The sequence below is a fragment of the Zootoca vivipara genome, chromosome 5 (assembly GCF_965207765.1).
Source record: "Zootoca vivipara chromosome 5, rZooViv2.hap1.1, whole genome shotgun sequence".
NCBI lineage: Eukaryota > Metazoa > Chordata > Lepidosauria > Squamata > Lacertidae > Zootoca > Zootoca vivipara.
In genome coordinates, this window is record NC_142588.1 from 88,844,607 (window position 1) to 88,916,695 (window position 72,089).

The 72,089-nt window shown below is 46.2% G+C and overlaps 1 non-coding gene across 1 annotated transcript; it reads right to left on the bottom strand.

Moving 5' to 3' along the window:
- Positions 1-27,099: 27,099 nt before the first annotated feature.
- LOC118094117 (U6atac minor spliceosomal RNA) lies at positions 27,100-27,227 on the bottom strand. The gene has a single exon (XR_004693726.1). It is a non-coding gene; the product is annotated as a U6atac minor spliceosomal RNA (small nuclear RNA).
- Between the last annotated feature and the right edge of the window lie 44,862 nt (positions 27,228-72,089).

The following is a 72,089-nucleotide window of genomic DNA, read 5'->3' on the forward strand; positions in this document are numbered from 1 at the left end:
GGACACACCTGCACTGTCTTCCAGTAGAGGGGAATGGCCAAGGGGGCTCAGGAATAATGTCTTTGGCAGGGCTGCCATTTTCCCCACATATCCAAGCACCTGCTGTCTGAAGCAGTTGTGTCACCTTGTCCAGCACTAGGGCTGCCCCCCCCCCTGGTGTCTTGGAAACGAGCTGATTTCCTCCTAGCAGCTCTGTTATGGGAAAGTTTGGTGGGGAGAGCAGTGGCTGATGAGGACCAAATCTAGTGCCAAAGAATCTAATCCAAAGAAAGCCCAATCTAAAATGAAAGCCAGCTAAATTAATAAGCTCTTACAGACCAAAACTGGAAAAATGGCTGGTTAGGACAAAAGCCAAGGAACAGGAACATGGAGACTGGGAGACAATTCAAGTCTTAATTTAAAGCTTGCATGTCGTCCCCAGTCCCCCCATGGTTAATAGTAGCTTCAAGGGATGAGGCGGACTGTATTGGGGACCAGATCCCTGCATGGGATGAAAGTGTTGGGCTCCTCTCCTTCCACTGTGCTGAGGGTCCCACTTCAAATAGGATGGCCCCAAGGCCACTTCAACAAAATGATGTTGAGAATTCCCAAAACAGAGCTGCATCTTAATACGTAGTATGGTCCTAAAACAAAACCACTAACCACTTGTCTAATAAGGTAAAAGGTGTTGTTGTTTAGTCGTGTCCGACTCTTCGTGACACCATGGACCATAGCACGCCAGGCACTCCTGTCATAAAGGACCCCTTTATGATGTTATTCCCCCTTACTCACTTTTTCTTGCTGTTCTGCGGCTGAACCCTACCGTGGCCACTGAATTGAGCAAAATCTCTCTTCAAATTTTCCATGTTTCTGATAAGTTCTGATTCAGCGAGCAAGATCAGATTTTGCAAGGCACAACTGCTGAACAACACAAAAAAGTGAGTAAGGGGGATCTGGGGAAATTAATTGTTACGCAGTACCATCAAAATAAGGGACCCAGGTGGCGCTGTGGGTTAAACCACAGAGTCTAGGGCTTGCTGATCAGAAGGTCGGCGGTTCGAATCCCTGCAACGGGGTGAGCTCCTGTTGCTCGGTCCCAGCTCCTGCCCACCTAGCAGTTCGAAAGCACATCAAAGTGCAGGTAGATAAATAGGGACCGCTCCGGCGAGAAGGGAAACAGTGTTTCCGTGTGCTGCTCTGGTTTGCCAGAAGCGGCTTTGTCATGCTGGCCACATGACCCGGAAGCTGTCTGCGGACAAACGCCGGCTCCCTTGGCCTATAGAGCGAGATGAGCGCTGCAACCCCAGAGTCGGACGACTGGACCTGATGGTCAGGGGCCCCTTTAATAAGGTAAAAGGTAAAGGACCCCTTAATGATGTTATCCCCCTTACTCACGTTTTCTTGCTGTTCTGCGGCTGTGCCCTGCGAAAACCCTACCGTGGCCACTGAATTGAGCAAAATCTCTCTTCAATTTTTCTGCATTTCTGATAAGTTCTGATTCAGCGGGCAAGATTGGATTTTGCAAGGCACAACTGCTGAACAACACGAAAAAGTGAGTAAGGGGGATCTGGGGAAATTAATCGATACACAGTACCATCAAAATATGTGTGAAACCAGTGTGTATAAGCCCTTTGTCCCAACTTGTGGGCTTCCCTCAAGGAGACCTGGGAATTGTAGGTTTATAAGAAAGCAGTCACCTGGTTCCTGGGCTTGGGAACAAGGACCCCGATAAACAGATCTGAAACTGTTTTAAATTTGTAATGTAGATCCGCTCTTTGTTCCTAGTTTCAGAATGAGTCCTCCTCACAGAAACTAGGGTGGTTTTGGCATGGGCTGCAAAACCCCACAGGCCTACCAAATGCAATTTATGAGGAGGGATTTTAAGCTTGGCATTAATAAGTTAAATGTTCCCTCTCACTTCCTCAGCTGTGCACCTTTAAGGCATTAAAGGAGAGGGGGGTGGAGAAGGAAAACATCCAATCTTTTTTGAAGTGTTTGCCATGAAACTAATTGTTCCATCATTTTATAGTTTTTCAGCCACCTGATGAAAAATTGGAACAGTCAAGAGGCAAGGAAACATTGCTTTATAGTCTCCAGTCATGAAGCAATTTGGCAGCGAGAGGAGGGCCCTGCATTCCTGAACAGTGGAAACAACAAGGGAGGGCATCTTTCCCCAGTAAAGTCTTCGGACAGAAGGGGTAATGGAGCAACAATAAGCCATTATCCTTTTCTTATGTTTGTTCTGTAATTCTAATAGCTGCATGTTGACAATATATTTGAAAGCCCTGTTCTGCATCCCATTAATACTGGGAAGTGGAGTTGCCTGTAGCAAGAGAAACATAAGAACATAAGGAGAGCTCTGCTGGATCCGGCAAATGGCCCATCTAGTCTAGCATCCTGTTCTCACAGTGGCCAACCAGATGCCTTTGGGAAACTTGCAAACAGACCCAAGCACACTGACATTCAGGACTGCATACCCTCCAACATTTCTTCAATGAAAAGAGGGACACCCTATTTTATAATAATTGTATTTTTTCTATTTATACTCCACCCATCTGACTGGATTGCCCCAGCCACTCTGGGCGGCTTCCAACATATATAAAAACGCAATAAAACATTAAACATCTTTTTAAAAAGCTTCCTTATACAGTGCTGCCTTCAGATGGTTCGGGGTCGGGTAACTTCATACCCTCCAACAATTCTCCGATGAAAATAGGGAGGTCCTAAGGAAAAGCGGAACATTATGGGATCAAATCAGAAACTGGGATGGCTTCTGTAAATCTGGGACTGCCCCCGGAAAATAGGGACATTTGGAGGGTCTGTGGAGGGAGAACATAGCCATCATGGCGAGCAGCCACTGATTCTCTTCTCCTCCATGAATTTGCCCAGTCCTCTTTCAAAGCCATCAATGATGGGTCCCATCAGGGTCTCCTGTGGGAGTGAGCTCCATAGTTCAACTATGCACTGTGCGAAGAAGTATTTTTTAAAATCTCTCCTGGGTCTTCCACCATTCAGCTTCACTGGAGGCCCACAAGTTTTAGAGGGAGAACAATTCTATCCACTCTATGCCATTTCTAAATGCGAAAATGGTCTACCTGTAGGCGTGTGGCCTGGGTCCCCTGCTGCAATAGAGATGATAATTAGGCTTCTCTGATACAAAGGGGGAGAGTGTTTTGGTACATTTTGGAGCCCCCCAGACTTTTGGAATGTGAAGGAGAAACTTCACCCTGCCTCCACTTTAAAAAGAAAAAGCAATCGATAAGATAACGTGGTGTTTGGATCGGGGGCTTCTATTGGCACCATGGTTAGGAAGAGAGGAAGCTTCCTTTTACAGAGTCAGACCCTTGAGTCAGACAGCTAAATACTGTCTATGCAGACTCCAGAATTTCATGCAGTGGTCTCTGGCAGTTCTACCTAGAGGCACCTGGGATTGAACCCATGACTTTCTGGATTCAAATCAGATGTTGTACCACTGCGCTATGACCTAGTTGCAGATACACCTTCCTTTGAGAAGCCTACCAAGCCACAACATTGGTTTAGGGATGTTTGACAAAACCCCTTCTTTGTTTTCTCAGGCACTGTAATCTAAATATGGCTGACGTGTGGTATCTCCTCCATCTCTGCTTGTTTCCTCATTTATTGTGCTTGCCTGGAATATGTTGTAGCCGCTCATGGCTTTGAGTATTTTTTTTTTAATCACAAGGCAATTAATAAGTTTTAAAAAGACAAAAGAACAACCTTTTCTTTATACAGCATCTCTCTTGTCAGCTGAGGCTCGGGGTGCTTTAGAAAATACAATAAATTGCAATTAACGCTGCAGGTGCTACATGAGCCAGTAAACTACAACAACACATAATAATGTGAAAACATCAGAAAAAGGGAGCGCACGGAAGGTAAAAGAAGATGAACACAACAGGTTTCTTCACACATGACCCTAAAATCACTTTTGAACTTTTCTTATTGACTTTGGTGCCGTGTGCTAATGTTGTGAAGAAAGGAAAAACAGCAAAAATGCCATGATTAAGCTGAACATCTAGTTCTAGTCAATACAGAAGGTGGTATTAAGAGGAGTAGTAGTAGTAATATATTTATGATTATAAATTTATTACCCACCCTCCACCAGCCCCAGGGACCATGGTGGGTTACAGCACACAATTCAGTATTAAAAATAGTTAAAACAAATTACTGTCTCACTGATTTGGCCACCCTCTTTTATGACACCCCATGCAGGGTCAGAAAGTCATGCTTTGCTGATGCCTGTCTTCCAGTTTCTCATAAGTTTTCTTTCTCTGTGTATGAGACTTCCATTTTTCTGCCTCATTCTCGAGGTACTTCAGATTTTCTTGAGAATTCTGGTTAACACAGGATGCTTGAGCTTACTTCGCTGTTGCAAGGTACCCAAAGATGAGTGGCTGTGTTTTTCTTCCATTCGAGCAAACATTTATCCAGTGGCCTGCAGCCTCCTCGGCTGCCTGCACTTCCTGTTGTGGGAAAAAAGCCCACATGGGAGGAGTTACCTCATGAAGTCTTCCCTTGGGTGCAGTCAGGAAGACTGCAGAGTGTAGACCGGCGGCGAGATGGTTTACAGAACAAAAGGAAGGGCACCTGCAATCACTTCAAAAGTGGCCACTTCAAAAGTATGGCAATTGTGCTTCAATTTTTGCATTGAATCATAGAATCATAGAGTTGGAAGGGCCATCCAGTCCAACCCCCTGCCAAGCAGGAAACACCATCAAAGCATTCTTGACATATGCCTGTCAAGCCTCTGCTTAAAGACCTCCAAAGAAGGAGACTCCACCACACTCCTTGGTAGCAAATCCCACTGTCGAACAGCTCTTCCTCTCAGGAAGTTCTTCCTAATGTTTAGGTGTAATCTTCTTTCTTGTAGCTTGAATCCATTGCTCCGTGTCCGCTTCTCTGGAGCAGCAGAAAACAGCCTTTCACCCTCTTCTATATGATATCCTTTTATATATTTGAACATGGCTATCATATCACCCTTTAACCTTCTCTTCTCCAGGCTAAACATACCCAGCTCCCTAAGCCGTTCCTCATAAGACATCGTTTCCAGGCCTTTGACCATTTTGGTTGCCCTCCTCTGGACACTTTCCAGCTTGTCAGTATCCAGAACTGGACACAGTACTCCAGGTGAGGTCTGACCAGAGCAGTATACAGTGGTACTATTACTTCCCTAGATCTAGATGCTATACTCCTATTGAAGCAGCCCAGAATTGCATTGGCTTTTTTAGCTGCTGCATCACACTGCTGACTCATGTCAAGTTTGTGGTCTACCAAGGCTCCTAAATCCTTTTCACATGTACTGCTCTCAAGCCAGGTGTCACCCATCCTGTATTTGTGCCTTTCATTTTTTTTGCCCAAGTGTAGTACTTGACATTTCTCCCTGTTAAAATTCATCTTGTTTGCTTTGGCCCAGTTGTCTAATCTGTTAATGTCATTTTGAAGTGTGATCCTGTCCTTTAGGGTATTAGCCACCCCTCCCAATTTGGTGTCATCTGCAAACTTGCTCAGGATGCCCTCAAGCCCATCATCCAAATCATTAATAAAGATGTTGAATAAGACTGGGCCCAAGACAGAACCCTGTGGCACCCCACTAGTCACTTCTCTCCAGGATGAAGAGGCGCCATTGATGAGCACCCTTTGGGTTCGGTCAGTCAGCCAGTTACAAATCCACTGAATGGTAGCATTGTGTAGTCCGCATTTTACCAGCTTCTTTACAAGAATATCATGGGGCACCTTGTCAATGGCCTTGCTGAAATCAAGATAGGCTATATCCACAGCGTTCCCTTAATCTACCAGGCTTGTAATTCTGTCAAAAAATGAGATCAGATTAGTCTGACATGACCTATTTTTCAGATACCCATGCTGACTTTTAGTGATCACAGTGTTCCTTTCTAGGTGCTCACAGACCGTTTGCTTAATGATCTGCTCTAGAATATTTCCTGGTATTGATGTCAGGATGACTGGGCGGTAATTGTTTAGGTTCTCTCTTTTCCCCTTTTTGAAAATAGGGACATTTGCCCTCCTCCAGTCTGCTGGGACTTCGCCTGTTCTCCAGGAATTCTCAAAGATTATTGCTAGTGGTTCTGAAATCACCCCTGCCAGTTCTTTTAATACTCTTGGATGTAGTTCATCTGGCCCTGGAGACTTGAATACATCTAAACTAGCCAAGTATTCTTGTACTACCTCCTTACTTATTCTGGGCTGTGTTTCCCCTGCTGAATCATCTGCTCCATATTCTTCAGGTCGGGCGTTGTTTTCTTTTTTGGAGAAGACTGAGGCAAAGAAGGCGTTGAGGAGTTCTGCCCTTTCTTTGTCCCCTGTTCGCATTTCATCATCTTCTCCTCTAAGTGACCCCACTGTTTCCTTGTTCTTCCTTTTGCTACGGACATACCCATAAAAGCCCTTTTTGTTGCTTTTAACCTCTCTAGCAAGCCTGAGTTCATTCTGTACTTTAGCTTTTCTGACTTTGTCTCTACACGTGCTAGCTATTTGTTTGAATTCCTCTCTGGTGGTTTCCCCCCTTTTCCATTTTTTGTACATATCCCCTTTAAATCTTAAACTCAGTTAAAAGTTCTTTAGATAGCCACCCTGGCTTCTTTAGGCACCTTCCATGTTTCCGTCTCATTGGTATTGCCTGAAGTTGTGCTTTTAATATCTCCCTTTTAACAAACTCCCAACCATCGTGAACTCCCTTCCCTTTTAGTATTTCTGTCCATGGGATTTCACCCAGCATTTCCCCAAGTTTTCTGAAGTCGGCTTCAGTATGGCAAGTGTGCTTCAATTTTTGCATTGTATCTTTGTAAACCGCTTACAGACTATTGTAGTTAAGTGGTTTATAAATTGTTTAAATAAATAAATAAGTTAAAAAAACAACAACAACCACCCTTGCACCCTGTTCAAGGGAAGCTCACCAATTTTCTTCTCCCCCTTGATGATTATCAAATCCATTAATTTTTTTCTCACTAACCGGTGGAGGATGGACTGAGGGCGGAGAGGGCAGGAAGGGGGGAAATGCTCAACACAAAGCATTATTAGAAAGTGTGGATTCCTTCAGTTCCTGTGAGCCCCTGAACCTCTCATTTTACATTTTGAGCACTGCCTTTGCCCCCATTGCACTCTCTCTCTCTCTCTCTCTCTCTCTCTCGCACTGCTTGCAGAAATAGAGGCCAGAGAGCTCTTTGCATGTTTTTTTTTGATTAATGCAATTAACAAAATTAAAGTTTTAGGGGAGGGGGGAGGAGGCTTTTCATTTTCCTTTTATTTGATTAGATATATTCCCACTGCGCGGCCCATGCAAATGAAACCCAGACTCTGCTCCATTGTTCTGAAGTCCTCTGAGAGTGTGTTACCTTTCAATCTCACACACTAATGCGTTTATAGTTAAATCACCCCGTACGCGCTCTCTCTCTCTCTCTCTCTCTCTCTCTCTCTCTCTCTCTCTCACACACACACACACACACACACACACACACACACACACACTGAACCTTCTCCCCCTCCGGCAGTTGCAGGAAACATCCCGGAGTCTTGATTAAAGCAGAAGTTCTCCCTGTTCAATAAAAGCTCAGATTCCTTAGTGGTGGCGGAGGCATGAATACAGGCAGGGTGGAAATTGGCACATGGATGTCCAGGAACTTCAAGAAGCTTTGCATGTGTGTGTTGGGAGGCGGGTGCCCAGATTTCCTTATGGGTCAGGCAGGCAGGACTCTTTCCTTGCATTTCAAGCACAGACACATAGGAAGCTGCCCGCTCCTGACCCAGAACATTGATCCATCCAGCTTAACACTGTTGTTCATACTCGTTGGCACCAGGTCTCCACGGTTTCAGGCAGGGAGCATCACCAGCCCAAGCTGGACATGCCAAGGACTGAACATAAAGCTTGTGACTTGACTCCATAACTTTCTTTCTAGGGGGGCTGCAGACCCCTTTCAAAAAACAAAAGCCCACAGCGGCAAGAGTATTATTAGCTAAGAACTGGAAGACCCAAGAATTACCAACAGTGGACGATTGGCAAATGAAAATGATGGAGTACATGGAACTGGCTGAGATGACCGGGAGAATACGCAACCAGGGAGAAGAAGCGACAGAAGAGTGGAAAGATTTCAAAGTTTATTTTTAAAAATATGGTAAAATTGTATATTGAGATTAGATTTAGAAGCTTATAGAAACTGCGGGTTTGAGAATTATGTGAAGTAAATTGATGTATGAGAGATTTGAAACTGTAAGGAGTTTTAAACAATGAATTGGAAATGGCTAAAGATAAAGGAGAAATGAACCGCAGATAGAGGGAACTCGAGGAAGACCCCTTATACAATGTTAAAGGAAAAGGATTTGGTATTTTGATTTTTGTGTTATTGTTATTTTTGTAATGTTGTTTTTTCTTGTTATTTTTGTCTGTATATTATGTGTTTAACGTATTGTGTTTTTTCTGTAAAATCAATAAAAATTATTATTATTATATTTAAAAAGCCCGCGTCTGGGAACATGCCTGGGGGCACCAAAGAAGACCTTTGTGGGTGCTGTGCCAATGCCTGTGGCGGGTGGGTGCCAGGGACACTGAGATGCTCTGAGGAAGAGATATACTCTCGGGAACTATTCAGAACTGTTCTGCAGAACATCTGCCACCACAAACACAGCAGCCGTTGCTTAGCAAAACAGAAATATTATGCCAGGAGGTACGGATAGAAGGTTCCCCAAAGCCACCACCTCTGTCGACACTGCACTGGCCAAGGTCCCTCATAACTCATTGTGAGCCTTTCTGCTGTGCCTGCTTTAAACCCATTTCTCAAGAAAGAGGTTGTATTGTTTTTCCAAAGAAAACTCTCTCTCTTGGCTGCAGAGCAGCAGTGGCAGAGAAGGTGCCTTGTGGCCATCACTGTGGCCTCCACAAGCACAACTGGGCCAGGCCCTGGTGGGGTGTGTTTGTTGAGGGCAGGGGGTCTGTTGTAGGGCCGCCATTTGTCCAGAATTTCCCAGACATAGCTGGGATTCGTCCGTCAAAAATGGCGTCCGGGTGGAATTTTTGGAAAGTGGGGAAAATGTCCAGGAAAACCCGGGAATATGGCAGCCCATACTGGAAATGTCGACTTTCTAGCTATTTTCCTAAAACTTCACTTGGGGGGAGGGGAGATTTTGCAAAATAAGTTCAACAGCTTTGGCTAAAAGAAAAACAACCACAAAAAACCTCAACTTTTGTGTCTGGATTTTCACTTTTTGAAATATGGCAACCCTACTTTTTGAAATATTTAAATACCCCACTTTTTGAAATATGGCAACCCAGGTGGCGCAGGGACCCAGGTGGCGCTGTGGTTAAACCACTGAGCCTAGGGCTTGCTGATCAGAAGGTCGGCGGTTCGAATCCCTGTGACGGGGTGAGCTCCCGTTGCTTGGTCCCAGCTCCTGCCAACCTAGCAGTTCGAAAGCACGTCAAAATGCAAGTAGATAAATAGGAACCGCTACAGCGGGAAGGTAAACGGCGTTTCCATGTGCTGCTCTGGTTTGCCAGAAGCAGCTTTGTCATGCTGGCCACATGACCTGGAAGCTATACGCCGGCTCCCTCGGCCAATAATGCGAGATGAGCGCGCAACCCCAGAGTCGGTCACGACTAGACCTAATGGTCAGGGGTCCCTTTACCTTTACCTTTACTCTATTGGCACCATTCTAAAGGCTTCCCAACGCTTGCAGGCCTCCTGCAGGCATCCAATTGGCTACTGTGAGAACAGGATGCTGGCCTAGATGAGTCATTGGCCTGATCCTGCAGCCTATTCTTATGTTCTTAGGTCCTGGTCCTAGGGGGGGGGGGCTAACCTGTGCAACATCACGACTCCCCCCTCCCCATATACATACAGTGGTGCCTCGCTAGACGAAATTAATTCATTCCACGGGTCTTTTCTTATAGCGAAAAATTTGTCTAGCAAATCCCATAGGAATGCATTGAATTTTTTTTGAATTTTTTTTTTGCCCATAGGAACGCATTAATTGAATTTCGATGCATTCCTATGGGAAACTGCGATTCGCTAGACGAATTTTTCGTAAAACGCATTCGTCTAGCGAGGCAAGCTCTGCTCGAAAAATCCTTTCGTTAAGCAGAAATTTCGTTAAGCAGGGCATTCGTTAAGCGAGGCACCACTGTACTTACATAATTTTGTTTGTATGCTACCTTTCCATAGTTCAAACCATGCTCAAGGCAGCTTCAGAAATATATATATATATGAAAAAACACATCATTACAGCACAACAAAAGTAGAAATGCACAATAAATAAAACATCAAAAAATCGAACAATTTCCACATAAATCATATTAAGATCTAAAATAAATGTACAAACATTAATATCAATACAGTACTAGAAAGGAAACCTCCTAACCAATACCCCAGCCCAAGAGTGCGCACAGGGGGAAGATTGTCTCCACCCCCACCATTCAGCCCGGACACTGAGATCCAGCACCGAGGGCCTTCTGGCGGTTCCCTCATTGCGAGAAGTGAGGTTACAGGGAACCAGCAGTGGGCCTTCTCGGTAGTGGCACCCGCCCTGTGGAATGCCCTCCCATCAGATGTCAAGGAAATAAGCAGCTATCCTATTTTTTAAAAGACATCTGAAGGCAGCCCTGTTTAGGGAAGTTTTTAATATTTAATACTGTATTGTTTTTAACACTCGATTGGGAGCCGCCCCGAGTGGCTGGGGGAACTCAGCCAGATGGGTGGGGTATAAATAATAAATTATTCTATATTATTATGGACCAGGCATCCCCAAACTTCGACCCTCCAGATGTTTTGGACTACAATTCCCATCTTCCCCGACCACTGGTCCTGTTAGCTAGGGATCATGGGACTTGTAGGCCAAAACATCTGGAGGGCCGCAGTTTGGGGATGCCTGTTATGGACCTACACATCTCTCCAGGAATAAGCAGTGCATTGGCGTCAGAGTATTTACTTCTAGGTAAGTATTTATTAGGACTGCAGCCTGAAATTATGATTTTTTTTTGTATGTGTGCAAAACTTAGAAACCTGGCAACTGCCTAGTGCTTAGGGAATGATGTGGTTAGGGCTCTCAGTGGGTCTGGCCTCCCACTTCCCTATAAGGCGTGCACTCGATAACCTTTCCAAACCTCTAATATAACTGTGAGGATGCTGACCGAGATATGATGATGAAAGAGGTCAAAAGCAAGTTGCAAACGTGCCCATTTTAAATTAAGTTTGCTGCCACCATCCGGGGAAAGCAACACCGCAAAGCGTTTTGCTAGGCCTGATTTTAATTTGGATATGATCAGAGCACCGCCAGCCAGCCTGGATTCAAAAAAGCCTTTGAGGGCAGAGGTGATCGGAACATCTGTGGAAAGCAAGGGATAAAGTCTGCTGGAAGCATGTGCAAAAGTCAGAAAAACTCAGGATCTTGTTCGGTTTCAACTTCTGCCTCGAGGAAAACCGCAAAGTCCTCGTTTGATCTCTAGCAGAACATGCAGAACATGCAGTTAGGAAACAGAGGTAGCTTACACACCAAGGAGAAGCCCCACCACTGCCGTTGTGAGGTTGGATGCCAAAGATCTGAACTGCAAGCTCAAAGTGGAACAGACACAGGGGCCAACGCACAGCCTCTTGGCCAGGTCAGAATTCCCCCATGGTCTTATACTTGTGGATTGCATTCACCAGACTCTTTCAGTCTGGGGATAACAAATGCATTAAGAAGGGGACGTGGCAGGCTCTATCCTGATCGTCTCATGTGCATTAGAATACCCAACGAGAGCAACTGCAGGACTGCATAGGAGGAAACTTTTGCATGGATCATGGTATTTGCTGGTCATAGAATCATAGAATCGTAGAGTTGGAAGAGACCACAAGGGCCATCCAGTCCAACCCCCTCCCGAGCAGGAAACACCATCAAAGCATTCTTGACATATGCCTGTCAAGCCTCTGCTTAAAGACCTCCAAAGAAGGAGACTCCACCACACTCCTTGGTAGCAAATTCCACTGCTGAACAGCTCTTACTGTCAGGAAGTTCTTTCTAATGTTTAGGTGGAATCTTCTTTCTTGTAGTTTGAATCCATTGCTCCGTGTCCGCTTCTCTGGAGCAGCAGAAAACAACCTTTCTCCCTCCTCTATATGACATCCTTTTATATATTTGAACATGGCTATCATATCACCCCTTAACCTTCTCTTCTCCAGGCTAAACATACCCAGCTCCCTAAGCCGTTCCTCATAAGGCATCGTTTCCAGGCCTTTGACCATTTTCGTTGCCTTCTTCTGGACACGTTCCAGCTTGTCTTTAGATGTCCATAGAATTGTAGAGTTGGAAGGGATCACAAGGGTCAACTAGTTCAACCCCCTGGAGAGGCACAACATGGGGGGGGGACTACTGGGGTGATAGCCCTAGGTGCAAAAATTTTAGGGGTGCTCCTCTGCACCCGGAAGTGCTCCCTGTCCTGTCCTGCCCACCCACCTCACCTGAGGAGCATACAGTTGGGAGAGAACGGGGTCCTTGCATCCCTCGGCCACATGGCATCCTCTGCCGGTGGGGAAGGTGGGAGAACGACAAGACTTGTACATGCATTTCCTGCATCTGGCAGCAGCATCAGCAGGATCGCATGGTGGCACCAGTTAGGGGGTTTAATACTTTCCTTAGGAAATGCAATATACTTTCCTTGCCCTGGGCACTGGCAACCCATGCTACGCCACTGACCCCCTGCAATGCAGGAATCTTTTGCCCAACGTGGGGCTCTAACCCACAACTCTGAGATTAAGAGTCTCATGCCTCTTCTCATAGTGACCGAACAGGTGCCTATGGGAAGCATGCAAGCAGGAACACAGTGCAACAGCCCTCTCCCCAGTTGCAATGCCCAACAGTTAAGGCAGAGTATTAGTATTTACCTGCCCTTCACCTTAAAGTCCCACATGGCAGGTTACATCTATCTAAAATACATTTTCAAAACTTAAAATTAAAATATACACCCGCAAAAAACAAAGTAGGTCCAGAAGGATCCCTAAGATAGGGTCGCCATATTTCAAAAAGTAAAAACCAGGGCACCCCCAAAGTTGTTGAGCTTTTTCTAGACAAAGTTGTTGTTTTACAAAAAATGTCAAAACAAACAAACAAACAAACAAACAAACAAAAACAACACCACCCCACAATTTTTTGATGGACTTGCTTAAGATGCAGAATGAAGTGCTGCCTTTCGGAAATCCCCCCGGATGTCAATTCTGCCTTTGAAATCCTCTCCTTCCTCACCAGCAGCAGGGGAAGAAACAGCATTTTGGAAAATGGTGTGGCCAGGCCCTACATACATTTGATGAAAAAAACCAAGGTAAAAAGGTTTTAATTAACAAGTATGCCCTGTGACGTTTTAGAATGACATATCTAATATCGTTCTCATTGGGGGAAATAACGTTAAAACAGGTCGGTGTAGATCCAGCCCGGGGTTTGTGAGGGAGAGTTTGGGTGTGGTTTGAGAAGGATGTGTGGTTGGAGAAGGATCTTGAAGGCCTGGGGTTCTCCATGTCTGGCCTAAAGCCACAGCCTTGTCAGCCTAATGGTCAACTGAGGGCTGAATGTCATGGCAAGAGAGGAGCAAGAGATGTCGCAGAGGGAAGTCTCATTCCGGCAGAGTATAAATCACTGGAGACCAAGTGGCGGTGCATCTTGCTTTGCAAAGGGCAGTCCTCTGCTTGGAAGCGTTCTCTGTTTGAAGGCCTGTGTCACGGTCCGGTCGGCGGGCGGTTGAAGCCCTGGCTGAGGATGTCAGGACCAGAGGCAAGATGGTGGTGTAGAAGCAGGAACAGGTGCAGGGTTGAGGGTCCAGCAGCAGGCAGTCGCAGGGTCAAGGAGCAAGGCAGAGGCGAAGGTCTGGGAGTCAAGGAGCAAGGCGTCGGCAAGGCAAAGGTCCAAGGGTCGAGGATCAAGGCGTCGGCAAGGCAGAGGTCCAAGGGTCGAGGATCAAGGCGTCGGCAAAGGCGAGGGTCCAAGGAGCAAGAGGTCAGATGCAACCAGGCAGGGATAGCGTTGCTGTGGCCAAGAGCTGAAGCGAAATGCTGAGCTTTTATCCCTCCCAGCTCCTGCCACCAGGTGCAGTGAGACATCAAGTGGTCTCACCTGAGTGGCCACTCCCTGCTTCTCCAGCACAAGCTGAGGCAGGCCCCAGTCCTGCAAAGCACTACAGGCCCCAGAGCCTGACTCCTGCCCATACTCCTGACAGCCTGCCTGCAGTGGCGGAGGAAGCCGCTCGGGTGCCTGGGGCGGCGCGCCCAGAGGCAGGGTGAGCCGCCCTTAGGGACAGGGCACACCGCGGGGTCCTCTGGAGTCTGCCTGCCTCCTCCCACTCAGCTGCCCTACAGCTGGGGGAGAGGCAGCGGGCGAACCATTTGGGCAGTGTGGAGCCTGCGTGCGCCCAAGCCACTGCATTTCTCCCAGGAAAGATGCATGGCTCAGGCACGGTGCAGGCCCCGCGGAGAGTGCCACCTGGCATTTTGTCACCTCCCCCTCGGGGGTGACACTCGGGGCAGCCTGCACCCCCTTCTTCCGCCCCTGGCTGCCTGGTCCAAGTCTGATTTTAAAGCAAAGAACCCTAAAAAGGGGAGAGCAACCAGGGTCTTGAAGCCACCAATTGAATCAGTAACTCATGTGCAAGGCAATCTTTATAAAGATTTGAGGAGTGAGGTTCTCATTTCTTCTAGCAGATAAAGATAACCAGGTGAGAGCAAAAATTTTTTAGCAGGGGCAATTAGAATAAGGTCTATTATTTGATTATTGATGTAAACCTCCCGAGTGTATTTTGTATAGTTAAGTTTTTACCTCTATTTTATTTGATTTTGATTTTGTTGCTATGGCTAGTGGCTGATACAAATAAAAATTCTTCTGTTTCTGATTCCACCCATCAACGACTTAGCACCCAGACTGCTGGCTGAGAGCAGCAGGCACACAAATCATCTTCCCACTACGGTCAAATGGATTCCTATTGAATTATAGTAGTATTTTTTTTGGAAATCTTACATTATGTAGTTATAAATTAGCATGTGCAAATTGTATGCTAGACTTTTGTCCTCTGTTTTGGGGTTGCATGTACTTCTGTTTTAGGTAATGCATGTGCTCAACCAGCCTCAGGGCTGTGTAGGTAAAAAAAGAAAAGAAAAGAAGGCAATATATTTAATGAATATCCACTTGATTTTTGTGTTGATTTGGAGGATTAGACCCAATCTGGCCTCTTTCTGGTCTTATCCTGCCACACCAGTCTTCTTCCCTCCCTCCTTAAAACTCTGTAACTCTGCAAAATGCTGATTCTTCCTATTTCCTTTTAACCGTTCTGCTAACTACTACTTATACCAAGCTATACTTTTCCTTCCCAGAGGTTAAGCAATTCCTTATTTCAGCATAAAAATGTACACATTTTCGCAGCACTTGGAGGAAGCAGGGAGGGGAGAGGGAGGGAAGAAAGGAAATATATAGGCGACTTCATAAACATCCATTTTTTAAAAAAAATTAAGCGATTACCGATCCTGGAAAAAAAAAGCTTTGTGCCACTGGCTGGATTTTTTGCAGCAGTGTTCCTATTAAAGCAGGGTGTTGCGGGGGGGGGGGGGGAGTCGCCGCTGCCTTAATTATGGTCTGAAATGAAAGTGAAAGTTAAGGACAGTGGCAAATGTCTTGCCAGCGCTAAGTACATAACCTTAACTGCCGCGAACGCTATCATTAGGAAAATCACATTTTATAGCCACAATAAAACTGTTTGGGATTCTGTATGTTTTAAGCGAGGATAAAAAACCGTGTTCCTAGGTTCCCTCTTGGCTCTCTGCCATGTTCGCTTCAAGTGCTCCATAAATAATAATAATCATGTTCATGATCGCTCCGGCCCTCTCGGCGCATGAATCTCCATTAGCCTGCGCAAGCTGTGAGCCGCACTGGCGTGGCACTTCCTCCCCCTGCCTCTTCTGGCTTCCAGACGGGGGCGAGGCATCCGCCATGGGTGCTTCTGGGAAATCCCCCCTCAAAAGCTCAACAACTCTGGGTAATCTCCCCCCATTTCCTTCATTTGGTGTCCCCAAAAATAGGGGTCTTCTTATACACAGGGCGGGGAGCTTTATACACAGAAAAATACGGTAGTCAAAATAAAAAACAATGACAACCTAATAACCTTCCTCCCCAACACATTTTAAAAGGGCCTGGGGTGTCAATCAAATCAACCAAAGACCTGGTTAAAGAGGAACATTCTTGCCTGGTGCTGACCAGGCTTTTTTTGTACATTTACCAAAGAACGCAGGTGGTGCTGTGGGTTAAACCACTGAGCCTAGGGCTTGCTGATTAGAAGGTCGGCGGTTTGAATCCCTGCGACGGGGTGAGCTCCCGTTGCTCGGTCTCAGCTCCTGCCAACCTAGCAGTTCGAAAGCACGTCAAAATGCAAATAAATAAATAGGTACTGCTACAGCGGGAAGGTAAATGGCGTTTCCGTGCGCTGCTCTGGTTCGCCAGAAGCGGCTTTGTCATGCTGGCCACGTGACCTGGAAGGTTTACGCCGGCTCCCTCGGCCAATAACACGAGATGAGTGCCGCAACCCCAGAGTCGGTCACAACTGGATCTAATGGTCAGGGGTCCCTTCTTCTGATAGGAAATTCGGGGGGGGGGGCAGGCAAAAATGGGTGGGTCAAGGAGGGTCAGTTTTGGGGAAATGTCCCTATTTTCATCTGAGGAATGTTGGAGGGTAGGGTAACAGCATGACTCCCTTTGTGTGACTCTGAGACGCATGAAATGGATAATTATTTTCTTAAATTAACTATCTCTTCTTAAATTAACTATCTCTTCTTAAATTAATAGGCATGGCTGTCACTGGGCACCAACCAGAAGCTGGTTAGAATGTGGTGCCATGAACACCAAGGTTGCAGGTTCGATCCCCGTACGGGACAGCTGCATAGTCCTGCATTGCAGGGGGTTGGACTAGATGATCCTCAGGGTCCCTTTTAACTGTGTGATTCAAAGTCTTCTAAAGTCCAAGAAATGACAAGTGAGCAGACAGCAGTGCCTCGGAGAGCAGCACACAGACAACCTATGGAACTCACGTCCGCAAGAGGCAGGGAGGACAACCAACCTGCTATCGATGGCTCCTAGCTTAGGGCTATGCCCTGCTGCCACAGCCGGAGGCAGCAATGCTTCTGAGTACCAGTTGCTGGAAACCGCAGGAAGGGACAGCGCTCTTGTTTTCAAATCCTGCTTGCTGGTTTTGCTCAGGCAGCTGGTCAGCCGCTGTGGGAACGGGATGCTGGAGGAGATAACCAGCAGGGCACTGTGGAGTTGGAAGGGGCCATCAAAACCCTGAAATGCAGGGATCTTTTGCGCAATGTGGGGCTCGAATCCACAACCCTGGGATTAAAAGTCTCATGCTCCACCGACTGAGCTGTCCCGCTTCCTATGCTATTCGGGATGCAGAGGCCCCCCTGCTAAAAGTCTTAAGGGAAATTCTTAAGATGCTTTTAAATAATCAAGCAGAGCTTTTTCAGCCTTGCCAATAATCTGGGCTCTTGGATCTGGCGTTTCCCATTGCCAGATCCTGCCACTCCTCAGACTGCAGTCAGCATGCCTAGAAGGGAAGGCTCCCCCCTTGCCTGATGCTTAGTGCAGCTCCAGCCTCTGTAAACAGCCTTCAGCAGCGGGGTGTCTTTTTTTGTCATGAAGGTTGTTTTTACTTTTTAATATGGATGATTTGTTTAGGTTTTCTGATTCTTGGACAACCGTGTGGAAAATCCCCAACTTGCTTGGTTGGCTTCCTATTCCCCTTTCCCAATCTCGCTCTCTAAGGGCCCAGAGCAAGGAGGAGGGAGACAGGGAATGGGAGACGGATTGCTCCATGGGAATTCCACCTCGGAAGCACTTGCCCTAAAACGCCTGTAGGGGGCGGCGTAGCCATATGCAACCCGCAGGCACCCCCCAGATCACAGAGGCTTGAATGAGGTCATGCAACCAGCCTTTTCCTCCTCTCCTTTAAAAAGAAGGGGAGGGGGAGAAATCTGGCTAAATGCTGCTTTAGGAAAATATTTTATTAATAAGAAAAACAGGGGAGAGAGAGAGAAACATTGCTAATAAATCCCTAAAGCTTTAGCCTTGGCTGCATGTTTCCTCCAAAGAGATACCCAGCAAATCTACCTGATTCTTTGTAAAAACACTTAATTGCAAACATTCGTGGAGGAAGGGTACAGAAAGGAGTGGGTTATCTCTTCGATTCCCAGGTATGCTGTTCATTGCATCCAGCTGCAAGGCCGACGCTCGAGGAAAGCTGCACCTGAAACAGCGTGTGTAGAGAGCCAGGACATTCTTTGGAATTATTATTATTATTATTATTATTATTATTATTATTATTATTATTATTATTATTATTATACCCTGCCCATCTGTGGCCCTGGAATCTGTGGCACAGGGCAGCCTCAACAGCTGAAGAGGCAAGCCTACTTTGGGAGCTTAACTGCAGCTTGCCTCTTTGAAAGCAGGAGCAGTGAATACCTCCATTTGCAGGCTGTTTGTATCAAGTTCCTGGCATCATCTCCATGCCTTGTCCTCAGGAATCTGCCCACGTCCTTTGCAGGGCCGATAGCTAACACCTGTCTGAGCTCCCTTTAAAAAACTGGGTTGGGGGGGGGTTAGGTCGGGGGTGCTGTCAGCTAGACAGTCACCATTGGACATAATGTCACCACAGAGAGTGTTGCTGTCAAGTAAGGCCACCAGGACAGAGCAAGACCATTAAGGCAGGGGCAGCAAATGTGGTTGGACTCCTACACCCATCAGCTCCAGCCAGCATGGCCTATGGCTGTGGATGATGGCTGTCGTAGTCCAACGACTTCAGGAAGACACCACATTGTCTTGCACTAGTGCATCATGCTTCCTCAAACTTTGGGTTGACACCAGCGGCATAGCATGGGTTGCCGGTGTCCAGGGCAGGGCAAATGTTGTGCCCCCTGGTGAACTGGGCAGCAGGGGTGGGGGGTGCGCCAGCAGGGCACGCATGGAGCCCGTGCAGAGGCTAAATGGAACCCACCTCCAATGGTCTCCTTGCCTGCTGCCTTTATCCACCCGCCCACTAGGCCAACCCACCTGCTGCTGCACTTCAGCTGCCAAGGTTCCAAGCCTGTCTTTGGGGGTGCCTGATCGTGCCACCTCAAAAATGTGTGCCTGGGGACATGCCCCCCCCCCCTGCATACTACATTGAGGCTGAATCCTGACAAGACAGAAGTACTATTCTTGGGGGACAGGGGACGGGCAGGTGTGGAGGACTCCCTGGTCTTGAATGGGGTAACTGTGCCCCTGAAGGACCAGGTGTACAGCCTGGGAGTCACTTTGGACTCACAGCTGTCCATGGAGACACAGGTCAATTCTGTGTCCAGGGCAGCTGTCTACCAGCTCCATCTGGTATGCAGGCTGAGACCCTACTTGCCCTACTGTCTCGCCAGAGTGGTGCATGCTCTAGTTATCTCTCGCTTGGACTACTGCAATGCACTCTACGTGGGGCTACCTTTGAAGGTGACCCAGAAACTACAACTAATCCAGAACGTGGCAGTTAGACTGGTGACTGGGAGCAGCCGCGAAGACCATATAACACTGGTCCTGAAAGACCTACATTGGCTCCCAGTACGTTTCCGAGCACAATTCAAAGTGTTGGTGCTGACCTTTAAAGCCCTAAACGGCCTCGGTCCAGTATACCTGAAGGAGCATCTCCACCCCCATTGTTCTGCCCGGACACTGATGTCCAGCGCCGAGGGCCTTCTGGCGGTTCCCTCACTGCAAGAAGCAAAGCTACAGGGAACCAGGTAGAGGGCCTTCTCGGTAGTGGCGCCCGCCCTGTGGAATGCCCTCCCATCAGATGTCAAAGAGATAAACTACTACCTGACATTTAGAAAACACCTGAAGGCAGCCCTGTTTAGGGAAGTTTTTTATGTGAAACATTTTAATATATTTTAATTTTTGTTGGAAGCTGCCCAGAGTGGCTGGGGAAACCCAGCCGCATGGGCAGGGTACAAATAATAAATTATTATTATTATTATTACACCTCTGGTTGACTCTATCTATCATCTATCTATCTATCTATGCCATGGTAGTTAAGAGGGAAACCGTAACATAAAATTCCCAGGCATTCCATTTTCCAGGCTTACATTTGTAAGAGCCTTAACTCATCTAACTGGCCATTCAGTGAGGTCCCTTTTGGATGCTGGCCTCCAGTTGCCTCATGAGGACTGTAGTTTCCAGCTCACAGAACTACAATTCCCAGCACCCGAACAAACTACACTTCCCAGGATTTTGGTATAGGAGAGAAATTTGATTCAGCTCACATTTAAGGTCAGCTTAACTAATTTCCCCTTTCTGAAACAGTTTGTGCAATTTGTGCTTCTGCAAATTTTTGCAGTGTAGTCCTGCCCATTGTTTAAATGCACTTCTCTCATTTAAAGCTGAATCGGTCAAATTTGCACTTTCTGAAACGATATGAGAACCAAAATGCAGCCATTCTTTGAAATTCACACGTATCCGAAATTCACAACCTTTCCCCAACCCATGCGTGCAGAAATTGCATATACGGTACTAGGTTTACGTCTGCATAGAAAGGCAAATATCCGTAGAAATAACCTACAAAATGCATTGCATTGGGAAAATTTGTTGTAAAACATGTTGGCAATAGGAGAAATTTGCACTGAAATGCTGATTAATTCTTTCAAGGATTTTTAAACGAATTCACAAACCGAGGTGGAAATGTTGAAGGGCTGGATTTAAGAAAATGAGAAACGAAGAGAAACCAAAATTGACCGACCTGTCCATCTGTATCATGCCCATGTTACATTTTCAACACAGCACAAATACCTTTCTCTTTCCTTAGGCTTTTAAAATGCATGTTAACACTGAACTGAATGTTTGGATGCTGCTTTTAATTTTATTGTTATATCAAATATTTTCCCCCTTTATATTGCTGACTGTTTTACTGATTTACTTGGTAAAGGCCGCATTGGAGCCCCCCCCCCCCCCGCAAAAAGGTGGAGTAAACATTTGTAAACAAATAAACCACATTTTGAAACTCTGCATTCCAGGCTTGTTATCCTTTAATTGCTTGGGTGGATGCAGGGGTAGCGCTGGAACAGAGTGATTTATGGCAATTCTGCTCCAAGTCTTCTACATGCAGACACTTGTCCTCTTGCCACAGAGATTGATGGCGATTCCAACTCCAGAAGGAAAGCTGGAAGGCTGCTGTGCTGCTGTGGATTTTAAAAATAAAATAAAATTCTCAGTGAATCTCTATTTGACCAAAAATGGTTCATTTTGAGAAAAACACCACCCCATTTTTCGGATCAAAAATGGGTGCAGCATCACTATTTGAATCTTTAATACTTTTTTCCTGGAGTCGCTCAGTTGGTAGAGCATGAGACTCTTAATCTCAGAGCCGTGGGTTCCGACCCCACATGGGGCAAAAGATTCCTGCATCGCAGGGGGTTGGACTAGATGACCCTCATTGTCCCTTTCAACTCTACAGTTCTATGTTTCTATGAATGGACAAATCTGTCGATTTCAATTTCTCACTGTTTTTTAGTATACAGTAGATCCCCCCCATTTCTGTAAAACTTCATGAATTAAAAAAACACCCCCGATACACATTCATTTAAAATTTCTTTCCGTGTGCGTTTTAATGCAAAGTATCCATTTCTGCAAGTTGCTTTCACTAATTTTGCATTTGCTTTATTTACTAATGCACACTTTCCCCCTATGTGTTGCAGGGAGTTACACTTGATGGCCCCCTTCCAACTCCACAATTCTATAATCCTTTGGAAAATTGCACTACAAAATTTGTTTCAATTTGTGAATTGGTCTGTGAAGTACAAATCGGGTAGGTTTGTATTAAAATGTGAATCCAACTAATTTCCCTATCACACAGAAACAAAGTAGTCCTCTAGATATGCAGGCAGAGGGAGGAGACAAGAGCATAAATATTGCTGGTATAATAGGAGTTTCATGCTTTATAAGGGTAGGCCCCTAATATATATGCTTTATAAGGGTAGGCCCCTATATCATGCCATATCTATTGCTGTGATTGAATATTAGAGAACACCCCATTTCTGTGCAGATGTGGTTTTAAGGTACCTATTGGTCTTGCACAGTTATCATTCAGGTCTCTAATTTAGGCATGGGTACTCATGGAAACAAGGACACGGGTGGCACTGTGGTCTAAACCACAGAGCCTAGGGCTTGCCAATCAGAAGGTCAGCGGTTCGAATCCCCGCGACGGGGTGAGCTCCCATTGCACGGTCCCTGCTCCTGCCAACCTAGCAGTTCAAAAGCACATCAAAGTGCAAGTAGATAAATAGGTACCACTCCGGCGGGAAGAAGAAGAAGAAGAGGAAGACGAGGAAGAAGAGGAAGAAGAGGAAGAAGAGTTTGGATTTGATATCCCGCTTTATCACTACCCAAAGGAGTTTCAAAGCGGCTAACAATCTCCTTTCCCCTCCTCCCCCACAACAGACACCCTGTGAGGTGGGTGGGGCTGAGAGACTTCAGAGAAGTGTGACTAGCCCAAGGTCACCCAGCAGCTGCATGTGGAGGAGCGGAGATGCGAACCCAGTTCCCCAGATTATGAGTCTATCACTCTTAACCACTATACCACACTGGCTGTAAACGGCGTTCCTGTGCGCTGCTCTGGTTTGCCAGAAGCGGCTGTGTCATGCTGGCCACATGACCGGCTCCCTCGGCCAGTGAAGCGAGATGAGTGCCGCAGCCCCAGAGCCGTCCGCGACTGGACCTAACGGTCAGGGGTCGCTTTACCTTTACTCATGAAGACAAATACAAACAGCAGTTTTGCTATTTCTACCAAATGCCCCTCCAGGGACAAAACATGTGCAGCCCTGGACAGCTCCTGACTGTTAAAAGGAATTCACAAACTGCTCTGGGTTCTGCGTAATCATTTTGTCTTTTTCTGATGTTCTGATGACTGTTAATGCCACGAGGAATGAAGACACTCTAATGCAGACCTCAGTACTTGGAGTGTGTGTGTGTGTGTGTGTGTGTGTGTGTGTGTGTGTGTGTGTGTGTGTAACTGGCTGAGCTCTAATATTCTCATAAAACCAGCCTGTCCGTTCTGCCAGGACAGTAGGAATATATTTTTTCCTGCGAGGAGGCGGTCCCCTAAATCTCTTGCATCTTTATTTAGAATCGCCGGCTGCTTCCCACTGCTGGAGACAGGGGACTGGGCTAGTTAGACACCTCAGTCTGGCCTGGTAGGGGGGTAAAAACATCCATGCCTTGCAAAATGTCTCCATGTTATTTTTAATTAGATCCAGATACTGTCAAACTCTCTCTCTCTCCCCCTCCCCTCCGCAGTCCGCCGCCCCACAACCCCAACAAAAGCCTTTGTCATTAATCCTCTCGACACACAGCCTGACCACAAGCACTGAGTATTGGAAATCATTTGCTTGGGACCTGGCTGTTCTCCAGAGCGAGGGGGAATGAATGCTGACTCACAAGAGAGTCAGTCTGGCTGAGATAACGCTGCTGTTGCTGCTTCTGCTTCTGCAGAGCCAACAATCTCCGAGGAATGCAGACCTAGGGGGAAACTAGACCTTGCCGGTTGCTAGTTGCGGAAGAAGCCGCAGGACCTGGAAGACGAGATGGAGCCCTCCAAGCTCAGCTCTGAGAGGAAGGATGGAGGCTCTGTAAGGATACGGAAGAGGTGCTTTGTGGAACCCTGTCAAGCTCAGGTCAAAGCTAGCAGGGTCTGGAATTGATGCACAAAGAGACCTACAAGCTCCGCTAACTAGCCAGGCTAGAGGCCTTGTGCCTTATCTTGTGCTAGGAGCAGCTGTACTCCCAAGGCTGTAAACAACATTCTTAAGTGTCTGCATTAGACAAGAGAGAGTCCTTTGTTTCCTTGCCTAATGAATAGGTAATGAAGGAAAGAACAAACATGGTATAATTAGTATTGTGCATATGTTTATGCATATGTATTGCTTTAACAGATAACAGCTATAGTTACAGGTAGGTAGCCATGTTGGTCTGGTGTAGTCGAAACAAAATAAAAAAATTCCTTCCAGTAGCACCTTAGAGACCAACTAAGTTTGTCATTGGTATGAGCTTTCGTGTCCATGCACACTTCTTCAGATACACTGAAACAGAAGTCTCCAGACCGTTATATATAGTGAGAGGGTGGGGAGGGGTCTATCTTGTGATTCCTGATGTCAGATTTATGTCCATTTATACTTTGGCGTAAGGTTTGGCCTGTTTGTCCAATATAGAGAGATGAAGGGCACTGTTGGCATTTGATGGCATACACAATGTTAGAAGATGAGCAATAAAATAGTCCTGAGATGGTATGTTTGATGTTGTTGGGGCCAGTAATTGTGTTGTCCGAGTGTATGTGGCAGCAAAGTTGGCATCTGGGTTTATTGCAGGCTCTGGTACCAGTGTCCATGTTAAGTCTGGTGGTTGTATTATTGTGGGTGAGGAGTTGTTTAAGATTGGGTGGCTGTCTGACATCAGGAATCACAAGACAGAGAAACCAGTAGGAGAACACTTCAATCTCCCAGGACATTCTATACAAGATCTCAAAGTAGCTGTCTTATTACAAAAGAATTTCAGAAATAGACTGGAAAGAGAAGTTGCTGAACTGCAACTCATTACCAAACTTAAAACCATGGAGAGACCTGGCCTGAACAAAGACATTGGATTCTTATCTCATTATACATGATAAAGCTATCTTTAGCCATCTCACCCCTTCCTTTTTTCTGTAAGACCAATTGTAGTCGTTAACAGTCATCAACGAGTTTCCACACCTATTAGTCAAACAGCCATTCCTACCACCCTTCTGAGAATACCCCTCCCTACCCTCTCACTATATATACACCCTCTCACTATATATAAGGGTCTGGTGACTTCTGTTTCAGTGTATCTGAAGAAGTGTGCATGCACACGAAAGCTTATACCAATGTCAAACTTAGTTGGTCTCTAAGGTGCTACTGGAATGATTTTTTCTAATTTTGTTTAGATAACAGCTATGTATATAAAGGAGGCCCCACCCTTTTGGGCTTTGCTCAGCTTTTGGAGAGTGACCCCACTGAGCTTTTATTGCTAGCAATAAACACCCTTTGTTTTCTCACCACTGCATGGAGATTTCCTTCAGCCTCAAACATTAATTTTGCTACAGAATGAGGTAGGTTACAGACCCAGGAGACTCGGGTTCAAATCTCGACTCACTTGTGAAACACATTGGGTGACTTTGCACCAGGCAGTGTCTATCCCATTCCACTTTTAATTTGCATTCCGCCTTCCCATATTACTATACCCAAGGCGGTTTACAACAACGAAACATACAACAAAGAACACACACCTTGTAATAATCTGATACAATACAAAAAGTAATTATTATTATTATTTATCAATATTATATACCACCCGTCATCGGAAGATCTTAGGGCAGGTCACGGAATAAAATACAAGATGGAACACGAGTAAATGATTAAATCAAGACAACTAAACAATAAAACATAATATTGAAATTATTATATCAAATAAAGTAATAATCAATAATCTATTAGAATAGTACACCATAAAATTAGCTCTCAAAACATCAGCAAATAACAATTAAACAAAAATTCACTCTTGACAATGAATAATGACTAAACTGTGATAAATAAAAATATTGGTAACTGCAAGTCACAATGCATAAAACATTACCCATAATAACATACAAAACCATGTAAAAGGATCTAATTGAGAAACAAGGACACACTTTTTAAAATAATAATAATAATAATAATAATAATAATAATAATAATAATAGTTGGCCTAACGAACCTCTTGGCCCAACCTATTTCACAAGGGTTGTTGTGGGAGATAAAAGAGGAGGAGGAGAAGCCCGCAGGCCACCTTGATCTCCTTTGAGGAAAGGCAGAGTGTGAAAATAATAAATTAATAAAATAGAGGAGGTGTTTGCCTTTGTTGTTATTATTTATAGATCATTACATTTATATCCCATTTGTCAAAGGAGCTCAGAGCAGTTCACATGGTTATACCCATTTCATCCCCATAACAACCCTTTGAGGTAGGCTAGTCTAGAACAAGAGAGAATGGCTGGCCTAAGGTCACCCAGTGAGCTTCATGGCAGAATGGGGAGATAAGTTTGGATGGCCATCAGTCATGGATGCTTTAGCTGAGATTCCTGCATGGCAGCGGGTTGGACTAGATGACCCCTGGGGTACCTTTGAACTCTCCAGTCCTATGACTCTAAGAAGAACCAGTTTGCTGGATCAGGCCAAAGGCCCATTTGTCCAACACCCTGTTCTTCCAGTGGCCAACCAGAGGCTTAATGGTTGCAAGCAGGACCTGAGTGTGACAGTGCAACAGAGATTTGAACTGTGGTCTTCCATGTCCTAGCCCAATGTTCTAACCACTACACCACCCTGGCTCTCATGGCCCGGCTGCCTCCACGATGTGTGCCGAACAATGAACCCGTGAGCCAGGAAATGGGTTGCAAAATAAAATAGGTAGCCGGAAACAGCTTGAAGCAGAGTCTGGGATTAGAAAAAAGGACCATTGTGGAGAAGGAAGGCAAAGGATGCAGGGTGAGAAAAGGGCCGAGTTGAGACTGGAACAAGGGATCCAGAGGCAAATTGGGGCTCCTTCCATTGCCACTTTTAATCTCATGGCCATCAGGGTCGTGTGATTCTTTTGCCCGCTGCTTGATAACACTGGAAGTTGGAAACCCAACATTGCCACTCCTTTCTACACCAGTGTTGGTTCTGTTCCTGATGTGCAATCATAATTATTTGGTTTTTTAAAAAAAATTATTTCATGAAACGTATATACTTTATGTTGTCTCTAGAGACAGACAGATGCCAGTGATAACATTCCAAGTTCTGGACATAGTCCTCCTCCTCCTCCTGACAACCCTGTGAGGTAGGTTAGACAGTGAACCTGTCTCCTCTTGATGACTTTGTTCATCCACCCCAACCTACAGAAAAATAAACATTTAAGTCCCCCCCCACCCCCACTTCTGCAAGAATATTAAAGCAGCATTCCATTCTTACTGAGCATTGTTGCTGCTAATGCTGATGAGTTCTAATTCTTGGAGTAACTGTGTTGTTGGGTTGGGTTTGGGGGTGGGGGCAGGAAAAAAAAACTTGGTTAGATGCCACGAAGTAGGTGGCAATGCCTTAACCATATGCGTGTTGTACAGGCCACAAGGACCTCTTCCATCCTTATCAAGGGGAGTGCTAACCTTCTCTCCTTTCATACAACACGCCTTCAAAACTGCTGCGCTCTCCTTATATACCACAGGAAACCATAGTTTTTCAAGGTTATGGTGAGCCAGTTGAGTTGTCTATCCTCACGTCCCCAGTACTTTAAGTTTTTACCATCTGCCTTTTCCACTAATACCAATAAATAAGCACTCCCTACGCATTACATTCAACAGCTTAGAAGCACTTCGTAAAGGGAAAAAATCTGCACGATTTAAAAATACAGCTGCTTCCTGAACTTGACGCCCTAATATATGCATGCTTTTAACCAATCGGAAGTCAAGACTCTAGAAAGCTTTTCGAATTCAGGAGCAGGTTAACGGTAACCCCGTCCCTTTCTTGTCTTTTTTTAAAAAAAATGCGCGAGGATTATTTAGAGCCTAGTCCTTATTTACGTTGAGATTCAGGGCAGGTTTATTTAAATACTAGAGTATTTAAAGATAGAATAACCGGGAGTGGCGGGGAAGAAGGATGAATCTTCTATTCCGAAACGGAGGATAGATTTACTCGCCACGTTAACACCGAGTAAAGACCCCTGCGTGCCCTTTTCTCTTTCCCGCTTCAAAAATGGCGACCGCAATGCTCCTGAAGCAGCCGAGAGCTGAAGTTGCGAGTTCGAATCTCCCCCCGCCCAAATTTTTCATTTGGAATATATATTTCATTGCTTTTTAACTGAGAAATTGAGAAGGGAACTATTCTGAAAAGTAAACGTGTTGTGTTTGGTATATAATTCTGGGTTAAGAAAGGTCCATGGGAATTCCAGCACTGGGATGAATATTTTACCCAGTGCTTCCCCCCCCCCTAAAAATGTTTAGGGATACTCTAATTTTGACTCAATAAATATGGGGATCTCAACACTATCACCGCCCTTAGGATACACATACATTTGAGTAGATGCCTGACTGGGAAGGAAACACGGGCTATGCCCTATCACGGAAGCACACGTGTGTACTAAGGGAAAAATAAGGAAGGGGAAGATTAAAAGTACCAACGTTATATAGAAGTCTTTAGCAAACCTTAAGATTGGATAAACAGTTTAAGAGGGAATTTACTTCCTTACTAAAACCATTCTGTCCATTTGAATCAAGGTTAAAGTGACTCAGATAGACATTTGCTGGCTATGGAGCATTTCCCTAGAAGGAACACCATATTTCATAGTCACATGGTGAAACATTACATACAGAGCACATGGCTCCCTTGTGACACAGACCTTAAATATTGTGAGTTCACAAACAAACATTTTCAAGGTTACAATTTCCCTTTTCCCTTCCAGCTCCCCCTTTCTGTAGTGAAAGGGGTAGGTATGCACATACACCCCTCTTTCACTCTCTAGAGAAAGATTGGGAAATGTTCAAGACTTTCATATGTGCTTAAACTTTAAACCTTAATAGACAAAGTGATAAAAACTTATATAATCACTCCATATAAAAACAACAATGACACTCTTGTTCCAACTCTGAAAACCAATAATCTTTCCTTGCCAGAAAGCAGAGCTGGGCTGAATTTCAACCCATCACCACATCAGACACATTGCCTTTCACATAGCTCTAAAATGGGAGTTAGAAGGGACCCTGAGGTCATTTAGTCTAACCCTCTAAGATACAGGATTCACAAGATTTGAATGAAAATACCAACTTTATACAGAACCCTTTAGCAGATGAGTTTTTTTCCTTAAGAGACTGATATCAGGAGCCCAACAATAACCCTTCTGTCCAACACAATTGAAGTTAAAACTAGACTCAGATAGACAATTCCTGGCTATGGAAGCTCTACTTTTGACAAACAAATCATCTTTATTGGAATAGCTGTTCAATTTTCCTTTAGTCAATATTCATCTAGTCACTTGGAGAAAGACTCCCCTTTGGAGCCTCTCTCAATAACAAACATTTGCACACCTCATTCTCATATTTATAATGTTTAAGATTGATCGGTTCAACATTGTTTCTATACAGTACTAGAAATTTAAACAAGTTGGCAGTTTTAACTATGCACACTTAAGAAGGCAGTCTATGGATGTTGTGGCAAATTTAAACACACCCCATAACATTTCTAAACCTTGAGCACATCTCTTATCCACTTATAGCTGGAGTTTATGAAGTGAACATTTTCAAGTTTAAAATATTTTCAAGGCATTGAGCAAGCATTTATTTTCCTTCATCCTGCCCCCTCTTTTTACTTTTGGAAAGGAAAAAATGGCCTTCTACAGCCTCTTTAAAACAAACCTTTACACACTATCTATAGCAGACACAAGGAACAGACGCACATACACGTAACAGACAACACAGACAACATGTAACATGCAAACATTCTGAGGGGGGTACTGGTCTTCCAGGGTCAATTTTAAAGTGGAGATTCTCTGTATGTTAAAGGAACCTCCTGGTAGCCATTTCCCCTCATCTGGGTGGTCCATGGTAAAGCGGACCCAGTGTTTTTTGCAAAGTTTTTGCAAGCGATTTCTGTCTAGCTTGTCCGCTCCAGGGATATCACTCCAACTTTGGAGGACAAATTGTAAAGGGGTTTCTCCCTCAAAGTCCCTACCAGAGCCAAGCTTCCACTGTGCTTTGCTCCGGTTGGGAGTTTGGGGTAGGAATTCCTTAGAAGATTGGGCGCCCATGTTTAACTCTCTGGCCTATTTATACTGCAGTGCGGGTAGAAGACCCTCCAATCCGGGACACTCTATACCTTAAACTCCTGAGTCTAAGACTCACTCAACAGACGATACCGTCTCCTGCCTACCTGTTGCGTGCACTTGCTAACTAGGTGGCTGGTGTGGCTAGATACCTAAGGACCCCCTCCTGGTCATTAATTGCCTAGGGTCCTGCAGCAACTTTCCTGCCTCTTACACACTAGACTCAGATCCTACTGAACGCTTGCCTACGCAATGTCAGGTCGGAACTGAGGAATACAAAGTAGGAAAAAGGAACGGGCGCACTTGCAATCTCCGATCATGGGTCATACCCAACATGGCAGAGGGGCGTCTTCACCCGAAGATTAAGAGCAGAGGAACACGGAATAAGGTTGGGTAGATTGCTCAGAACTCCTGCGCAGGTTGGCAGGAGCGAGCTGGGTCCGTCCTTCTAGGGATTTCGTTTTAACGAAAGGACGGATCCCAAAAGGCTCCAATTCTTCTTTATCCCTTATGCCACGGGTGTCAAACACAAGGCCCGGGGGCCAAATCCGGCCCACCAGACCTCGTCATGTGGCCCGCCGAGCGCCCCAGCCAGCGGGACCCAGCAGCGGGACCTTGCTGCTGAAGCGCAGCACCAACAAACAGCTGGGGCCGGGGGGGTAGAAAGGCGGCCGGAGCAGTGCTGCGTGGAGCGCCCCGAGCCACAGCAGGAGAAGGAGGAGGCAGCTTGCCGGGTCAGTGCCCGGCAGCGCTGCACGGAGAGTCCCGAGCCTCTGCGACGCAGCAGTGCTCTGTAGCACTTTGAATCCTTCTCCTCCTGCCACGGCTCGGCACCTGGAAACGGCTGCTGCTGCTTCTGCTGCTACTGAAGCACAGACAAAGCACCCAGCAGCGCCGCGTGGAGGAGGAGGAGGATTCAAAGTGCTACAGAGCACTGCTGCATCCCAGAGGCTCAGGACTCTCCGCACAGCGCTGCTAGGCACCGACCCGGCAAGCCGCTGCCTCCGCCTCCTCTTGCCTCACCTCCACCTCCTCCTGCCGTGGCTCAGCCTCATGAACGTGAGCTCAGCAGTGGCTCAGCCTCACGAATGTGCAACTCTGAGGCTTTACGCACTTCTCCTAAAACGGACACCCGCTGCCTCATGCTGCACGGGAAATGCTTTTTGCCCCTGGGTCCTTTCGCGCTCTTTTCTGGCGCTGAATCAAGGCAGCGACCCCCCCTTCCCTTTCTGTCTTCCTCTATCTCGTTCTTATTCTTTCTTTCCCTCTCCTTCCTTCCTTCTTTATCTCTGTCTTCTCTCCCTCTTTCTTTTTCTTTCCTTCTTCATTCCTTCTTTCCTACTCTTCTTTCTCTCACCTCTTTCCTTCCTCTCTCCCTCCTGCTCCCTCTTTTCTTTCTTTCTTCCTTCCTTCCTTCCTTCCTTCCTTCCTTCCTTCCTTCCTTCCTTCCGTCCTTCCCATCTTTCTTCCTCTCCCTCATTCTTATTCTTTCTTTCCCTCTACTTCCTTCTTTCTCCCTTTCCGTCTTCTCTCCCTCTTTCTTTTTCTTTCCTTCTTTATTCCCTTCCTTATTTCCTACTCTTCTTTCTCTCCCCTCTTTCCTTCCTTCCTCTCTCCCTCCCACTCCCTCTTTTCTTCCTCCCTCCCTCCCTCCCCTCCCCTCCCTCTCCCTCTCCTCAGAAACATAGGATGCTGCTTTATACTTCTGGCCCTTAAACCCTGGAACCAGGAGAGCAGCTCCAGTGAGTCAACCTCAGCCAGTCCCTTTGGCTGGCAGAACATCTGTCCTGCATTCAGAAGGACCCCAGCATCTCCGGGTACTAGTAGCTCTGCAAAGGTCCTGCATGAAACCCTAGCGAGCCTCCACCACCCAGTGCAGTTACCAAAAATCATTTTTCAATAAATTGTACAATAATTGTACATTTGAATATCTACTTGCCATTATTCTGACTATGTTTCTGCTTTCAGAGCTAGTTATTACTTACATTATTACAAAAAACAGTAATAATTGAATGCAGTGACAATAATTTATGATAATAAAGAATGGACACATAGTCCTACAGATACAACCGGCCCTTTGAGGGTGACCAAACTGCTGATGCGGCCCCCGATGAATTTGAGTTTGATACCCCTGCCTTATGCCTTTACAGCTTAGCTGCAACTAGAGCCCAAGATAAGAAACAGAAAAGGAGAGAACAGTGAAGAGTGAAGTTTTAGATTTTTAGTTGCTGCAGTAATAGCCCACCTGAGTGTCCCTATTAACCTATTAATACTCAATATACTCACTTCCGCCATCACACTCTGTTTCTGATGATTCCTTCTTGATTCTTGATTCCTTCTTGATTGGTTGTTTTAAGGCTGGCCTGATAAAACTTTGCTTCCTCTGGTTAGCCCCGCCAGAACTCCAGTTATTTCCAGACCCTGGGATCGCTGCAGGAGTGCTGCTCCTCCTGGCAAAATGCCTGGTGCGCGCTGGAGCATCATTCCCTCCTCGCCCCCAGAATCCGGGTAACCGAAAAGTCCCTCAAGTGGTCGCCATCTGATATAGGCAAAAATCTGCCTTTATTCCCTTATTGGGTTCTCCATCGGTTGGAGAATATAACAGAGGCCAACCAGAGAAGTTTGAGAAGCAAAGCCTTTATCTTCGCTGTTGCAACAGGGTCCTTCCTCTCACACAGGAGAACAAGGAAGGAACCCCAAACAAAGATGTCTTGCCCTTAAAAAGAGATTTGAAATTGGTTTCAGCCCACCCCCCAGAAGCATCATCCATATGTCACAGAAGGGGTGTAGCCCAAGACCCCCCTCCCTAGATTCATCATAGGTACATCATGAAAGGGGAGGTCTGGTGGCAGTAATCTGAGCAGTCTGGACCCTGCCCCCTGCCCCCAAAACCTAATAAACAAAATTGAGAGATATTTACATTTCCCTGTTTCCCAGCCAAGTTAATCACACCCTTTTGTCTGGCACTCAGGTACCAGGATGCCAGGGTTATCACTTTAATTCCTGAGACAATGAGAAGGTTCCCCCCACCCCCCTTCTTCCTTGCAGAGGAACACCTAGTCAGAGAGAGAGTCAAAATGGTGTCAGTCAGGCCTGTTTTCCTGTGCTGCTTCAGACATGTTTCTGTACATTCATGTACATGTTTTATGAACAATTATTATATATATATATATGACCTCAAAATTCTTATAACACCATTTTATAGTTCAAATCGGAAAAAAATAAATACAGTAAATGGACAAAAGTACAAAGATTCACAAAATGTATGCAAGGGTACGCATACCCACAGAAAAAAAGCACTGCTTTTATCGCTTTGAAGCGAACATTCAAAAGCCAAGCCTGGTTCTGCCCAAAGAATTTATCCTGTTCCACCAAAGTAGATGGAGAACCCTACCTCCCAAATGGCTAGTGTATTCTCCCAGGAAAGGAAAAGTCTACTGTTTTGTGTGCAAACTTTTCTCTAACCAAACCACCTCAATTTAAAGCTTTAGCTTCTACTGGATTCAGTGGAATCACACTTATCTTGTTCAAACCCATGGAAACTCTTAAAAAATCCTATGAACTGTGTGTTAACACAGCGTTTCTCAACCGCTGGTGTGCCGCGACGTGCGGCGACGAGAAGGGCGATTTGCATTGTCACGAGCCTGGCGGCCGCCAATACACAACACTCACCCGCCGGAAAGGAAGCCGGCCGGGTCACGATGCGGGGCGAGCGCAGCTCTCAACAGCCACCACCACGGGAGGGTGGTTTTAGACAAACATAAAGAAGCTGGCTGGATGAGCTCAACCTGAAACTTGCTGAGCAAAGGATTGTGCTGGCAGAGAAATCAGCGGCTTGTGAAGCCTTATTACAGGAGATTGCAACCAACACAGCAATTGGCAAGTGTTTCTTACAGTCATAATTATACCGTGTTTCTCCTTTTTTAAGACGTAGGCATAATATAAGACATAGCAGGATTTCTAAGCAATTGTGCGATATAAGCCATAACCCGAAAATAAGACATAGTGATAGACCCTTCCCCCCTCCCGCCAGCAAACTCCCCCCCCTAAAAATCTCTCCCCATTTTGCTGTCGCTCCAAAGACACGTATTTCTTTTAAAAGCTTGTAAAAATGCACCGAAGAGCCATAGCTGCTGGTTGCTGCAGACTCGTGATTTCCCCTCCCGTTCGATTTTTTTTTTTTTTAGCTAGGCTGTGTGAGTGAAGAGGAGAAAAGTGGCATTTGCGGTGGGGAGGAGATGAAACAGGAGGAAGAAAAGAGGGGCGATTGAAGACGCTGCCTTCCCCTTTAGGGAGAGACTCTGTGTGCGCGTCTCTCTCTCTCTCTCTCTCTCTCTCCCCTGCGTGTCTCTCTCTCTCTCTCTCTCTCTCTCTCTCTCTCTCTCTCTCTCTCTCTCTCTCTCTCTCTCACACACACACACACACACACAGCCCACCTCTCGCTTCCCCCCACCTTCCCCCCTTTTAAAAACCTTTTAAAAAGTGAGGATTCTTTTTCTTTCTATTGCTTGTCTGTAGAGCTGCCCCTTTAAGGATTTTTACTGGTACCGGGATCGCTGCCGGTGGCTTCTCGCTGTTTAGGAGCTGCTAAAAGTTAACATTTTGTGGGTAAGAGAAGCAGTTAGGACCAGCAGATTATCTCACCCCGCTTTCCTGCTGGCTCAATTGCTACAATTGCTACCATTTACCATTTTAATTGCTGCTCAACTGCCTTGTTTTCTACAGTATCTCTTATCAGCCGGTAGCCTCTTTGCTATCAGTGCTACAAAGTGCTACATTGTTGGAACTTTCGCTCTTAAGTCTTGGGCTGGCTGGTAGAGATCCTTATTTGCTATACGTACTGCATCACACAGATAGATTCCATTATACTGTACTGGTTTAAATTTAAGAAGCTCCAGTGTAGCAGATTGCTATTAAGTGAGTCCCCACCTGGGAGGAGAGAGAGAGAGAGAGCAGCCCTTCGGAGGAGCTCCCTCCCTCCCTCCCTCACGAACATCCCAGGGCCGGGGAGAGAGGGCTGGGCCAGGGACGCACACACCTCCCTTCCCTCAGACTCCCTCTCACGGAGTTTGGTGGTGGCTGTTGCCCGTCCTTTTCTTTCAGTCAAGAATCCTGCCCCGCAGGGAGCCAGGGAGCAAGAGGGGCACTGCTCCTGACGTAATAAAAACAAGACATTCCCTGAAAATAAGCCACCCAGTGTTTTTTTGAGGGAAAAAAGTTATAAGACGGTGTCTTAAAATGTGAGAAACACGGTATAGTCAATATAGGGCGGCACAGATTTAAATTTTTTAAACTTTTTTAATGGTGGTGTGCCTCGTGATTTTTTTCATGGAACAAGTGTGCCTTGGCCCAAAAAAGGTTGAGAAACACTGTGCTAACACACTTGGCAAGGAAGCGAGGCCAAACGCTCACATCAAAACTCAGCAATTCAAATCAGCCACAGCGGATGCTCTCCAGTGGTTTGACTTTGCCCCCAAAGGTGCATTCTGCAATGTCCCCCGAGACGGACAGATGCCAACATCAACAAAATTTATACGCTGCTTGGTTGTCAAAAACAAAAAACAAAACAACAACTCCTCAAGGCAGTCTACAAAGAGAATCAAACAATTAAATTATTCGTTAAAAAAAACCTCTTTAAAATATTAAAATCAGCAATAAACTAAAACCAAATTAAAGTACATACATCAACATTCTACATGTCTGGGTAGGCTTGTCTAAACAAAAATGTTTTTAGCAGGCACTGGAAAGAGTAGATAGTTACAGGTAGGTAGCCGTGTTGGTTTGAGTCGAAGCAAAATAAAAAAATTCCTTCAGTAGCACCTTAAAGACCAACTAAGTTTTTATTTTGGTATGAGCTTTCGTGTGCATGCACACTTCGTCAGATACACTGAAACAGAATCCACCAAACTCTTATGTATATTCAGAGGGTGGGGGGTGGGGGTGATGGGAATGGGTGATGGGCTGATGGGAGTGGTAAACCTGTAGATGGCTGTTAACGACTGCTGATGACTGCAATTGGTCCTGGGGGGAATTTTGCTTCGACTCAGACCAACACGGCTACCTTCATGCCAAAATAAAAACTTAGTTGGTCTTTAAGGTGCTACTGAAGGAATTTTTTTTATTTTGGAAAGAGTAGAGTGAAAGTACCTGCCCCTTGGTAGGGGTGTTTCCAGTTTACCCCCACCCCAATCCCTTGCCCCTGGAAACCTTGCAAGTGGCTGCAGGAGAGGGACAATTAGCTATATCATGGAAGGGCTACGGTTAAACTGTTATTTTTGCTATTGTTATTTTTGCTATTGGATGCTGCATGTTGCTTATGTAATCTTGTTCTATTTATAGACTGAAATGTGGTTTGTTTGGTGCATTATTATATTTGCCATTGTTTTGCTATGTTGTTATGAAATTGCTACTATTTTACTACGCTATTATGAAATCGTTCTCGTAGCACCTTCCTGTTTTCTTCGTCGTGAGCCGCTTTGAGCACCGTGTGTGTGTGTGTGTGTGTGTGTGTGTGTGTGTGTGTGTGTGTGTGTAAAAGCGGCCTACAAATAAAAAGAATGAATGGTGTCAATCGGCAGGGAGTTCCAAAGCGTAGCCACACAAAAACGTTGGCTTCTTACAAATGCAGAATGGGTATTTTGTGGCTCCTGTAACAGCACCATTTCTACCTCTCGAAGCAGCTGAGTGGGTATACATATATGGTGTCATCTCTTCCAGAAGCCTTGCGCACTGCTTTTGGCTGGAAGATTCTACATGCAGGATACCACAGAGGGATGAGGCTATGGAAAACTGAGACAATCACTGCAAGCAAAATAGACCCCAATAAAGCGAAGCTCAGCATCTATTGGCTAAATGGGAAAGGATGGAGCTCCGGGAATCATCTTGATAAGCATGCTTGCCAACCAGCTTTGAACATCTCCCCGTGCCCCGTCCAAGCACTGGGAGGTATTTTGGACTGAAATAACTCTTTGCGCCAAACTGGGCTCGGGGAGGGATTTTTGTTTTTGTTTTTTGGCCACAACTCTATTTGCTTTGGCACATTCCCCTGGCCGTATCATGTCAGTAACGTGAATGGAATTGACTCTGGGAATGCGAACGCTCCCAGGAACAATGTTGTTTCATGCCAAAGGAGGAGAGAAATGTCAGATTTTATGACACCTTGCCTCACTATCTCTCCCCAAACTCTGGGGTGGGTAGGGGGTGGGGGGGTTCACACCATAATGACATTCCCAAATAGCTTACGTTCTTTTGTTTCCAAAATGATCAAGGGGGTGGAGCGACACAATGACATGAAGAAAGGCTGCAGTATTTGAGACTGTTTACTTTGAGAAAGACGAGTCAAAGGCAACACAATAGAAGTTTATAATATTATGCAGGGAATGGGGAAAGTGGCTGGAGAAAAGATTTTCTCTTTCCCTCCTATTACTAGAACTCGTGGACCTCCAATGAAGCTGAATGCTGGAAGGTTCAGCGCAGGTAAAAGAAAGCACCGTTCCCACGCAGTGCGTGTAGTTAAGACTACGGAACTCACTGCCACAGGAAACAGTGATGGTCACCAACTTGGATGGCTTTAAAAGAGGATTAGAGAAATTCATGGAGGAGGAGAGGGTGATCGGTGGCTATGCTATGCTCTGCCTCTATAGCTGGAGACAGCAATGCTTCTGAATTCCAACTGCTGGAAGCCACAGGAGGGGAGAGTTGCTCTTGTGCTTGAACCCTGCTTTCTGGTTTCACATCTGGGGCATCTGGTTGGCCACTGTGAGAACAGGATGCAGGACTAGATGGGCCAATGGCCTGATCCTGCAGGCTCTTCTTATGTTCTTAGTAATGCTGCCTACGACGGGCTACTTCATGCCTGCTTTATGGAGGATGGTCTTCTCTTTGAAGGTGTCCTGTATCCAGTCCATGCGGGTCCTATGAAAGGAGAACAGGAAGGGCCTTGGAAATTGCCGTCTCCCCCACTGTAGTGAGATGTACTCCTAACAACTCTCATCACACTTAACAGACTACAGTTCCCAGGATGCTTTGGGGGAAGCCATGACTACTGTATTTGAAACGATACAGGACTGCTTTTAATGCATTGAGGAGGCGGGGGCCTCTATCCCATCTCCTGCAAAGGATCAGAGTGTGATGATGCATAGAAGACCGCGGGGGGGGGGGGGAATGTCCCCAACTGCCTCTGGAAAGGGTTTCCTGCATTGCAGGGGGTTGGACTAGATGACCCTCATGGTCCCTTTCAGCTCTATGATTCTATGAGACCAAGGGTGGCAGGAAAAGAAGACATCAAGTTCTACTCTTGTGCCCACTTTGTCTGCCTTCCCCAGCCCATATGGCCCAGCTGCACCCAGCTCCCTTGTAGGAATGATTCTGGTGCCTATTATATCTTGATTATTGCTGTTATTGGGTTTTAAAATGCATTTTAATGTCGCTTGTACGCCACGACGGAAGGATTTGTCTCCTGAAAGGCAGGCTATAAATAACGATAGTAGCAGTAATAATAATTAATAATCATAGCCATAAGCTTAATGTGATGAATGTCCTTTACAAGTAGCAAACTTCATTTCTTCTAATTTTTAATTTTCAAGTGAATGGACAGGATAACCTGCAACTGTTCATCTTCTTGTAGAAGACAACAACTGTTTTTTTTATTAACTTTTTTTTAAAAAAAAATTTATCGCCTGGGCCATGCAATGCAGCAATTCTTATGAAGCTTTAATTGACTTTCAGTCATTCCAAGAAGACACACTGGTAAATAACAGCCATTCATCAAGGTATTATGTGCCTGTAATTAAAAATTAGGGGGTAATTTCTTCCGAAAGTGGAATCGTTCCAAAAACCTACCATGCAACTGACACCGTTTTTTTCTACCGATAACCCAAAACATTGCTTGAAGTATTTCTCTCCACCCTGCTCAGTACTCTTGTTCTCATCCCTGCCTCCTGCAAACTCGTTGGCCTCGATGTCTCCCCTCCCCTTCTCAACCCCCATCTAATTTATTTCCATTGTTAATTTTAATGAGTGAGGTTTTATTATAAACATTTGTGTGTGTGTGTGCGTGTGCGTGTGCGTGTGCGTGTCTGTGTTGTAGAAATGGTTTTCATTAGAGTGTGCGCACCCTCGAGCATCTCAAATGCAGAAGGGGAGATTTGGAAAATAAAATGTTATTACTGTTGTTATTATCTTAAATCAACCCCTCCAGCTAAATCCAGCCAAGCAAATCCATAGTCAGAGTCTCTGTGAATCCACCGCCATGACAAAAGAGAAGAAACTCTCAGCTTTCTGCGACGGGAAAATCTGATATTCCGCGACTGGGGTGTGTTATTTTGCATTGCAAATCTCTCTCCTGTTTGTCCCCCAAAAAAACATTATCCCTAGCCCAAATGATGCCCTGCTTTTATTTTGCAAGTAAGCATAAAGTGGATTAAAATCCCCCAAATGAGAAATAATCCAGTACAGTGGTTAAGTACTCAGGTTAAGTACTTAATTGGTTCTGGAAGTCCGTACTTAACCTGAAGCGTACTTAACCTGAAGCGAACTTTCCGATTGAAAGTAATGGAAAGTGGATTAATCCATTCCAGACGATGAAAAACACCCCTTAAAACACCAATTTAACGCGAATTTTACTGTCTAATGAGACCATTGATCCATAAAATGAAGGCAATAATCAATGTACTGTACTATAAAATAAGACAGTATTTTAGATGAGAAAAATAAACATTTACAGTGGTACCTCTGGTTAAGTACTTAATTGGTTCCAGGGTGCCATTCGCACCCCGAAAAGTACTTAATCCGAGCGGCGATAGCGCGTGTGCGTGAAGCGCTGATAGAGCACTTCTGAGCATGCGCGAAGCGCGCAGATCGCCTCTGTGCATGCGTGCGCTGCGGAACCCAGAAGTAAACAATTCCGGCCAGGGTCCGCGGAGTACTCAAACTGAAAGTACTCAAACTGAAGCGTACTTAAACCGAGGTTTGACTGAGGTTTGACTGATCAGACAGAAGGCTGATCGCCGAAGAATTGATGCTTTTGAATTATGGTGCTGGAGGAGACTCTTGAGAGTCCCATGGACTGCTAGAAGATCAAACCTATCCATTCTTAAGGAAATCAGCCCTGAGTGCTCCCTGGAAGGACAGATCGTGAAGCTGAGGCTCCAATTCTTTGGCCACCTCATGAGAAGAGAAGAATCCTTGGAAAAGACCCTGATGTTGGGAAAGATTGAGGGCACTAGGAGAAGGGGACGACAGAGGACAAGATGGTTGGACAGTGTTCTCGAAGCTACGAACATGAGTTTGACCAAACTACGGGAGGCAGTGGAAGACAGGAGTGCCTGGCGTGCTATGGTCCATGGGGTCACGAAGAGTCGGACACGACTAAACGACTAAACAACAACAATTGACTGTACCTCTGGTGGGGAACACATTGTGCTCCTTCTGGGGTAGTTGGTCCACCTTTGGTCCCCCACCCTGCACTCAGCTCTCACCTGTGGCCCCTAGAAGCTGTCAGCATGCGAAAGCATCCATGCTCCAGGAAATTGCTTCAATTGGCCAGCTAAACCAAGTGAGGGGAGCCAATGGGTCTCAAACCCTTAGTTGCTTCAGGGCCTTCCCTTGCATGAAAAAGACAGGCTCTGGTGGATTGAGCAGACAAGGACAAGAGTGGGTCCAATGGCCAAGAAGGTGGTTTCTGCACATGTATGGCTCTGCTTTCCTTTGGACAACATCAGCAAGGTCGAGAGGGGAGTCTTGTTGTTTGAGCAGCCCAGGGCCTCCATACATGCTGCCCAGGGAGGTAATTTGAGTGCTTCCAACGCAGCGGTTTGTCTTCACCCCTAGAGGCGCACCCCATTGTCTCTCGAGACAGACAGATGCCAGCAACAATTGTGCGAAGAAGTAGCATGACCTCAGATCCTTTAAGTGGTCCGGAGCTGCATTGGTCCCTGCATCACAGGGGGTTGGGCTAGATGACCCTTGGGGTCCCTTCTAACTCTACAGGTCTAGGATTCTAGGACTGAACCCAGTGTCTTTTGCATTCAAGCTATAAGCTCTACCACTGCACTACGAGTCCACTTCTAGCAATTTTGGGCCTAGATTTGGCAATACCATTTCCTTCCCCACCTCCCCTCTGCCCCCACGACACAAGGCACCCATTATGCACTCATCCAGAATCACATCTCTCTTTTCTTCCTTGGCCATATTGCATTGCAAGCGCCTGTCTCTGACAATTTGCTGTGCATCAACGCCCTAGGGCTTCTGAAGTGTCGCTGCTTTGCACCTTTCTCCCGGCGAAAGGGAGCCCAGGCTTTCTCTGCCCAGTGTCCAAGGAGCCTTTCAGGCAAAGCCTCCCAAATCTGTGCCTCCGTCTTCTCCCCGTTACATGACCCCCTTCCCCTTTCCCATTCATTCCCCCTGGAGACTTGTTTAATGCTCGTGAGAGCCTGTTGTGAATAACAAAGAAGGGAGGCAGAAACGGTTTCTTTGGGTCAGTGCTTTTATATATAAACATTATTTTGCTCATTCCTGATGGTTTCTGAGCCAGGGATTTTAAAGGGATTGTTGCCCCTCTCTCCCTTTCCCTTCGGCTATTACTCCCTGGAATACACAGACTGACATTTTGTGAGCAGCGATCTTCACAGTCTCCTGCTTTTGTATCCCCGATTAATTAACGTACAATAAATGCCATTCTCCGGTTCTGTCTTAATAACGGCTTGGCATACATATGGAGAAAGGTTCGGTGGGGACCGTCACTTGCGACCCGCAACCATCAAACTGAGCTTCCAGAGGCGCTTGGGACATTCTGACTACGAGAGGGGAGTGCAAATGACCTAAAAATATATAAAAGCCATGCAAATGTTGAGATGGAAGAGGAGTTGGATGGTGGGCAGGGTAGGACCAGGCGGTTCCCCCACACAGAGCACAGAGCCGAGAGGGTGCAAAATTGAGAAGATCCATCATTGAGAAGATTCATTTTGGGGGCACCAGATTTTTGGCCTCGCTCAGGGCTCCGTGCCACCGAAGATTACCCAAGTCCACCTCTGATTGCATTGCTTGTCTAAGTTCACTTTGTGGTTGGGAAGGGGGGCAAAGGCTGCAATAAACGAAATTGCCCCGTTTCCAGTTCAGCCCTGCATATCAGCTCATCCCAAACCACCTGGACCACCCAGTCATTGCCCGGCAGCTTGTTCATGCGAGCAGCCTCTGTCTCCACCGGCTGGAACAGCCACACCAACAACAGTGTCTAAAGCACAAAGAGTGGATATTTTCCATTGTTTTCTGTTCAGACTGAAATACAGCTACAGGACTATTTTTAAAATGCACTTCTCCAAATTTTGCAATAAAGTTACACAGTTAAAAGTTCAGTGATGGGATGAACGAGGCTGTGCCCCACCGACCTTAGTCAGTCCTCAGTGTGCTTAACAACCAGTCATAGAAGCATAGAATTGGAAGGGACCCTGAGGATCATCTAGTCCAACCCCTGCAATGCAGGAATAGGCAGATGTCCCATACAGGGATCGAACCTGCAACTTTGGCATAATCAGCACCACAATCTAACCGACTGAGCCATCCTGTCAGGGGGGTAGAGCTTCCTGCCAGCTTCTTCTTTCTCTTCGCCCTACTAAAACTCACCAGAGACAAGGGTATAGAATTAGCTGGCTTTGACTCTCTGGCTCCCCCTGCTGTTGGCCTCCTTGTCTTCTGCCCTGCCAGACCCAAAGGGGTGTCACACGCTGCTGCTGCTGCAAAAAAAAAATGTTTTGTTGGAAGAAAGAATGCACGTTTGTGAAAATAACATGCCAAATGCATTGAACAGAAAAATGTTTATCTTCAGCCAGGTGTTTGACTGATTAACATTCTATGGCAGGCACCCCCAAACTTCAGCCCTCCAGATGTTTTGTACTACAATTCCCATCATCCCTGACCATTGGTCCTGTTAGCTAGGGATCATGGGAGTTGTAGGCCAAAACATCTGGAGGGCCACAGTTTGGGGATGCCTGTTCTATGGCTATTTAAATGTGTTTGTGGGTTTGTGTGGGAAAAGAGTTATTGGTTAGTTTTATTGGTGTTTTGTTGGTGTTATTGGTTTGTTGTTGTTACCATGTATATTACCGGTATACACACTTTTATACAAAAACGTGTACATCAGGAGAAATGTGCAGCAAAAGACTGACATATTTTCATGAGGACTAGACAGATAGTCAGGAAAAAAGAGAGAAAACAAAATTGTCCATCTCTATTCACAACCTCTGTTTAGCACCCTCGCATTCTACAACCACCAAGGAAGAGTCGGTCACTGTAAATTGTACAGCTGGGCATGAAGGCTGTCAACATCAACTCCACCGTTTAGGAATCCCTTGCAGATGATCACAATGCCTGGAGACATATGGTCAGGTTGTCCATCCATAGCAGTGACCAGAGGAGGAATGGTTGCTTGGAAGAGCACAAAGAGAAGAAACGCCATGGTGCATCTGCAGCAGCACAACCGGGCGCCTTCATCTGCCCCAGCTGCAATAAAACATGTCTCTCCTATGTCGGTGTCTACAGCCACAGCAAGCACTGCAACCTTCCAACAGTTTGACTTCACCCCTAAAGGCGGACTTCTCCATTGTCTTCTGAGACAGACTGATGCCAACTGATAGCAGGTGAGGATATGCACAGTCCGTCTCATGCTACCTGGCCCTGGCTACTAGGAGGTGACATGAATCGAGGGCTATTCTTTTTGGTGATCTTGGAACCCCCGAGGAACAACAGCTGGAACAGCCACAGCAGGAGGCAACAGAGCTAGCCAACTTGATGGGGCACTCCAGATGTTGGTGGACTCCAGCTCCCATCTGCTCAAGCCAACATGACCAATGGTCAGGTGTCAAAGGAGTTGAGAGTGGAACAAGGCCTAGATCAGTGTTTCCCAAACTTGGGTCTCCAGCTGTTTTTGGACTACAGTTCCCATCATCCCTAGTGAGGAGGACCAGCGGTCAGGGATGATGGGAATTGTAGTCCAAAAAAGCTGGAGACCCCAGTTTGGGGGGGAAACTGGTCTAGAGCATAGCTGTCAAGTTTTCCCTTTTCTCGCGAGGAAGCCTATTCAGCATAAGGGAATTTCCCTTTAAAAAAAAGGGAGAACTTGACAGCTATAGAGGGTCATGGATCCTTCACTCCTGTCCTAAAGTATGCTTAGCAAGAGTGTAGTAGAGGAGGAGCGCATAGCTTGCTGACACAGCGCCTGTTCCTCATGATCCCCAAAAGGATCACACACAGCAGGAATGACGAAGCTGAATCCCTCTGCGGATGCCGGAGATTTCTTAGCTGGGCTTCCTGTACTGCAGGGGGTTGGACTAGATGACCCTTGGTGTCCCTTCCAACCCTACAATACTATGATTCCCAGATTTGAGCAAACTTTCCTCTTTGTATTTGTGTTGCTTGTTTAAGTAAACGAAAATAAAAATCTGTAAAGAAAGGTGTGTGGGAAAGAAAACTCATCCCTAAGGGAGGGCTCTGTTTTCTTTCTCTCTCTCTGTTTTTGTGTTTAGTTTCTTTCACCTTACTGTACTATGAAAAGGTTTCAAAGAAATGTTTATGAAAAAGAAAGGAAGGAAAGAAAACTCACGCTTTGGCCACTCTTTAACCACCCCGAAATCCGTGAAGAGAATTTCAATTAATTCTGTGTGAATATGACATTAATCTGGGTTCGCTCATCATGCGAAACTCCCTTTCACAGCCCCAATTTCTGCCTGTGTCCTGAGCTTTGTGGCAAGGAGTAACACAAGGAACCGTTTTTGCCAAGAAGTATAGATTTATTTTCCCCCGAAACCCTTATCTGCAGATGACACTGGAGTTTATAAAAGACACACACAAGCCGAACCCCTATAAAGCCAACTCGCCGAGCCGTGCTGCCCTCCAGCTTTACAACCGAGGAAGACGGCAGATGGGAAGGAGAGGAAATCATTTTCTTTTTATGGAGGGGTTTTTAATGAGGCTCCCTTCCTTTCGTCCCCTTCCCAAAAGTCGCAGGAAATAACTGGCTGACAAGTCTAATCCTTCCTTGGCTCTGGGCCTGCTGCTCCTGCTTCCAGAAGGCAACAGCACCTTGTCCTCCCTAGGTAGGGTTTGGAAGGAGGGGAAAGGCATGTCTCAGTCGAGATGGACTCTCCCCCTACACATCCTGCTCTGACACGAGGAGTTTTAATGGCATGAGAGCAAACGGGTTTCCCCCCAGAGAGCCCTGACTCCAAAGGGAAGAAGAAGAAAATATATGAGCTGTGGAACTTTTGGAACAGAGAGGGGAAAGGATGATATTTTATTGGAAGATTCAAAAAAGAAAGGGGGGGAGCTTTAAAAAGCAGACAGAATGCAAAAAGGGGCTTCCCGTGAACTGAGGGTGATATCCAGGAGGGAATATGTGGGAGGGACGCGGGTGGCGTTGTGGGTTAAACCACTGAACCTAGGGCTTGCCGATCAGAAGGTCGGCGGTTTGAATCCCCGCGACGTGATGAGCTCTCGTTGCTCGGTCCCTGCTCCTGCCAACCTAGCAGTTTGAAAGCATGTCAAAGTGCAAGTAGATAAATAGGTACCACTACAGCGGGAAGGTAAATGGTGTTTCCGTGCACTGCTCTGGTTTGCCAGAAGCGGCTTGTTCATGCTGGCTACATGACCCGGAAGCTGTACGCCAGCTCCCTCGGCCAGTAAAGCGAAATGAGCGCCGCAACCCCAGAGTCGTCCACAACTGGACCTAATGGTCAGGGGTCCCTTTACCTTTACTGACACTGCAGCTAGCTCAGGAAGCTGGGGCCAAACTGGATTGGCAGGTGCATTGAAATTCTGTAAAGCCCGGAGAGCCCGGTGCTACTATGTCAGAGTGCGGCCTGAGCACAGAACTGGTAGGAACCAGTTTTGGAGGAACCTAACGCTGATTGTTAAGAGAGAAGAAGAACCCCGGATAAGGTACAAGGAGGGCTCTGCATGTACAGTTAAAAGAAGAGAGAGAAAGGTTGAGTAAGCGTTTGGAAGGACTGTGGTTGCATGAAAGATGGTGAGCAGAAGTGGGTTGGGGAGAGAATGAAACAGCCAAGATTTTTCTTATATAGTTTGCCTTCTAATAGAGAGCTCTTGCAGACATCTGCCCTGCAATGTGTCACTGAACAAAGCCTGGCCAATCGGGAACTTGGTATGTGTCACCGTGTTGTAACCCAAAAAAGGATTTCCCCCTCACATTGGGCGGACGGCAAGAGATGTAAGTAAGAAGGCAGGCAGGTGGGGGTGGCTGACAGCAGCAGAATGAGGTTTGCCCCCCCCCAAATCTTCTCTAATAGTCCAGCCTCCTCTGAGCCACACTGATCTGCTCCTGGTTTAAGTTCAAGGTGCTTGTGTCATTCTCAAGGCTACCAAAGCCCCTTAAAGGACCACCTGACTTCTTACGCTCCACTCCAAGCTCTAAGGTCTCTTGATCTGCACAACCATATATGGTACCCTGGCTGGCCTTACCAGGGTCTGAGCTCTAGTGTGGCAGGAGGCCCTGATCTGTGGAACTCCTTGCCGAAGATGCAGCAACTTTCCCCGCACATGTCTTCTAAAAAACATGCTATTTTGACAGGCCTTCCAAACCTGAGAGTACCTGCCAAACCAGCTTTTATGAATGTTTCCTTAGTGCTTTTATTGTAGTACTGTGTTTTCCCCCCGTTCTGGCATATATATATATATATATATATATATATATATATATATATACATACATATGTGCGCAGTTTATAAATATTTAAATGTTGGATAGCTACATAAATAAATAAATAAGAGCCCAGGAGCCCTGGCAGCTGTCCCAAAGTTCTTCCTTGATGCCATTCTGGCGATACCTCTCTCTGAGGTATATAGCATACAGGTGTCAAAGTTCTGGGCGACATCTCTCTCAGAAGACTAAGAGAAGTAGTCTCATAGGTTAATTTGTTTCACTTAGACAAACACATACAGGTTTTTTTGTGTGTGGGGGGGAGGTGTGTGTGTGTGGGGGTAAACACGATGCTTAAAACTGTCATTGCTGTTGCCAGCCTTGCTTGTGATTGGAATGCATGAATGCCTCCAGGGACCAGAATGCTCATTTGCAAGACAAATCTTCCTTGGTTTTCTCTTCCGCACGAACAATGCTCAGAGGTTAATATAAAGAGCCCAAGAGCGGCTTTGAGCAGATTTAAGCCTTGCATGCAAAAAATTGCTCCTCTAAATCTGGTGACAAAGTAACTTCTTTTTTTAAAAAAAATTTTTTTAAATATAAAATAGACTTTATTTCAATTATACAAACACAAAATACAATATAAAATTTAACAGAAAAATCATATTCAGACATCAACAAAAGATAACAAAAGGGGGAAAGAAGAGACGGGGGGGGGGAAAAGAAGGGATGGGGGAAACTATATATATGTAGCCCTATATATACACACATATATATAGTAAAAAGGTAAGCTTATAGACACTGATTTGACATACTAATCCATTTCTGAGAACTTAAAACTTGGCATACCAGATAGTATACCTGATAATACTAAATAATATATCATAATATAACTAATAACACAAATGATATAACATAATATAACAAAATCAACACCCATAATAATGTACCTGATAAAATGTCATATAAGCTTAGGATTTGAATTACAAATCCTGAGATAAAAGATAAACAAAGAAAACGGAGGAGGAAAATTATAGATTGAAAATTGAAAATTGAAAATTGCCATAAAAAGAAAAAGAAAAACTTCCCACTGTTCATACATCGCTTTATTTACAAATTTACCAAGTTCTTGCTTCTTTTGGATTATCCTTGAATTCCTACTGCTAATTTTAAACTTTTTATCGATTTTTCCCTGTTTCTTAACTTCAATATAAGCATATCACCAGATGTATATTAAAATTCTCTTTTCTTAGATAGTCTTCTACCTGTTTCCATTCCTTAATACATTTCTGTTTGAGGATGTTCCTAATTGCTGTGGTCATTTTATCTAGGTTCATGAATTCGACCAATTTCTCCTGCCACTCGAATATTGTCGGTGTTTTTTCACCCTTCCAGTTTTTAGCTATCAATAGTCTGGCCGCTGCACTAGCATATGATAGTATATTTCTTTTTCCTTCAGGGATATTTTCTGGGATCATATTCAATAAAAATATTTCTGGATTTTTGGGGAACGTCATTTTCAGCATTTTTTTCAATTTTTCATATACTCCGTTCCAAAATTCTTGGATCTTGCCACATTGCCGTGGTGACAAAGTAACTTCTATGTGGAAACTGATGTGGGACAGAGCTGGGAAGGAACACTGATCCCGCAATCTTTTCGGTGCCTTTGTTTGTTTGTTTTTGATAGCCCAGGCATTGCTAGGTGGTTGAATGGCTTTATTCCTTTCAGGCTTATTTTATTGTTGGCTTGTGTTGGTTTGCACCTTGCCTTGGAGGGGCTAGGGCGGTGCAGCAGAGTTCTCAACTTCAGCTGGAGGGATGATGGAAGGTATTGCTTTCCGCCCTGTAAGCAGCACTGTTTCCATTCCACTTCAGGTCATATTCCACCGAAAAAAATACATTATTTGTCTTGCTGTGGCAAGATTATGCAAGTTACATAACCAATCTTGAACCAGTGGCTTCAAGTTACAAGAAAGGAGATTCTGACTAAACATCAGGATGAACCTTCTGGTGCTAAGAGCTATGGAATGGACTCTCTCAGAAGGTGGTGGAGTCTTCTTCCTTGGAAGTTTTTAAGCAGAGGTTGGAAGGTCATCTGCCATGGATGCCGTAAAGGTAAAGGTAAAGAAGGTAAAGGAAAAGGATGTCTTAGTGTCAGGGTGCTGTCAGTGGCTCCTGGCTCGTTGCCCAGGAAATAGTAAAGGCATAAAGTTTCTTACAGTCCCTTTTTATTTCAAACTTTGCAGAGAGAGGCTATAGAACGCAGCCTCTTGGATAATGGCGTTGTCCCGAGTGAATCTCCACCCTTCGTCTCTCCCAGTTCCACATTCTTCATCATCATTACCTCCTCTACGGGTGCTGCTACGTGCCCTCTGTCTTTGAGCTCTTTGCTCTCCTAATTTTAAGGCTCGCCAGGTTCTGGGAGATGGAGGTTCTGGAATGCTTTCTCGTGTCAGCCAGCTGCTGCTCCGGTTCTGATTGTTCCTCCTCTCCCATTATTTCCCAACTTACCCCCTCATCTGCCTCTGAGCTGTGATATCCTGCAAACCACTGTTGTAAATCTATACTGTCTTCCTCTTCCTTCTCCTCTGCCCAGCCCTTGACACTTAGCCACAATTCCTGCATTGCAAGGACTAGATGAGCCTTGAGGTCCCTTCCAATTCTACAATTCTATTATTCTAATCTAGGTATTCTATTTAGCTGATTGCAGCCTTTGGAGCTCATGACCAGGACTCGCAAACAGCAGCATTTGCTAGTGCATTTTGAGGGAGAGGCCTGGAGTACTGTCTCATGGTGTACCAAGGACCAAGAGCGATGGATGGAGATGGAGCTGCTTGAATGACCTGCAACACCTGTGTCATGTTTGTCTTCCTACCTGAGAATGTGCAAAACTACACCTGCTGGAAGTGCAAGCTGGTTGCCTTGCTGGAAGGGAAGGGGCAGCGACCTGAGGCCTGCCTATGCACACAACCATGTCATCCCAGAAAAAAGTGACAAGTTGGGTGCCACAGGGTTCTGTGGGCCTGTTGTTGTTGTTCAATATCTTTACAAATGACTTGGATAAAGGAATTGAGGAAATGCTCATCAGATTTGCAGATGACACCAAGCTGGGAGGGGTGGCTAATGTTGCAGAAGACAGAATTCGGATTCAGTATGACCTTAACAGATTGGAGAATTGGGCCTGAACTAACAGAATGAATTTCAATAGGGACAATGTCAGGTTCTGCACTTAGGCAGGAAGAGCACATATATGATGGGGGACCCCTGACTTACCAGTGGTAAATGTGAGTCGACAGTGATGCAGCAGCCCAAAAAGCGAATGCTATTCCAGGCTGCATCAACAGAAGTATAATGTCCCGATCAAGGGAAGTCATAGTCCCGCTCTCTTCTGCCTTGGTCAGACCACACCTGGAATACTGTGTGGCATCACAATTTAAGGATGATATTGACAAGCAGGAACATGTGCAGAGGAGGGCAACCAAGATTGTCAAGGGTCTGGAAGCCAAATGCTATGAACAGTGTTTGACTCCCATTGTTCTAGGCACATTTTGTAACAGGCAATTTCATTAGTGCGAGCAGTTTCTGAGCTCTGGGCACAGTACTGCGCCTAAGATTTCAGATTAAAACTGCAGAGTGGAAGGAAAGGAGGACCTCTTTCTGCCTCCCCACTTACAGCTACTCTCTGAAGACTGGAGAGGAGATCCTCTTAAGAATATTAGGCGGGTAGGCAGGGGAAGGACTAGACCATGTGGAAAATGAACATAATATTTTAGCTGCAGTTCATTCATTTTCAGCTTTGTATTCATGTTATAAAAAAACGCGCCTAGACATTCCATTGTTGCACCCATAACCAAAGTTTAAGGTACCATTTAGCTCCTAGATTTCATAACTAAGTTTCTAACTCTGGCTATGAGGAACAGTTGAGGAAGTGGGGCATGTTTAGTCTGGACAAGAGGAGACTGAGAGGGAATATGATAGCTATCTTCAAATATCTAAGGGGATGTCCCATGGAAGATGGAGCAAGCTAGTTTTCTCCTGCTTTGTAGGGTAGGATTCAAACCAATGGATTCAAGTTACAAGAAAAGAGATTCTGACTAAACATTTGGAAGAACTTGGGTTTTTAAGCAGAAGTTGGATGGTCATCTTGTTATGGATGCTTTAGTTCAGATCTTAGCTGCCAAGTATCCCGTTTTTCGCGGGAAACCCCCAGATTTTAATCTGTTTCCCGCTGTTCTCCCGAATGGAGAAAAATCCCGGAAATCCCCCAGATTTCCTACCTGCCAGGGAGCCTCCATTTTGGGTGCCACTCTTCCCATGTGTGGGCACCAGAAATTGGGCAGAGCGGCACCGGAAGTCGCTTCTACGCATGCCCGACGGCCATCTTGGTGGTGGCTGCATGGCGGTGGCCGTCACCAAGATGGCCGTCACCATGCGGCCACCACCAAGATGGCCACCCGACATGCGTAGAAGCGACTTCCGGTGCCGCTCTGCCCGATTTCCGGTGCCCACACATGGGAAGAGCGGCCAGGAAGTTGCTTCTACGCAACTTCCTGTGCCGTGCCGCTGCTGATCCCGCATTTTTCAGCGGAAGACTTGGCTGGTATGGTTCAGATTCCTGCAATAGGGGGTTGGATCAGAATACCCTCGGGCTTCTCTTTCAACTCTACAATTCTGTGATTCTATAACTGCAAAAATTACATTGTCATCGCGCCATTCCAGACCGTTCATTTCAATGCAGAGGAATCGCAATGCAAATGCAGGGGACAAGCACATGCAACAACAACAGCAGCAAATATCAATCATTTTTGCTGGATTGATTTCCATTCTGGGCATGAGATGAATAATTGAATGTTGCCGATTTCTATTCCCGTTTTGATATTTTTCAAAATTCTCTGGCATGCCGGTGTCAGGAGGGTAGCTCCGCAGCATCGCCTCAGTGCTCTGGCTGCTCCTGATTGAAAGCCAGCTGTGAGCTGGTTGGGTGGTCATAATGCCGTTATACAAATCTATGGGGGGGGGACCACACTTGGAATACTGTGTACAATTCAGGTCACCTCATTTTAAGAGGTGTATATATTATAGAGCTGGAAAAAGTTCGGGAAAGGGCAGGCAGAATGGTCAAGGCGATGAGCAAATTCCCTATGAGGAAAGGTTGCCACCTTTGGGACTTCTTTAGTTTAGAGCAAAAGCAAGCAAGAAGTGACACAACTGAAGTTTATAAGTAGAGTGGTGAAAGTGTTTCTGTTTTCTAAATGGTAGGTTTACTTTGATTTTCTCTGCTTTTATGGTCAATATTTATTTCGGGATTGTAAAGGCATCCTGGGCAAAAAACAAAAGCACAAATCATTTGATAAATAAAAGAGCGCATAACCCGTGAGAATGAAATAGCTGCTCATAATCCCAGATGTGTGTAAGGTGGTTGTGGTAGTTCTGTGGGGAGGAAAAGGCTCTCTACACATTCCCCTTTACACAACTCCTTTTCAAACCCCTTCCTCTGCTCCAAGGTGTGGTTCCCTCACTCTGAATGATCCAGCCTTTGCAAGCCAGTGCTGGTGAACGCCGTGGCTCATATTGAGCCCGGCTGCAAAGCGTTAACAAGTCCTCTCATATAGAATAAAAGAGAACACCCTGGGCTTTTTCCTCTGTAGGATTCTTGATCAGTAATGCTTGAACGAGGTTATTCAGAGTTCATGACCCAGATTGATAACCAGCAAATATATGGTTAGCATGTGATAGTAGTTATAGTTTAGTACCTGCCTTCCATTGGCTTGGTCTTTCTTTCTTTCTTTCTTTCTTTCTTTCTTTCTTTCTTTCTTTCTTTCTTTCTTTCTTTCTTTCTTTCTTTCTCCCAAGGCACTGGGAAAATCCAGACATGCATAAAATGATTCCCGCCCCCCCTGTTTCCAGTGAACAAAGTAGTTTGCACTGTATAATCTGTGTTCTTCCAAGTGTAGCTTTAATTATTATTATTTATTTATTTGCAATAAAGTAAAATAACTCTATGCTGGTGGTGAGCAGCATAAGATCAACAACAAAATTACATTCATGAAACAAGTACAAATAAACCACAAATCTATAGATTAGCTTCATGCATCATGTCAGTATTGTAGGTGCCTGGCTGATGTTCATTGGCTTGGAGGAAACCCAAAATATCATCCAAGCCAGTCCTAAAATCCTATAACAAGATATATTAGCTATAGTGTTTCTCATTTTTTGCTGTAAGTGATGGCTAGTTGGCTGCCCCTTTGAAAGGTTACCATACCATATTAGGTAGCAGCATCACCATAGCAAAGGAGGGATTCAACTAATAGGTCAAGTCAGCGGAAGCCCTGCACAAGGACTGCTGCTTCCAGGGCCGTCTTACCCATACTCGCTGGAGGTGCAGGGCACTCAGGGGCTCCAGGCCAAGAGTCCGGGGAAGAGCCCGCCTGTCGGTCAGAGCACCACAACGGGCTCTTCTGCCGCGGGCTCTTCTGCACCGCGAGTTCAGAGGTGACTGAGCCAGCGAAATACTAAGGCGACCGGCTGGCTCCACCCTCCTGCACGCTTGGGACTGGGCAACCTGGGGGGGGGGGCGCCGGGCTTACCATGTACCCCTTGAAATTGGCTCTGTGGGGTTGGGAGAAGCCCCAGAACACTGCACAGGGAGGGTGGAATGATCAGCTCAGCACAATGTTGAATTCCTCTCAAGGAGTCTGCAGCAAAAGATTTCAAAGCATGGTCCCAGATCAGCCCTCGGGGGGGGGGGGGGCTGGGTTTTTTTAGAGGTGAGAGTGCAAGCGTTGGACTCTTCTTGCCAATGGACTTGTGGAGATGTGTGGTATCCCTGTGACTTCCGCCACAACAGCAGCATGTTGTGAGATATTTGCTTTTTGCAAAGGGTTTCACTGAATTCTGATGGGCTGATTTTGGCTCTGTGATTTAGCCAAGGACATAACATTGATAGTCTGAGTCATCCTCTCATCCCAAGTGGAATTCGTAGCTGGGCATGAGTCCATCCAACACTCCTCTCGTTCTGAAGGATGTTTTCATTTTGCCCAGTTTCAGACGGTTTTCTGTGAGCAATTTATTCGTCAAGTATAAATGGGATAGTTCCCCCTCTTCCTTTCCTCCTCCATTCTTAGCTGTCAGGCCTGTCTGCGTGGTATGTCAGAGTGAGGTGTGCTGGGGAGAAGCAAATGCAAAATCTGTGCCAAGGAACCCAAATGTCATGAAAAGAATAATTCAGATTCAGCCAGAGTATAGCACTAAAAAAGGCAAAAAAAGGAAGCTGCCGGGAAAGGCCAGAGCTCACCATTCAACAAAATCTTTGTGAAACAGCTGGCTCACACAGAGCCAGAGTTGTAAAGGGTCCCAACAGTCATCTAGTCCAGGCACCCCCAAAATGCAGCCCTCCAGATGTTTTGGCCTACAACTCCCACGATCCCTAGCTAACAGGAGCAGTGGTCAGGGATGATGGGAAATGTAGTCCAAAACATCTGGAGGGCCGAAGTTTGGGGATGCCTGATCTAGTCCAACCCCCTGCAATGCAGGAATCTCAACTAAAGAATCATTGACCAGATGACCACCCAACCTCAGTTTGAAAACCTCCAAGGAAAGAGAGTTCACCACCTTCTGAGGGAACAGCTCTTACCATCAGAAAGTTGTTCCTCGTGTTGAGTCAGAATCTCCTTTGTTGTAAATTGAATCCTTTGGTTCAGGTCCCACCTTCCAGACCAGGATAAAACAATTTTGTTCCATCTCCCACGTGACAACCCTTGAGATATTTGAAGATGGCTCTCATATCTCCTCTCAGTCTCCTCTTCTCCAGGCTAAACATAGTCAGCTCTTTCAACCATTCCTCATAAGGCTTGGTTTCCAGACTCTTGATCATCTTGGTCGACCTTCTCTGCACACCTTCCAGCTTGTCAATATCTTTCTTAAATTGTGGTGTCCAGAACTGGACACAGTGCTTCAGGTATCCTGAATCTCTCAAATGTAAAATGATACATGCCAGGCAGGGCAAAAACAAATAATAATCTTGATTTCAAATATATGCTCACGCGGTCTGAACTGGAGGTGACTGACCAGGAACGAGACCTTGGGGTCAAGGTGAATATGCTGATCCAATGTGCGGCAACTGCGAGAAAGGCAAATTCCATGCTGGGGATCAGGAATTTAAAATAATTTAAATTAGGGAAGGAATTTAAAATAAAACTGCTGATATCAGAATGCCATTCCGCAAAACTATAGTGTGACTCTGCTTGGAATATTGCGCATAGTTTTGGTTGCCTCATCACTAAAAGGGTATTTGAATCTTTAAAAGGGTATTGTGTTTGAATCTTGCATTCCTGAGGGATTGTACCAGTTTTATTGCAACTTTGGCCTCCTTCAAAATCCCTCGGATGCTACACCCTGGAAGGAACTTACAAATTCATCTCAAAATGCGGTCCACCGATGCCTTGCAGTTTAATGTGTAAATTGCCTCCGTCAAAAAGGATTGTGTCTGAGTTAATGTGAAGTGATAAGTTCGCTTGGCTGTGATGGCCCAAGTCATTTCTCAGCCTGAAGTCATCGTCAGGTGGCAAACATCATATTGAGGCTTACGCACTTCTTCTTTAACATTAAAGGAGAAAAAAAATGGAAGGAGAAAATGCGGAGAGGAGAAGAAACAAGATCAAAGAGGAAGGAGATTTTAGAACTGGATAGGAAAGTGGGTTTGGCAAAACTTCATTACTTCTCTTGGAGTTGTTTTACTGTTCTTATCTTGCATGTCCCTGAAACAGCCTCGGGAGGAAAGTTACATGAAGAAGTGGGAACTTTCCTAAAGCCAACTGATAAGCCAGGGCTGGATGAAAGCCTTTCCCATCCAAACCCATGATCTCCTACACCACAAATCTATTTATCTATCTCCACAAATTAAAGCAGCGGTTTTCAAGCATTTTCCCCCCCGGGAACCCTTTAGAAATGGTCTCCACTGCCAGAGAACTTCTGACTATCTTGTTGTGCATGCAAGGCCCAAACAAAGCCTGTTGGGCCTCCCCGTTTCCTCCTCTTGATTGGAGGGTGTGCTATGAGGTCACATCTGCACCATACATTTAAAATGATCTTCTGTGACATTTCAGTAGTCATGGCTCCTCCCAAAGAATCCTGGGAGTTGTAGTTCATTAAGAGAGCTGATAGTTGTTAGGACAGCCTTAACAAACTACAGTTCCCAGGAGTCTTTTTTGGGGGGTGGGGTGGGAAGGAGCCATGGTTGTATAAGAATGTTTTAAATGTATGAAGCGGATGTTACCTAGAAATGCCCAGTGCTGGGGAAAACATTTGGTAACATGGAAGCTCTTTTTAGGGGAAGCTTGACAGCCATTGCTCGTCTCACTGACGAAGCCCTGCTAATGCAACATGAAAAAACCACCAAATTAAAGTGTATATTTCCATACTCTCCAATACCACAACAGCAAAATTTGGGAAACAAACTTCCGGGATGCCAACTTGCCACATTTTTCTTGTGAAAGAATGGCAGCCATTTTGAACGCCATGCTCTCATGCAATTTTGCTCTGTGATCCCCCCCCCCAAAGCACTTTTGGAGGGCACAGCACCCAAAAATGCATGGTTGGGGCACCGTGCAATATCGCAACTCCCCAAGTGATTTTTTTTTTGAGGGGGGGAAATCATAGCACAAATTCGCGTGAGATCATAGCATCCAAAATGGCTGCCGTTCTCTCATGAGAAAAAACAGGATGTCCTAGTTTTTCGGGGACACTCGCGAAGTATCTATTTCTTTGTTCCTCGTGACCCCTTTGTCAGAGTTACTTGCACTCAGTGTAATTGCCCTTTCCTTCTTGAAGTGTGGAAAATTAAAAACGGAAGGGGGGGAAAGAGCTTTAGATAGCCGCAGGCCATCCCCATGTCCCTTCCCCCACTTCTCGAACACACTTAGCTGTTGCTTACTCGAGCTTGACAGATTCAGTTCTTTTAATCTTAGAAATCAATCCCTCCAGCTCTTTAATCTGTTCCCTTTCCTTCCCCCACCCTCGCCCCTCCGCCCCATCCACCGTTTCCTCCTCCTCTCCACATTGAATTGTCTCCAATTTGTTGACATTTTCTTGGTACCAAGATGCCCGCAATTTAACAGAGTGTTGCAGGTGCAGCCTCATAAGGGCCTTTGAGAGACTCGCAGCCTCTCGCTGAGGGAGTATTGCGTTCCTGCTCCACCAGCCGACATGGCTCCTCATTCGCTGCCCCCAAATTGCACCGGCTGGCTCCTTTCGGAACGGCCATATTGCCTGTTTGTTCTGTCTGGGTTCCAGGGCTCTGGCGAGTTACACTGAAGCCCACTTTCCCTTGCTCCTCGCCTAATTATGACAAACATACTGTACATCTCACAAACGCTTGCCCGAGGATGGGTCTGCCAAAAAAGAGAGACAAAAAATAGATATATCCTCCCTAATTTTGGAGAAGTCTTTCTCTCCCGTCCACAATTCTCTCTCACTCTCTTTTATTAAAAACAACAACAACACAGGGAAATGTGTGAGGAGAAACACGGTTGATTCGCACTGTTCTAATTAGAATTGTTTCTGTCTTGCAAGAGGGATTGGAGGTTATTATTTATGAATACGAGTCAGTTTGGAGGGAGAGAAAAAAATTTCCAAGCGCCATCTGTTTGCGAGAGAACAGGAAGAATTTCAATGTGCTTCAGACCTCGAAGAGTAATGTTTGTGTAACAGGCTCATAAAATCAATTTCTAATAGTTACAGGTGCCCCCCTAGGAATTTAAATAGTCTGTTAACTAAGTTATTCCATCTGCCGGGGAAGTATATTAAGAGCACAATGGAGATAGTGGCAAAACTCCTTTGCATCCTATATACCATTGACAAAGAGCAGAAGACACTGGACATACAAAAATAACACCACATGCGCAAGGCGCTTTAAGGCATGCTTAAAGATGTGGAAGCCGCCACTTTCTCTGGTAGCAGGTGCCCCATGCGTAAGCTGTTTATTTTATGTCCAGGCAGAAATGCCACCAAGCCACCTGCACATGCCCTAAGGAAATGCACAGCCATGGCTGAATTTGTTATTATGCCTGCAACACTTCTAAGTGAACATGGAAGTATTTTAGGATTAACATCTCCTTTTTTTCACACAGAAACCTTATAATGCTGGTTAGAGCTAAACTGAGAGAGAAAGGGAAGAGTGTGAGAGAGACTGGGAACGTGGTAGACTCTTAGAACCATAGAATCACAGAATTGTAGAGTTGGAAGGGAACCCAGGAGTCATCTAGTCCAACCCCCTGCAATGCAGGAATCTCAGCTAAAGCGGCCATCCAACCTCTGATTAAAAACCTCCAAGGAAGGAGAGTCCAGAACCTCCTGAGGGAGCTTTTGTTCCACGGATGAACAGCTCTTTCTGTCAGAAAGTTCTTCCTGATGTTTAGTCAGAATCTCCTTTCTTGTAATTTGAGGTCATTGGTTCGAGTCCTACCCTCCAGAGCAGGAGAAAACAAGCTTGCTCCTATCTTCCATGTGACAACCCTTTAGATATTTGAAGATGGCTATCATATCTCCTCTTTTCCAGGCTAAACATATCCTGTTCCTTCAACTGTTCCTCACCAGGCTTGGTTTCCAGACCCTTGATCATCTTGGTCGCCCTCCTCTGCACACCTTCCAGCTTGTCAATACCCTTCTTAAATTGTGGCACCCAGAACTGGATACAATATTGCAGGTGTGGTCTGACCGAGGCAGAGTAGAGTTTTTTCAATGGAGGTTCTTAAACAGATGGCCATCTGTCATGGTTGATTCTTTAGATATAATTCCTGCATTGCATAGAGATGACTCTACAATTCTATGGTTCTAGGGACTTCCTACAGCAGCCCAGTGGATTTGATGGTGGAGAGGGATTTGCAAAAGCGCCCTTTTATCTTCCAACACACCTTCGATGTCTCTACGAGGCCAACTGGTGCAAACAATGACATCTGTTGGTTGAGTGGGTCTGTGCAATGCGATTCTGTCCTTGCGTGCCTGGCTCCGCCCACATTTATCATGACACCATCCTGTCCATTTCTGGCAGTTTCACCATGGCGTATTTAATTTGGGTGGAAAGTCAAAGACTGGGCATGTGCCAAAGCCGTATCGTAACCTATCTTACTCCATGCCTGGCTCTGCACGGGTAGAGACACATAGTCCCATTGTGCCAACACGGATGAATAAGCTGTTCCTGTAATAGAAGTTCTCCAGTTTCATGTTACTTTTCCGCAGACATCTCTACCCTCTCTTGCAACCCTGTTTATAATTTTTGCAAACACGTAAACGACAAGTTCCCCGCCCCCGCCCACAAACCAAAATAAACAAAATAAACAACACAACAAGGATTTAAACAAAGGAGTGCTCTGGGAAGAGGGACTGATTGTTAATCAATGCTGGGAACTGTAGCTCAGTGAGGGGTATAAGGGTCTCTTAACAACTTTCAGCGCTCTTAATAAACCATAGCTACCAAGTTCCGGCCTGAGAAATAAGGGACTGGACCGGAAGTAGCAGACTGGAAGTAGTGCTGCCGCCATTTTGGAACTTGGCGGAGCATGCTCAGAAGCGACTTTTGATGCTGCTCTGCCCTGTTCCAAAATGGCCATCGCACCAGAAGTCGCGCTGCAGCCATTTTGGAACTGGGCAAAGCAGCATCAAAAGTCGCTTCTGAGCATGCTCCGCCCAGTTCCAAAATGGCCGTCACGCCAGAATAAACCGGGGAAAAACAAAACAAAAAAATCCGTTTTTTTTGGCTGGGAACAGCTGGAAAAACGGGGGGTTTCCCGGGGAATACGGGAGACTTGGCAGCTATGTAATAAACTGTGATGGCCTGGGATTCGGACTCAGATGCTGAACCTGAGGGGTCTCAGCCTGCATAGGGTTCCCCGCCTCCAGAACCAGCTGAGCCGAATCTAGGGCATGAGCCTGAAGGGTCTTCACCTGCACAGGATCCTCTGGTGCAGTCATCAGCTGAGTCTGCTCTGGGCCTTGATGGGATGGAGGACTCATTGCCTGCAGCTGCTCCACTCACAGCCCCGTCTGGGGAAATCTCCTGCCTGTTCCTGACTGGTACCTTGCCCTGCTTCCTGCCTTGCCCTCTGCTGGACTGACCCTCTGGACCTCGGACTGGACTTTGACCCTGCTTTACAGACTAACCCTTGGCATGTTCTGGACCTCTGACTTCCTGGCTGGACCCATGGACTGTTTCCTGACTCTGCTTTCACCCTCCCCTGGACTTGGTTGCCTCGCTTGGACCTACTGCTATTGACCCGGACTGTTGACCACGCCTCTGCTTGGCCTCGGGTGAGTTCCTGGTTATCCCACCCGGTGTCCACTGGGCTGGGCACCCCTGGGGCCAGCACATAAACTGCAGTTCCCAGCAGGAGTGCCAAATTGGCCCCTCAACTGTGGGTGCCCTCGGCAGCGTGCATGGCCCTGACACCGAAATTTGTGGGTGCCTGGCCCCTTCCTGGAGAATTTTGTGGGTACTTACGGTTTCCTGGATTCTTCGAACATGGTGCTGATAACGCCACAGTCACAGGTTTGACCCCCACCTGGAACAGCTGCATATTCCTGCATTGCCGGGGGGTTGGACTAGATGACCCTCAGGGTCCCTTCCAAATCTAGAATTCTAGGTTTCTATGATTTTAAAGCTGTGACTTTTATAAGTGCTATGATACTGTTGTAAAGTTATAGCGCGGATGGGGCCTAGATTCGCTGGAGGGTGGTGGCAGAAATTCGTAGCTGGAAATGGGCAGGGAGGGGAGAGACTTGCGGAAGTTGGCTGTGCTATATGGTTCCACTAGGGGGCGCCGTTGCAAAATGCTGCTCCATCAGCACCACTGCCACCTGCATGCCCTCATTTCCTGTCACCCACTGGTAGCGCAAACACCAGCCGCTAGTGTGCGTGCAAACACCTGTCTGTCCAAACCCGACCGCTTAGCTGACTTGTTGGTTTTCCCCCTAGCGGATTTGCTTAAGGGAGTAATCTTGGCAGGATTGATAAATGACGAGCAGTGTGTGTGGAAAGAGATCGGAAAAGCAGGTGCAAAGGAGGTGTGTGTGTTTGTGTGTGTGTCTCCTGACAATCAGGTTGGCCTACGGTCACCTTTTTTGCCCGGCTGGGGAGAGAACCGCTCGCGATAATTCAGGGTTGCTTTGGGAATCTTGCCCTTTGTGGCTGCAATTTCTCTTTCTTTCCCTTCACCCAGGCCTTAACTTGCGCCACACTCGCTAGAAATGTTGGAGGGTAGGGAGTTATGCCACCCCCGGGCCAAGGAGATAAGAAACAATGCAACCCTACCTTAGAGTGCAAACCCCCAGGAAAAGAAAATTAAAAATATCTCAGTACAACCATATGTAGCCATGCTAATATTGGGTGGGGTTTGGTGGTTGGGTTTGGTTTTGGTATTTTGCAATGCGCCGGCCATGCACTTTTGGCAGACAGATAATCACACACGGAGGAATGATGCAAAGGAACTTCCGCAGCAGAAGAAACAGCTGAAGGACTGCTCTCAGTTAAATGGGAATCCAGGAAAAGGGGGGGGGGCTGGTCCAGACCCTGGCCTTCTCTTACTCTTCCTAGCCTCGTCTTAGCATTAAAAGGCAAATAAAAGACAGAGATTCTGTGTTTAGAAGTTAGCTCCATGATGCTAGGAGAGGTGTTTCTGTATGGTGGGAGAAGGAGGTACTCCAAAGCTGAGTTCATTGAATCCCTTCTCTTCCAGTTCCCGGTCAAGAGGTCCAGAGTCCTTGAATTCGTCCTGGCCCCTCTGTAGTTATTTGTGGGCCTTCTTCCCCTCTTTTTTTTTTATGACTCTGTTGTTCCAGTAATTACCGACAGCCTTGATCCAACTATTTATGCTTTGTGAGAACATCAACACGCCGTCTCTTTCGTTTGCTTTTGTTTTGCTGTGTCCCAGTTTTGGAGCTCAGATCTGGGAATAATACCCACGAGCTCCTCCAAGAATATTTGCTTCCCTTTTGTTCCTTGCCCATTGTCCTGAGGCAGTGTCTCAAATAAGCTGGAGATTTGGAGTCGTGCTCGGGGGTTTGTGTGTGTTGGTGGGAGACAGAGCGGCTCTTGGCTTTTGTTTAGTTTAGGTTTTTATTTTTATTTTTATTGCACTGCTTTCCCACTCAGAGTTCTCGTTCTTCTCTGCTTCTGGCAAAGGGCTGAGAGGATGCTGGCAATCCATATAAAGAATGGATCGCTCAGGCTTCCATGCTGCCAAATTGCCCTTTCTTGTGAATGTCCTGATGCGTATCAAAGAGTTGGGAAGCGATTGATGGATTGCGCTCGTCTCTGGCCCTTCTGGCATCGCAGCATCGATGTGGCAGGAAGCGAGGTGATGTTGCACCTCTAAAATCAGGAATGACACGGGGCACGATAACCTGGTGTTGACACAGCTCATAGTCGGCACAGACCCAATTCAGATAGTGCTGGAGTGATATTTATTTCTACTCCTCCGCTCCTAGGCTCCTCTAAAGACATTTGACTAATGGAAACGTGGGCTGGTGTATGGTGTCATTCCCAGGGATGAGCAGATTCTCCTTCCTTCTGAGGTTGTTCTGGGGTTTCACAGCGTTCTGCGTTACACTCTTGAGTTCCATTTTCAGCAGGAAAATTTCTAAAATGAATTCCCGAGCAGCTTTCAGTTTTGTGTTTGTTACAAAGCAATGGAAGCAAGAGAAGGCTCTATGCTTTGTGCCTGGTGAGATGTGGGTTATATCTATAGACTCACAGAATTGTAGAGTTGGAAGGGATCGCAAGAGTCAGCAGGTCTAACCTCTATAAAGAAGCATTTGACTGTTTCTCTGGCACCGAAAAAACACATGCCCAGGACTTGTGGGGGTGACTTTTTCAATCACACCTAGAATGGCCTTAACAAGTTTTCGCTAATGAGATATTTGAAGAAATGCGGGAGTGTTCTTTCTAAAATGAAATGTCTGGGTGAAGCCATCATTTAGTAGGTAGAGGGAGAGTACAACTTTAGGACATTTTCCAGAGCAGGAGTGATGACACCCAAAATTGGAGAGTGCCGTTCAGTTTGTGAAATGAATGTGGAGATAAGGAGGCTTTCAAGTTTGTTTGCAAAATATTGGCATAGAGAAAGACAGAGAATAATGAGGCAGAGGCTAATTCTTCCCTTTTCTTTGATGGGGTTCTTACTTCACACTAAAAAGGTAAAGGGACCACTCTCAGACGAAGGCGGCAGCAAGAGGGGAGGGCAATAACTATCACCCCATAGAATGCTCTTGAAAAAAATTACCCCCAAACCTGCTATTTACCCCTGAATGTGGATATTTGCTGTCATACAAGAGATAGAGATAGATGATTGATAGATAGAGTCAACAAGAGGTGCAATAATAATAATAATAAGTAGTAGTAGTAGTAGTAGTAGTAGTAGTAAAGGTAAAGGGGCCCCTGACCATCAGGTCCAGTCGTGACCGACTCTGGGGTTGCGCACTCATCTCGCATTATTGGCCGAGGGAGCTGGCGTATAGCTTCCAGGTCATGTGGCCAGCATGACAAAGCCGCTTCTGTCAAACCAGAGCAGCACATAGAAACACCGTTTACCTTCCCGCTGTAGCGGTTCCTATTTATCTACTTGCATTTTGACGTGCTTTCGAACTGCTAGGTTGGCAGGAGCTGGGACCGAGCAAGAGGAGCTCACCCCGTCACAGGGATTCGAACCGCCAACCTTCTGATTGGCAAGCCCTAGGCTCAGTGGTTTAACCCACAGCGCCACCTGGGTCCCTTACTTCACACTAGTACCATAAAAATTATACCACTTTGTGAAACTCCTTGTGTTTCTAATTAAAACCAAATGGCTGCATTTCAGCTGGATGAAGATCTTTTGTTAAAGCTCAGTGTTTTACAGGTTGAACCTCTGCAGTCAGAATTATGTCCTGCTGCGATGTCCTGCTGTTATGCATTCTGTCTGTCTATCATGGGCCAAGACAGCTGCCTCCTTGCATGGCTACAGGGGTTGTCAGGTTGAGTTACCCCTCTATCACTAACCAGAGGTCTCCATCTGCAAAATGTGAACTGAAATTGGTGGTTCCTGCCATGGTGAAAACTCGGCGAATCCCCAAAAGAAATCTCTTGGGGGCAGTTCCCCCACCCCGACAGCAACTGTGCTGGCCTGCCGCAAAATTGCTGAACTTTTGAGTTAATAGTTGTGATGACACACCATGCACTCCGCGGGTCCGGCGGCAACGCAACCCCCTTTTTTCAGAAGAAGCCTGAGCACCGATGTGCCTGGCATGCACATGCACACATGTGCGGACCGGAAGGATCTCCCAGCATGTGGCATGCAGCTCGAAAGCAAAGACATGTGGAGTCACTCGGGGGTTTCCATTTCCTTGTTTTGACATTGGGGTGGAGCTCCGTCTGCCTGCGCACACATCTGTTTCTCCTTCCTTGCCATGTCCGCAGGCATCAGGGCCACATGAAGAGGACGTCGGAGCCCCCAGAGGGCGGGCGGCAGGCATTGCTAATCACAGGCCCACAGGCCACTGCTCCTACTCCTGCGGCTGCTCCGGAGGGCGCCCTGCATCCAGCTGGCCTTGCCATAACAAGCGCAGGGATCCATTTTGAGGCAGGCGCCCGAGCTGGCAGGAAGCCTCACCTCTAACGACACTCTGCTCCTCGGGTTTCACTTCAAAGCCGCCTTGCAGCTGCTCCAGCCCTTGGAGTCAGGAGAGAGAGAGAGAGAGAGAGAGAGAGAGAGAGAGAGAGAGAGAGAGAGAGAGAGAGAGAGAGAGAGAAACTTCATGAGTAAGGGGGGAATGGAGTAGGAGAAGAATCCACCATTTACCTTTCCCCTGAGGAACTTGCAATGCCAGCAGAAACAAGAATGTGCAGAAATATGACAAATCTGTGTTGTAGCACCAACTTTCTAGAACTCCCTCCTCCTCCTGCTCCTCTTCCTCCTCCTCCTCCTTTATACCCCACCTTTCCTTGCAAGGAGTTCAGGGGGGCCTACTTCTTTCTTCCCCTCCGTGTTTAATCCCCACAACAACCCTGTGAGGTCGGGCAGGCTGAGAGGCAATGGTTGGCCCCAGGTCGCCCTGTGAACTTCGTGGCTGAGTGGGGGATTTGAACCCTGGTCTCCTAAGTGCTAACCACCGCACCAGGGGTCGGCAAGGTTTACCTCGCCTGGGCCAATTCACTCCAGCGGAGATCCCTCCGTGGGCTGGATTGTGTGTGTGTGAGTGCACGGTGTCCAAGATTTCCGGTGTCTGCGTCTGCGCAGATGCGATTTCCGGCACCGCAGGAGAGCGAGTCCCTGCGCCGTGATGTGCTGGTTTAGCATAGCGTGCGGGGACTCGCTGAGCAGACGGCTCAGTTTGGGGGAGGCTCGTGGGCTGGTTAAACGACCCCCGTGAGCTGCTTGTGGCCCATGGGCCTTCGGTTGCCTACCCCTGCACTACACCATACTGGCTCTCTGCTTTCTTTGCATTGTTTTCTTGACTTTATGGGTATTTTCTTATGGATATTTGATGTTGCTTTTAAAAAAAAAGCAACGCTCAGGTTCCCCCCTTTTTCTAAAAAAAAAAAAGCATTATATTAGTTTTTATTATTAATAAATGAACTTTGTCAAAATTGTACGCTTGCATTTAGAGATGAGGAATTCCGGGTGCAACACTGACGTCTGGGAGTTCAATCGAGCAACTCAAAACCGATGTGAGTTTACTCAGAAGTAAGTCGTACGGTGATCAGCTAGGCATATTCCAGTAGCAAAGCCTAATCAAATTAGACTGCCGCACCAACTAGAATATTGGTTTTATCAGTATTACCAGTCGTATTATTTCAGAATGTAACAAACAACAATAAGAGAAACGCTGAAACGCTCATACAGCCGTACTTCCTGTGAATATTTCCTGGTGTTTAAGAGAAATACGATACGAGTTTCAAGAGCGAAGGGTTTTTTTTCTTTTGGATGAAATTCAAGTCTTGTCATAACAGTTGGAATGGGATTCTTCCCCTTTCCCAAACACATTTCAAAGGCTGCAAACTATCTCAAAATGAAACATTCCCTGACAACTTAAAATTGAAACATTAAAAGCACACGCACACCCAAAAACGCACAGAAGATCTTGGTCCCAAATAAGAAAATCTACTGACTGAATACTGAGGTGAGGACTGTAATTCTAGAAACACCAATTGCTTTATGATCTTAGCTGGAGGTCGTAACAGACAATCAGTGAAATCTGCAACCATAAACAATACATGGGAGATTACGAATGCATGTAAAAAAAAATCAGCATAATGGACTACAGTGCAGGGATTAACAGACTTCCCTCTAAATTCTGCAGCTGCTACTGGGAGCTAAGCAGCCGCATGCGCTCCTGTCTTCTCCTGTCAGCTCAGCAAAAGCTCAAGTTTAATAAGAAACAAGTGGGACCAGCAACAAATTGTTCAGTGTATCCTTGGGGCTTTGGGTGGGTGTTCGGAATCCTGGGAGGGCGACGTTCCATTTATTTAGCCCAACAGGGAAGCCTCCACGACCTGTTCCTTAACAGGAGTGTTCTTGTGGAGTGTTTATTAGTTTCCTTTATTGATTTCATAAATTTGGACGCCGCTTGGTTGCTGAAAAACCTCATAGCAGTTTGCAAAACAGGAAAAAAAATGAAATCGCTGCTAATGAAAATTAGCAATCGTTTAAGACACACAGGAAGTTAAAATAACAAAGCTCACATTGACTTTAGAAAGCTCTGGGGAGGCTTGCCTAAACCCAAAATGTTTTTTAGCAGCTTCCGAGAAGAGCACAGTGAAGGCACCTGCTGGATCTCAAGAGGCAGGGAGTTCCAAAGTTTAGGCGCTGCCAAATTTTAAGTTCTTACAAATCTGGAATGGGTATTATGTGGCACCTGTAGTAGTGCCAATTCAGTCAGCCAAAGGGGTTCAGTGAGTGGGTGTGGGGTAAGGCAATCTCGTACGTAACCTGCTCCCAAGTTGTAAAGGGTTCTCTTTACTAGCCTGCCTGACAGCCAGGACTTCCTTTTGGATACTATAAGCTGTTACTGCAGAGATAGGGAAATGCCGTTAGTGTGAGGGCCACATTCCTGCATGGGAAACCTTTCAGGAGCCACATATCAGCACTGGACATTGCCGGGGGGGGGGGGAATTGGGTGGAGCAACAGATCAGACTTTGCCAGGCAAAAGCACCTGAGGAGAGAGGCATGAAAGGGATGCATTTTGCCCCCTGGGCCTGAGGTTCCCCACTTATGAGGCTCTTAACCCGCTTTATCACTACCCTAAGGAGTCTTAAAACAGCTAACATTCTCCTTTCCCTTCCTCCCCCACAACAAACACTCTGTGAGGTGAGTGAGGCTGAGAGACTTCAGAGAAGTGTGACTAGCCCAAGGTCACCCAGCAGCTGCATGTGGATAGAGCGGGGATGCGAACCCGGTTCACCAGATTACGAGTCCACTGCTCTTAACCTCTACACCACACTGGCTCTGGAGGGGACTTAGTGGTCCATGCGGCCTGGAAACCACTGAGCTTTGGAGTTTTAAGGGATGGGACTGCTGAGAGAGAGAGAGAGAGAGAGAGAGAGAGAGAGAGAGAGAGAGAGAGAGAACTTTCTGTTATGGGGTGGGATAAATAAGTTTGGGAGTACTTCAGCATCCCTCAGGTTCCACCCAAGCTTGCTGATGCCGTCGTTTTGTTCTGCAGGGGGGCACATTTTGACCACAGTCCTGTCAGCACTGAGTTTGGTATTAGAGGGAGTGGTGTTGGGTAAAGAAAAAAGTCACCCTTAAAAAGAGCTCTTCCAGATCCCTTCCCTAGCACCCAGTCGCAACACTTAGGAATGTTTTTCAGGCCAACATCTCCACCAGAATTATAACCGAAAGCGGAGATTCTGAGCTCAGAAAGCGGTGCTTTCATGCAACAGGGAGCGAAGGGGCTCTGAGCTCTCCTTGATTCAGTAAACAGCCACAGCCACACAACAGCCGGTTTCCAAAGTCAAACGCATGGCTGCACTTTCTCCCGCCGAGGATGTGGTGGAGACTGTGAAATGGGAAAGGATGAAACAAATTTTGGACTAGAGTGGGGGGCAAAATACTGCTTTTGCAGATGGAAAAAAATTCACTCCTGCTGTGAAAAAGTAGAGAGAGCCAGGGCTACTCCTCCCCTCCCCGCATTTCATGATCTGGCTTGTGTGCTGTGTTCAGACTGTTGGACTATCTAGCCCAAAATTGTCTGCTCTGACTGGCAGAGGTTCTCCTAAGTCTCGGGCAGAGATAATGCCCAGCCCGGTGACCCTAAATTCCTTAACACTGGGCCCAGGGCTGGCCTATCACATTTCTCTGCCTGAGCTGAAACAGAAAGGTGCTTGCCACCTGTTGCTCTTTTTCCATCCTAGCCTGGCTTACAGGGTTGTTGTGAAGAAGTTAAAGAACTTCACAAGTCACCTGAGTTCCTTGGGCGGGAAAAGTGTGGGATGTAAATGTAATTCCTCAACAAGTAGGGATATCGAAGATCAAACTTACTACCTGAGACAAGTGCTCTGCGATTGAAAATCAGGTGGCATCTAAGGTCCTGGAAGTGATGGTGTCAATGGTTGGAGGGTACTTTTGTTGGCTTTGATTCCGTTTGATAATTGCTGCTTTATTTCAACTCTTGTTTTATAAATCTCACTTCACACACAATTGTACAGTACTTTGGACTTCGGCAGAGGCATGATTAGTAAAGTGTAGGAGATCTTTTAATGAGGGTGAAAGAGGAGAGGGCAAAATATGGTCTGAAGCTCAACATCAAAAAAACCAAGATCATGGCCACTGGTCCCATCACTTCCTGGCAGATAGAAGGGGAAGAAATGGAGGCAGTGAGAGATTTTACTTTCCTGGGCTCCTTGATCACTGCAGATGGTGACAGCAGTCTCGAAATTAAAAGACGCCTGCTTCTTGGGAGAAAAGCAATGACAAACCTAGACCTAGACAGCATCTTAAAAAGCAGAGACATCACCTTGCCGACAAAGGTCCGTATAGTTAAAGCTATGGTTTTCCCAGTAGTGATGTATGGAAGTGAGAGCTGGACCTTAAAGAAGGCTGATCGCCGAAGAATTTATGCTTTTGAATTATGGTGCTGGAGGAGACCCTGAGTGCTCACTGGAAGGACATCAGCCCTGAGTGCTCACTGGAAGGACAGATCCTGGAGCTGAGGCTCCAATACTTTGGCCACCTCATGAGAAGAGAAGACTCCCTGGAAAAGACCCTGGTGTTGGGAAATATTGAGGGCACAAGGAGACGGGGACAACAGAGGACGAGATGGTTGGACAGTGTTCTCGAAGCTACCAACATGAGTTTGGCCAAACTGCGAGAAGCAGTGGAAGACAGGAGTGCCTGGCATGCTCTGGTCCATGGGGTCACGAAGAGTCAGACACGACTAAACAGCAAAGGAAGTTTTTAAGCAACTACATAGGTAAATAGATGTTGCATTGCCACATATCAGCTTCACCTGGTCTTTCTGTCCATCATAGTAACCTAGGAAGCTGCCTTAGATCAAATCAGACCATTGGTCTATCTCTGTATCGTCTGCACTGACTGGCAGCAGCTCTTCAGGGTTTCAGACATTCCTAACTTTACCTGGAGATGTCAGGTAAAGGGGTTGAACCTAGGACCTTATGCATGCGAAGCCGCCACTGAGCTATGTCCCTTCCCCATCCCTGCATATGCCATCTCCTTCTGCTTCTGCTGTCACCCAAATTGCAGCAGCAACATGCAAATTGTCTGCATGGGTAGAATTATATATTTTTTCTTTATAGAAGCAAAAAAAGTGGGGGAGGTGGCAGAATCTGGAGCATTGCCAAGGCATGCTCAGTGTTGTCAAATATTTTGGCAAGCATTGCTTCTAATTTGGTCTAAAACATCTTTACTATGAGGAAAGCAGCAGCAGGCTAGGCAACAAGCTTGGCTTCGTGCACAGGAGCGGAGAAATCTGTTCCTTAAGGCATCTGGATAATACTGCCTGCACTTTAAAAATGTGTTTAAATAATTTTTTAATATTATTTTATTGTATACTATTAGTATTGTATACTATTGTATTTTAATATTCTGTTGGAAGCTGCCCAGATGGACAGGGTATAAATAATAATAATTATTATTTATTCATAAAACAAGCTTGCTTGTCAAGAAAAAAAAGGAAGCATGTGAAGCAGAAAGATAAAAGGAAATGAAAAGTTGGGAAAAAATAACTCTAAAATATAGTGAATAGACTAAAAGAAAAAAAATAAGCATTCTAAAAATGTAACGTTCTATTTTACATTAAAAACTTTTACATTAAAAATGTAAAAGCAATAAATTTGTTTTCTTGATTATTATGTGTTCAGTTTCTCTAATCCACTGGTTTTTCCCCCCGGGGGGTTTGCAAGGCTACACATACCCCTAAACATTTGTGAATCTAAGTTTGGCCTCATTGAGGGGCAGTATTTCAATTTGGGTAGGAAAATGAGAGTGCCCCTAAACATTTTTTAAAGAAAAAAGCACTGCTCTAATCTATAGGTTTGCCAGGTTCTCATAGAATCACAGAACTGTAGAGTTAAAAGGGACCCCAAGGGCCATCTAGTCCAACCCCCTGAAATGCAGGAATCAGTTATGGGGTTGTCTTATTTTTCCCATTTTCGTGCCATGCGCGCTTTTGCTGTTGCAAGCAGTGTCACTTGCCAGCTGTAAATCAGTATCAATGACTTCAGTATGACGTATCAAAAGGAGAGGTTTTTCTAGGGTTTCTTGGAAGGTCGTACGGAGCCTGTACTTGGTTTGCAGTAAGTCTGTCCAGAAAGGTGCTTACATGCATGATGAGCAAGAGGACGCAAAGCTGCTCAGCATCCTCTGGTCAATCCACCTGCTATGGAGCAAAGCGCCTTGAGCAGAAAGGCCAGGGGAGGAAGAAGCTGCAGGTGCGGTGGATGGACAAACCTTCCTCTGCATGACCCTTGACCCTTGCTGCTCCTATCTGATCTGGGGTCCGAACTGGCAGCGCTGTGTGGCATTGGGAAGCCAGATCAGCAACACTGCCCTGCCCATGCCACTCTGCCTACTGCTCCTCTCCTCTCCCTCAGGCCAATGGCCCATCTAGTCCAGCATCCTGTTCTCTCAGTGGTCCGACAGACTCCTGCGGGAAACCTGCAAGCATAACATGAGCGCATCAGCACTCTGCCCTCTGGCGATTCCCAGCAACTGGAATCCACAGGGACAACTCCTCTGACGGTGGAAGTGGTACATAGCCAATGTGGTTAGTAGCCATTGATGGTGTTCTCCTCTGTGAACCCGGCCAATAGTCTTTCAGCGCCATCCAAGTCGACCATCGCTGCCTCCTGGGGAAGTAAGTTTAACTAGGCGCTGCAGAATGAAGTTCTTTCTTTTATCCAGGGCCGGCTTGCCCATTGGCTCTAGTGGCGCGGGGCGCTGAGGAGGCGCTCCAGCAAGTGGAGGAGCTGCGCGGCGGCCTCCCTTTTCCCTCCTCTGAGTCTTGCACACCCGCCAGCCGCACCGCTCAGGGGAGAGCAGGGAACAGGGGCACTAGCACCCTGTTCCGCTCTGCAGCGCCATCCCTCACCCCGGCGCTGCGTTTCATTGGTAGAGGCAACGCCACATGGCAGCAGCTCTACCAATGAAACGCAGCGCCCTGTTGGCGCAAGGGAACGGCCGAGAGGCCTCCTGGCACTGCCTGGACCCACCTGGGCCCACCTGGGCCCACCCATGGAAGGGGGGAGGCCACGTGGACCCAGCAAGCGCTGGAGTCGCGGGAAGGCCCGGCGCGGCCCGGGCCCGCCCAGGCAGCCCGGCCCGCTGGGAGAAGGGAGGAAGGCCACTCAATTTGGCATATCTGGCCCCACGGGAGACAGACAGGGCCATGAGAAGCCACCGGGCGGCCTCCGGCACAGCGCGGCCCTGCTGTGAAGTGCTCTCCCTGCTGGCTCCATGGTGAGCTCATCTGGCCTCCACTGCCGGCGGGAGGGCTCCGGGAAGCCCCAAGGCCTTCTGGCTCGAGCGCCTCCAGGGAAGGTAAGAGCTTTCCTTCCCCCCCTTTTTTTAAAGGGGTGGGTGGGGTGGGTGGTCGCCCGAGGGATCCCTGCACCAGGGCGCCCGCTGAGCTTAAGACGGCCCTGCTTTTATCCGTCCCAAATCTTCAAATGTTCAGCTTTTCCGGGTGTCTCCTCAGTAACCGGCGGCAATGCCTGGCATTGGGAAGTCAGCTAAGCGATTCCACCTCTCCTGAGTTGCCACACCATCCGCTGCTGTGCATGCTCTCTTGAAAAGAAATTTCTAGTAAGACTGCAAGGCTTCTCCATCTCCCCAACCTGCCGCTGGACCACCCTGCCTTCTGACAGCCCAGAGCTGCCATCCATGAGTAATTCCCCAATTTGTGTTTGAAGAACTATGAAACAAGAAGCAGGTCTGGAGATCTTGTCAATCATTGTCTGTAATCCCCCCCTTTTTTTGAGAGCTTCACTGCTGCTTATAAAGTGCCACAGGTTGGTTAACTTGTATTCTGTACATACTGTATAGGCTTGCATGTCTTCACAGGTTTATGTTTCAATAATCCCTTCTATTTTATTGTTACTTGGGCTCC